General features: G+C 38.8%; 4 protein-coding genes across 13 annotated transcripts; 2 read left to right on the top strand and 2 right to left on the bottom strand.

Moving 5' to 3' along the window:
- Window positions 1-6,984: 6,984 nt before the first annotated feature.
- On the top strand, window positions 6,985-29,989 carry pou2f1b (POU class 2 homeobox 1b). 10 transcript variants are annotated; one of them, XM_044364971.1, is made up of 15 exons: window positions 6,986-7,031; window positions 14,264-14,329; window positions 15,089-15,180; window positions 16,132-16,227; window positions 17,234-17,413; window positions 18,645-18,759; window positions 18,891-18,982; window positions 19,188-19,361; window positions 20,337-20,478; window positions 20,609-20,763; window positions 21,173-21,361; window positions 21,633-21,747; window positions 21,861-22,194; window positions 22,304-22,392; window positions 23,272-29,989. In XM_044364971.1, exons 1-15 carry the CDS (start codon window positions 6,986-6,988, stop codon window positions 23,535-23,537), a joined length of 2,151 nt encoding a protein of 716 aa, XP_044220906.1. In that variant the 3' UTR covers window positions 23,538-29,989. The 10 variants fall into 10 exon arrangements, with proteins under 10 accessions (XP_044220915.1, XP_044220912.1, XP_044220906.1 ...); XM_044364975.1 differs by having other exon boundaries at window positions 18,642-18,759; window positions 20,618-20,763; window positions 21,176-21,361; XM_044364974.1 differs by having other exon boundaries at window positions 18,642-18,759; window positions 20,618-20,763.
- cd247l (CD247 antigen like) lies at window positions 29,431-38,991 on the bottom strand. The gene is made up of 7 exons (XM_044364982.1): window positions 38,712-38,991; window positions 33,623-33,717; window positions 33,025-33,060; window positions 32,850-32,873; window positions 32,684-32,743; window positions 32,563-32,592; window positions 29,431-31,892 (listed from the first exon to the last, which is right to left on the bottom strand). Exons 1-7 carry the CDS (start codon window positions 38,773-38,775, stop codon window positions 31,812-31,814), a joined length of 390 nt encoding a protein of 129 aa, XP_044220917.1. The 5' UTR covers window positions 38,776-38,991; the 3' UTR covers window positions 29,431-31,811.
- A 4,519-nt stretch (window positions 38,992-43,510) lies between these two features.
- Window positions 43,511-50,173, top strand: lamp1b (lysosomal associated membrane protein 1b). Its single transcript, XM_044364981.1, has 6 exons — window positions 43,511-43,901; window positions 46,802-46,983; window positions 47,067-47,195; window positions 47,397-47,463; window positions 48,476-48,643; window positions 48,755-50,173. Exons 1-6 carry the CDS (start codon window positions 43,841-43,843, stop codon window positions 48,892-48,894), a joined length of 747 nt encoding a protein of 248 aa, XP_044220916.1. The 5' UTR covers window positions 43,511-43,840; the 3' UTR covers window positions 48,895-50,173.
- Window positions 50,174-51,267: 1,094 nt separating this feature from the next.
- On the bottom strand, window positions 51,268-55,811 carry LOC122992504 (growth hormone-regulated TBC protein 1-A-like). Its single transcript, XM_044366326.1, has 7 exons — window positions 55,429-55,811; window positions 55,175-55,333; window positions 54,969-55,093; window positions 54,364-54,460; window positions 52,918-53,090; window positions 52,640-52,825; window positions 51,268-52,126 (listed from the first exon to the last, which is right to left on the bottom strand). Exons 1-7 carry the CDS (start codon window positions 55,520-55,522, stop codon window positions 52,025-52,027), a joined length of 936 nt encoding a protein of 311 aa, XP_044222261.1. The 5' UTR covers window positions 55,523-55,811; the 3' UTR covers window positions 51,268-52,024.
- Between the last annotated feature and the right edge of the window lie 1,828 nt (window positions 55,812-57,639).

The following is a 57,639-nucleotide window of genomic DNA, read 5'->3' as shown; positions in this document are numbered from 1 at the left end:
AAATACATCTGGAAGAAAAAAAAACTGAGGCAGGTGTCTCTTCAGGTGAATCGGAAATTGTATGAAAACTTTTGACATTTGACTGACTATTGACTGACAAATCTGAAAGTCACTATTATAACCAACTAAAAAAGCAACCAGTTACAATTATCAGTAAAATTATTTACATCTTCACAAGAGACTTCTATACTTTGTAACAACAATCATTTGTTATTATAACTATTGTTTAGATTCTTCAATTTACAGTGTTTCTGACCATTTTCCAATACATGTTTATCTTGTATTATCTATAATTTTAGATAATTTAAAACTATTTTTCCTTTTGTCCCAGGTGTCCATAGTTTTCCATTATTACTTAGCAGTCTGTTGGATTGAGCATGGGCTCTGGGCGCTACTGACCCCTCAACCCCGCCGACAACATACTCTGTACATTGTGTATGCATCCTCCAAGTTCCCATCAAGTGCAGTGCGCACAGTAGACTACATGTGGCAGCTTCATTATACTGTATGCCCAGACACCCAGAGACCTACCAGTACTCCTGTGATGGAATAATATTAACTGGTACCAGGTCCGCTGTGTATAAATTAGTTTGTAGTTATTTAATTAAACTTCTGTAATTTATGACTTTTATATTTATGAATATGCACCATGTGAGCATAATATTAACTTAAATAAATATTTAGTATTTTAACACAGGGCCAAGAAGACAGAACCACATCATTAGGTAATAATGCAGGACCTGCTTTAGTTGATGTTATACTTTGAAGATCCCCTCCAGATAGGTATTAAGAATATACTCTGCTTGAAACAATAATGTGCGCCTGATATGGGTGTTTCCACAAAAAAGTATAATTACCATGTTAAAATTACATCTACTCCTTCCCCCTCATTAAAAAATAAAGAACCTATGAATATTCTGGACACTGTAAAGTCCATTCTCAATGTCTGTGCACGGGAGGCTTCACGTTTCCACATCACACTTGTGTAAGTTGCATACTGGACCATGATTGGCTTCCACAAGCTGTGATGTCACAAATCATGCTCATTGGTCAACCCCTAAAAACAGGACTGTAGCCAGGGTTTAGAAATTAGTGAAGTCCAGAATTTTTTCTTTTAATGCAGATTATTTACATTTCTGGACAAGCAAATGCCAGATGGGGATACTTGTGCTGCTCTGTTGCCACCCACTTATTTTTTTCTGTATCTGTAAATACCCGACTCTGTGTGACTTTATTCTTTAATTTCACAAGTTCGTAAGGATGCAAAGTTAGTCCTGTTTCTCTGTTCTCCTCCTCTCTGTTCTTTTCATCTGTGTTCTCCTCCTCTCTGAGCTCCTCCTCTCTTCTTCTGTCTGTCCTGCTCTATGTTCTCCTCTCTGTCCTTATGGTCACATTTTTCTCTGTTTTTTTCTAGTTTTTTTTTTTAAAGAATAAATCTACTATTCTGCCACAATCTTTTTGCCATTCTTCTTCTCTTACTGGTTTGTCTCTTACTGTGTTCAGTGGGAAGAAGGATCAGGGGGGTTGATAGCAAGAGTTATACAATAATAAAAAATAAAACAAAAAATAGAAGAACAAAACACATCCACGGTCTGCTATATAGGCTTTAAGTGTACACGATTTTAAATAATCTGAGTACTTAGAAGGTTTTAGTTTTTTTTCCATGGTTTTAATTTCTATAGTTGTAAGATTTTTTTTTTAAATCTCTGCATATGAAAATGTGGAAGGACAGGCACTTCTTGAGCCAAATCATTTTATCAATGTAATAAATATTAATTACAGAATTTCATTTGAGAAAACCAACTCTCAGCCTGCCTTCTCTCTTTACTGTTAACTAGTGTTTACATGTTAACTATTATAGCCTCAAGCCAGCTAGCCTTGAATGAGTCATTCTTCAAATGAATGAAATGCTGCAATACTTTATCAACATTCAAGCTCTGGTTAATGTAGTTAATGAAAGCTTCTTAGCAATAATGTATCTTTTACTGAACCTATACCGCACACAATAGGCTGCCTGGTCTTATTGATAGTTGGTGGGGGGGGGGGGGGGGATCAGCTGCCTGGATACACCAGATGTTTTCAACAACACAGTTATAAAGCGTTTAATTCAAAGTTTAGTTAAATTCAAATTGTTTTGTATAAAAAAATACATGTATATATACATACATACATATAATGTAGTACAGTGGAAACCGCTTATAGTGATCACTGTAACTGGGTGGTTTCCATTGTATATATGTATATATATATTTTTAGGAAATAATTACCGAGGTCCGAACCTCTGTGACATCATAGCTGGCTACGGCCATGCCTAAAAATCTGATTTTTGGTGAGTGCAGAGAAACTTTCCTCCTTCAGCAGATGAATGTGAAAAGAGGTTTCTAGTGTCAAACTCTGCACATACACAACACATCCTTATGATTAAACAACAGTATAAGTCTAAAATTCAGCTGGCAAAATTAAAAAAAAAAAAAAAGTTACATTTACACCATCTAGCAGCCGTAGTAATGCACTCCAGAATGTCCCATAGGACTGTAATATGTGGCTTTACAAAACCGTTACAAATCACTGTTAAAAAATAATTATCTTTTATGGTGTGACAACATTGTGGTTTAGGGCTAGTTAGGTTTAGGCACAAAAACCACTTGGTTAAGGAAAGATCATAGTTTGGGTTTATGTGATCACTTGAAACGTGGTTTATACTTCCTTAAAGGTGCAATATACAACATTCAGCCCCACTAGACATCGTACTAGAGCACCAGCATGTCAGACCAAAACAAATGCGCACTTTGTTTACTTAATAAAGTTGGGGAAAAAAAGCAGCATCTGAACACATGGCTCACGAAACTCAGATCAAACTGTCAAACTAGGCAGTGCTGATCAAATATGCCTCAAATGTTTTCAGAAACATATTTTAGTGTACTGTTTAGCTGTAATATCAGAGACTTTTTGACCTGGCAGTCATGTTGAAGATGGACAATGGGAAGGACAGGGAGGGACTCATGTGCACTAACATGTAAATGTGGCCAGACCAACCTCCAAAACAAAGAATGGAGAGGCTGGGATTACAGCACACACAGAGGGAATGTGACTTCATTCTCTGCTCAGGCTGCATTACTAAACAATATCTTTACATAGCAAATAGCTGTTTTCTGACATCTAGTGGGGCTGAATGTCATACATTGCACCTTTAATGTTACACAACCTTCTGTGTCATGACAAAAATAAACACCACAATGTTATATTTAAAAAAAAAAAAAAGTCCTGACTCACGGTTGGAAATGGAGGCGAACGATGGTCTCCTGCAGCAAAGTCTACTTTTTGCCACCTAACTCTCTAGCCATTCACCCAACCCACCTCCTCCTAATAAGGCAAAATCATCTTATCAAGTCACCTTATATCAATGTCATCTGAACTGTGTCACCTCCCTGGGTCATAATTACTACAGCTGCTGGAAGAAGTAAATGTAATGGTTGTTTTTACCAGCCTGAATTTTAGACCTATACTGTCATTTTTCTGGTGAGGACAGGCTGGCATACATCATTCTTCACAGGTGAAGCTCAAACATCCAACTGTAGGAACAAGAAGGAACATGTTTTTGACTGGAGGGGGACTTTAGGTTGCGCAACTTGACAAATTTCCAAAGAATAAATTACCAAAACCATTTGACAAGCAGTGAACCTGGGATTTTTGATGTCTCTAAGATTCTGGGGCCTTGGTCCAGTGGTTGGCTGTTGTTATCGTGGAGCTCTGTAATCAACAACAATGAACTTCGAGTCTACATTAACTTTTGTCAGTGTTACATCATTGCATGGTAATGCAGTTGAATTTGAGTATGGGTGGGATCTAACTTGTTCAACCACGGGCATTTTATATTCTTTGTATGTCAGATCACAGTGCTTTGTCTGCTGGAAAAAAATCAATAAAAAAGATTTAAGAAAAAATAGTTAGTTTGACCAAAAACACAAGGTCCATTTATTAGACTTTTTTCTGTATCTTTCAGTTTGTAAAATGGTTGGCGAAGGTATTTCAGATTGGCAATAAATGGTCTAAAATATGCAAAACATTACTATGGTCCTTTAAGATTTAAAAATGCACACATTTAATCTGTTAATCTGAACACTGGGTGAGTCAAGGAAGGTTATGTAATCCAGTGGGTTATCTTGGTATCTAAAGTACAGATTAGTGGGCAAAATGCAGGAAGTGGCTGGGATGACAGGAAATGCGTCCCCACTTCACATCCCTATATATTAGAGAAGTGAAATTCCTTCTCTAAGGTCAAGGCAAAGTCACCAATACATCTTACAATTTGTCTGAAATTGGTGTTTGTAGGATGGATGTTAAAATATATAATATAAGAATATATAATAAAATAAAATGTATTATAAAAGAATAGAATAGAATATGACTAAATAAATTGTAAATAAGACTTTACTGATACCCAGAGGGGTAATTCGCATGTTACAGTAGTGCAGAAAACAAGTTACCAGATAAGTACTAGGAGTAATAAACAAAACGAAATAAAAAGTCAAATTCTCTAGAGTTCTTGGATCAATCTCTGCTCTTTTCAGTCCAAATTCACAATTATCTAATTATCCAGATTTTTCTTAGAAAAATCTAGATAATTATTTACGTATGTAAATAGGCCACAGCTAACAACACCCTGCAAACACCTCACTCTGCACAGGTTCTGGTAAGTTTGCGCGTGACTGTACTCATGCCCGCCTGCGTGAGTGTGTGTGTGTGTGAGTGTGTGTGTGTGTGTGTACTTGTCTGTCCATCTTTGTGAGAACTAATTTCAGTTGAAAACCAGCATTGTGAGGACATTTCTGAGTTGTGAGGACATTCCTGAGTTGTGAGGACACTGCTGCATTGTAAGGACATTTCTGCGTTGTGAGGACATTTCTGCGTTGTGAGGACATTTCTGCGTTGTGAGGACATTTCTGCGTTGTGAGGACATTTCTGCGTTGTGAGGACATTTCTGCATTGTGAGGACATTTCTGAGTTGTGAGGACATTTCTGCATTGTGAGGACATTTCTGAGTTGTGAGGACATTCCTGAGTTGTGAGGACACTGCTGCATTGTAAGGACATTTCTGCGTTGTGAGGACATTTCTGCGTTGTGAGGACATTTCTGCGTTGTGAGGACATTTCTGCGTTGTGAGGACATTTCTGCATTGTGAGGACATTTCTGGGTTGTGAGGACATTCCTGAGTTGTGAGGACACTGCTGCATTGTAAGGACACTTCTGTGTTGTGAGGACATTTCTGTGTTGTGAGGACATTTTGGCCAGCCCTCGCTACTTCTAAGGGCAGTTTGAGAGTTCAAGACTTGGTTTCAAGGTTAAGGTTAGAATTGGGTTTAGGTTCAGTTTAGAGGAATTGGCTTTAGACATTTAGTTATGATGGTTAAAGGGGAACTTTTTTCAACCTGGACCCTATTTTCCTATTGAAGTGATTAATGGAGACGACGTTTTTAAAATTGGACCAGTATTGAGCGAGAGTGCTTCAGCTGGCAGCTGCGAAATAGGCTCAAAGTAATCCTTTAGGGCAATTTTGCATGTCAAAGTACGTCCACTAAACGTGCTTGTTTTTGCCACTGACAGGCTCAGATTTCTATTATAATATGTGTCTGACATCAAAAGTAATGTTAAACACAGGCCTGCAGCAGCATTATGGCTAACTGCATAGGGATCTGTATCTGGGGCAGCTTGCAGGCTAACCAACCACATATTCATCTGCGCATGCCGGTTTGTTTACATCTGAGGTTGTGCATAAATCAGCATCTGTTCATGCTAGAGAAGTAGTGTAGTAACTTAATAGATGTTATGTTATAGTTCTTCATGTCTGAAAGTTTCCGAATTGTGAAGATAAAATGACCAGATCCACACTGAGCAGTATTGATGGATTACCGCTGGATGATAGAGACTTACATACTGTAATTCCTCACACAGTTACATGTTGTAATTGCATTTTTTACCATGTGGAGCTGAACATTTGGTCCAACCAGCCTTGCTCTTTTCATGCTCTTTTCATCCAGTTGCTTTTGCGGATCTGAAACAGTCTCCAGGATGACGATGTTGATAAACGCTGTAAATCAATTTGTAGTAGTTTCACAGCTGGGATTACTCCATGGACACTTCTAGATTTTCCGAGTCTGGCAGCAACAGGTCCAACTATGCAGGAAAAGTTTTCCTCTTCACTCATCAGGAGCAGTAACCGCAGCAACACCAGCAATTTCTCTGAGCTAACCGTTACTGTACGTCTTTCAGTCGTTTTACCTCCTTTCTGTGTACTCCAGCTCAAGTAAATATGCTTGGCCATTCAAAGTGAAATGACTCATGATCGTCCTCATAATAGTCCATGGAATAATATGTCATTACACTTAGTTTTATTAGTTTCATTACAGTCTAATGGCTGTGAAAGTCATCCTCATACATGTAAACAAACTGCATGGATTAATATATGGGTGGTTCGGTTAGCCTGTAAGCTGCCCCAGATACAGATCCCTATGCAGTTAGCCATAATGCTGCTACAGGCAGCTAGTTCCTGTGTTAAATGTTACTTTCTATGTCAGACACATATTATAATAACAATTTGAGCCAGTCAGTGGCAAAAACAAACACTTTTAGTGGACATACTTTGACATGTGCAATTGCCCTAAAGGATTACATTGCAGCTCGTCTTGGGGCAGCTGGATGCAACGCTCTCGCTCAATACTGGTCCAATTTTAAAAATTGTTGTCCTCATTAGTCACTTAGAAACAAAATGATGGGAAAATGGGGTCCAGGTTGAAAAATACCGAAGTTTCCCTTTAAGGTTAAGATAAGGGGCCAAGGAAGGCATGTCAACGAGGGTCCTCACAACGATAGAAAGACAAAACCAGTGTGTGTGTGTGTGTGTGTGTGTGTGTGTGTGTGTGTGTGTGTGTGTGTGTAGCAGCAGTGTGGTAGGCTCAGGGCTGGGATTTCGGGTTAAATATTCAAAATGGCGGACGGAGGAGCAGCGAGTCAAGATGAGAGTTCAGGACCAGGTAATGATTACAGCATTTTACATATTCATACTCATATTCAAACGGTGTTACAATTTATGATAAGCGGAGTACAGACAACACGCAGATGGACGGACAGATTAGGATGATATTTAGTCCTGTTTCAGCTCACACAGCGAGCCAACTGTAATTTGACAGAGGAGGAAACGAGCAGTGCGACGGTGAATTACATGGAAACATGCCTCCCCCCTTTGTGTGATTACACGGCCGTACGCCGCTACATATTCATACCTCTGTCGACAAATACGGTTTAGCATATTTTATTAGTAATCGCCGACGTGACTCTGGTTCATATGTGACATATTTAGATATTTCAGTAACGCAGTTTGATTGAAATGAGGATGCTAGCAGCGTTAGCTCGCCTGCTAGCACCGCCTTGGCTTTGTGTTGATGCACACAGCGGCTTTTGAAAGAGGTTTGCATATTCATTTGAGCGAGCCGGGCAGTGGCTTGTTTTCCTTTTCAAGCGCTACTTGCGGGGGACAAATAACCCGAAATGCTGCAAACGTGTGTTTTGTTAAATACAGTGTCAGCTCGGCTCGGCGTGGTATTTTTTATACAAGAGCGTTTTTCCCCCTCTTCAGCCTTTTGTGCTCGGCCACAGCGAAGCCACCACGGCAGCCTGTTGTGTTATTCATGCGGGCCTGCCTCAACCAGAGTGCGGGGTTCAGCATGTTCCTCCAGCCGACCAGGAGCCGGAGCTCCCCTGGCGCCGCACAATCAACGCACGTCAACAGTTTGTGGCGATAATGAGCGAAAAGCTTTTCATAAAATAAGACGTGGTTTACTCAAATTAAAACTGTTGTCCTCAGAGTGGCGAGCTGGCTGCCTCCTCTAACTTGGTCCAGTCGTTTAGAGGCTAACTTTGTTTTCTGCAACTCAAGCTTATGTTTATGCAGTTAAACGCAGTTTGATTGAAGTTGGGCACTTTTATTATTTGAAGTAGGAGTCTTCTGTTCTGTGCTGCTCTGTTCATCCATCTCATTAGAATATTTCATTTATTTGTACAACTTTTCATCATCATGCCCTTCGTTGTTGCGGCAGTTTCTGACCGACCGAGCTTGTGCTGAATACAAAGATTGTACCTGTGTATCCCCCCCCCCCCCCCCGGCACAGGGAGGGGTGGTGAGGCCCACTTCCGGAAGGCCACAATAATAACAGGCAGGGCAGTCATACTATTCACTCTGCCGGTTTCATGACCAGGCAAGACACAGCTTGATGGCACTTTTTTTTTTAACTCCATGTGATTGAGTTTGCCATTTAGGAACCAGTTTGAAGACTGTTGTAGTAAAACTGCAGAGGATGGGCTTTGTTTCATGTCATACAGGAATCTCTTCTTTTTGGCTATAAAGTTAAAGCCGATTGTATTTGTATAGCCCAATATAAATCACAAATTTGCCTCAGGGGGATTTCACAGTCTGTACAGCAATACAGCGTTCTTGGTCCTCAGACCCTCGATTCGTGGAAGGAAAACTGTTAAAAAAAAAACCTTTAACGGGGGAATAAAATAGACCAAGACACACAAATTACTGAAATATGGCATGGAGAACAGGAAACATGCAACCATTTTCATAAATGTATAAATATGATGCAGTCTGGCCATGATGTATTCAGTTTGGGGTTTTATGCAGTTGCAGGGGTAAACGCTGAGGAAGACATGCCTATCTTTGCAAGTCAAAACAGGATATTGAATGCAACTGCAGTTTCTTGTCTTTCTGTGCTTGACTTGTTTTGATAATGAGATTCAGCTTTATGTATTGGGGTGATTTGGATACTATTATTTGTGATGTAAATATACTAAACTTACACCCCTCCTATTTTGTTAGTAGGGGTGAGAATTACAGGGTAACTATTGCCCACAGCAATAATAGTATCACATTACAGGTTATTTTGTGATATGGCAAAATGATACTAAAAGCTGTCCTTTATTTTAAGCCAAACCAAAAAAGAGGTTTAAGTATGTTATTTTATCAATATTTAAAAGATGTTGTCTAAATCAAGTTTATGTTTAAGTTTTCTGTTTGTTAGCATTGTGTGAAATTATACCCACTGTCTGAATATAACCTCACTTACTTAAGAAAAAATATAATTGACTTATTAAGCTGTTCTACATAACGAACAGATGAGAAATAAATCTTGCATCCTCACACTTAGGCTACTTTTCTCATTTAATCAGTTTTACAGTTCCACCCTCATTCCAGCCTTGTAGTTCCATCATGAATATTCATTGATGTAAACACAGCTGTTATGAATAATGCATCATTCGCAGTAATAAATTCAAGACATGCCATCTCAAAAGTACTGAGGAGGCCTCCATGAAGGCTCCAGTCAAACAAGCTTTTTCACAGTGGAGGAAGAAAATCATAACTAATAAGAGCAGTGTGGTGTGCTCAAAACAGATAAGTGCTTGTTTCTGGTGATCTGCAGTAAAGTGAGTCATTCATGACTAAACAATGCAAAGCGAGACTTCCTTATTCTGAATATAGCAAGGTAAAGCAGATGTTAGGCTAAAAGATTGTTTGTATGCAAAGGATTTCTTTCTTTCTAACATACTTACCTGTGACATTATGAGGATTTGTATTTAGGTCAGTATGTCCTCACACTATTGCAACATAGTTTTATACTGTTGTCAGTACAGAAATGCGTCAACATATCTCAATACCCTAATTATTGTGATATGATCAATTTTATCACATTAAGATTCATACTCCTAATGAACCCCTAGTCTTAAGTATTCAGAAGAGGTACAAGTATGTTTTCAGGAAATACCCATGAGTACAAGTCAGGATCTAAGATTGTGTGCCATGTAGGGTCGGGAATTAATCTACAAAATGGAGGCCTTCAGGAAATGGAGACAAAGGCCAAAATCACTCTGTGTTTACCATATTGTGATGCATACATATTTTCTGTGTGCCATTTTATTCAGTGTGTAAACTTATCCAGTATAAAGTGCTTTCAAAAATAACAAAAACAGCAGCATTCATGGTATGTACGCTACTTTCTGCTGACAATCCCGTAATTTAATGCGCTGCATTTTATAGATGTGAAAATGACTGTTTTGTGTCTCCACAGCAGTCAGTGCAGATGCAAAAAGGTGATGATGATAATTAGTGAGTGTCCAAAATCTCAATTTACTCCTCACTATTGACTAAACTATTCAGTGTCTATTATTAAGGGAGTGGTGGATGAGTGAGTGATTTTTGGACACCGCCACAGCTGTGTGGGTGACCTACAGGTTGTTACATTACTAAGCAACAATTGCTATGTTGTCCCTGATGACTCTCATGTGTCTGCCATTATTAATAGCATCATTTTAATGAAAGGTTTTTAAGCTACAAACCAGACAGAACTATTTTAAAAGCCAGTGCATGTTGTGGAAACAGAGGGAATATACAGTCTATTAAAGAATATTGCTCTGCAGTCGCAATCATGTGCCAGCTTTTTAAAAAGATGAGGTAAACAGTCATGATCCTTGGTAAAACCTGAAAAAAAGTTGTTTTTTTTGCTATTACAAGAAAGTGAAGTGCACACTACATGAATAACCAGCAGTTAATGCAAATATCATCTTGCTAGGCATTGAATTTATTTGAGAGTTTGCACCAAGAAACTGTTGGTGAGGTGGCTGACCTCTGCATGTGCTGATTGGAAGAGAGATGCATATTCCTACTCGTCACTCCCTAGAAACTTCACTTTCATTTCTTTAGATTAAATTTTCCACCTACTCTGTAGACAGCCGGCTAATGACTGCCCAGGAGAATCTACGGTAGCGTACAGTTGAATTAGCCCCATCACTGTTTATCAAATTACCCTGTGTGTTCATTTGTGGGCTCAGTATAATGTTGCTGTTTCTTCACTCTGTTGTCGGATTTTGCTGGTGACAAGTATTAAATGCTATTTTTAAATTGGATATTTGTAATGATTCTGCGTTGAACTAGCAAGCTTCATGCTGTTTTGGTTATTAATTCCCTCAAACTGAAAGATGATCTGTTGTGACTATACATCCTGACGGTTCCAACATCTGCTCAGCGCTCAGACCTGCTCAGACTTGTCCAGATTTGGAAAAAGTTGTCTCGATGTATTCTGTGTGTAAGATGTAGAATATAAGTAGTGGAGGAGAATGTGGATTTCCTAATTAAGTTTTGCTCTGTCTCACATCGAATCTCTCCCCTCACATTAACAGCTCCCCAGTATTCAGCCAGACTCCCCATATAACGGTGCTAATTAGATAACTATTTAAAATTCTCCATGCAGGGTAATAATATAACGCATTGTTCCACAGCAGGGTTTTGCCAACCATTCAACCAAGTAACTGTACATGTGTTGAAGTACACTGCTGATAACTGCCTTTGCATTCACTTTGTTTTCTCATTTGGTTGTATGATGTGATTGTGAAAGAGGTCAGAAGGACAGACTCATTTCTTGACCCCCCTCAACCACACTTTGTTGGAATGACCTCTTTCAGATTTCTTACACCAGTGTGGCATCTGTATGTTCCCTGCAGTAGCCACCTTGGTAAACAAAAGGCCTGCAGTTAAAGTAAACACTGTGTTGTTCGGAGGGATCAACAGCGGAGAGTGGTGTGGAGTTTAGTGCGGTGTTCATTTATTGTCACGGAAGGCAAGTTTATTTGTATAGCACATTTCAACAACAAGGCAATTCAAAATGCTTTACATAAAACATGAAAGGCATCAAGTTAGAATGTAAAGGCAACACAGGGCAGTGATTTCCTTAACAGGGGTACTTATGCAGGTGCTTAAAGAAATTATGATTTATTTAAAAGAAAGTATACTCACATATGTGTTTAGGAGGAAATTAAACACACAAATAAGATTGGTGTCAGCCTGATCTTTAGTATATTTATTGCCATTATAATCAATAAACTACCGGGTATGATGGGCCACAAAAGAGGTAAAAATACGATTCTGGTCGAGCTCTTGAGCAGAGGCACTGAAACATATTGCTGAAAGTAAACTGGTCGAGCTCCTGCCACTCCAAGTCACTGTAGCATGACTATCTAACTAAACCAGACAGAGCCTAACTGGCAACTTCAGGATCATTATGTCTTATAATAAAAGTATTATAACAATATCCATTTTTATGTAATTAATAGTGTTAAATGATGTCCGATTTATAATCAGTTCAAATAAATGCAGTTTTAACATGAAGGGTCACTTGAACTCTTTTCATGGTACATCTGACAAAAAAAGGATGGGAACCGCTGTTTTAGTGTCTGGTTGTCCGTCATAAAAACACACTGCTGTTTACAAACAGCTGCCAACTTTGCTCGTGACTGAAGACTTGTCTCTTATTTCCTCATACTGCCGTTTCTGAGAAAGGTCTGTTTGTTTTTCAGTATTCACTGTGTTAACGCCACCAGTGCCCTCTTGGCATTGTTTGATTTGGTCAACAAGTATGTAAATGCCTTTCTTTAGGCGTTGGGGATAAGTGAAGAAGTTGATTACAGCTTTAGCCAGGAGAAGTTGTTGTGGAGTTAGATGGTAAGCCCCTTTCCCCTGTAGACGACAATACCGCTCTACATTCCAGTCCAGTCATTCTGATTCACTGGACACCTGTGCGGCTCCATGGCAAGGCTGTTTCCCCACTGTATTAACTCTCAGAGCCTGGTGAAAATGAATTTAAAAGGGCTCCAAAATGAAATACTAATGGAATGTAAAGCTAATCTAAATATGCTAATCCCCTAACACTTCATAAACATAGACAGCAACAGCCCACCACCCACTCTCTGTAGTTGCTCGCTGTGGAATGCTTTAGCCACAGGGGGTCTAGCAGTAATGACAGGCTTGTGGTGGATTAATGTGGAGTTATTTATTTCCGATTGAGCGAATCCCCCTCCCACTAATAACCCAGACCCCCCCCCCCCTCCTCCCTTTTTAGCAGTTTGGCCCAGTCTCCATGACTCCTGGAGATGCTCCGAACGAGCAGTCTTAGACTTTTTTTTTATTAATGCGATCCGCCTTGCTAACATGCCCAGACCACCGCCGACAGGCCTCACACTGCATTCTGGGATATCTTCAGCCCTTTACCTGCTCTTAGCTAATTACTTTTTAGCCGTGCACTCGCACAATAATTGGTCTTGTGCTGCTGCTTCCCCTCCCTCTGCTGCACCGAGTGCTGATTTGTGCACTTTTTTTCCCCTCTCTGTGTCGTCCTTATTCCCCTGTTTTTTTTTTTATCGTCCTCCAAAAGCCATCCAATTAATATGCTAATGAGCTGATAAATATTTATAGGGGTTTAAATTATGCAGAAAGCTTTCAGAGCCTTGTGTGAAATGCGTCGCTCGCAGGACTTCAAAGCCTTGCATTGCTAACGAGGAAGGGGGCAGATTTGCATACGGCTTTAATCAGCTGAATACTGATTATGCTTCATTATAGAGTTGGAGGGGGGGAGCCGGGTTGGAGGAGGCTGCCAGCTGCACTTGTCGTTTGTTTCATTCCAGCAAGAGAGGGAGAGGGTGAACTTTTTCAGAAGTACTGACAATCTTGGCACAGGAGAAAGAGAGAGAGAGGCAAGGAAAGAGGGAGAGTGAGTGCACTGTAAAAGAGAAAGGGGCTGAGCTATAAGAAAAGAAAAGAGAAAGAGTGCAGACTGAGGGAAGGAGAGCTGTTTGCCTAAACCCTGCTGGCTTTCCCTGTGTGCGTATCCTGGTGTTGTTCAGTGAACCGTGTGGTGGACAGTGCCACTGTGTCTGTGTGTAGCTCTGGTTGTATTGAACTCTGCTCGTTGACCAGTGGAGAGTGAAGAGAGGGGGGAGTGGGAGGAGGAACTGAGTGCCCGACACCCTGTCGGTGGGTTTGCCCAGCACAGGCCGTTTTCCTTGATAGGCTCTGCAACCATGCTGGAAAACACGGGTGGAGCAAAAGCGGGTGAGTTTTTGATGAGGTCGTGATGGAGCTCAGCTGGGTTTTATTGTTGCTTGCCGTCCTTGTGCGAAATAGGAGAAGCCAAGCTGGCACACTTTGCATTTTTGTGTTAACAAACAATTTTTTGTAGTGTTGCCCTTGACTGTAAAAACCATTGTATTGGTAGTTAAGTTCGCTGGATCATGTAGTTTGCTGCTTTGAACCGTGAATGTGATCATGCAGTTATGGGATATATTGGGGTGACGAAAGTGAGAGCACTCCTTAAATAATTGAGAAAGAGCTGTTATGTTTTAACTGGCAGTCTCATTATGTGTCTCTGTCTGGCTCTTCCAGATGCTAAAGTGAATAATCAGTCAGAAACTACTAAATGTGCAATGGAAAGTGGTGACGGGAACACCGGTGAGTGACCTACAGCTTTTTTTTTTTTCTCCTGCTTTTTTTTTTCTTTAGTGGACTGGAATCAGGGTGTCGAGTTTTACCTACTCATTCAACAGGTTTCAAATTCTTAGCCAAAAATTTCAATTTTTGTGTTACTGACTCATTTTTAAAAAAAAAAAAAGAGATGGCAGCTTTCCAAAATCCTTGTGAGCAGTTCTCTTTTTCAAATTAATTGTTTACCTCACAGGGCAGTTTCCCTTATTTGTGCCTAATGAATATCACACTAATTTGCTGCGTCTCAGTGCTTCAGTGATTTTGTGATGAAAATGATCAAACTGAAAGTTAACGTTGTAGATTCACTGCACAGTGTTATATGTGTATTGTGCAATGATGAATTAAGTAAATATTAATGACACTGTATGCTTCCCATTTCCATGTAAGCCTGTAGTGTTAATATTTAATTCTGTGATGATTCGCCAGCCTACATTTGAACAGATTCACGCAGCTGTGTTGGATCACTTATATATATATATATATTATATATGCTGTCATTTTAAAAGTATGTTTTTACTCAAACCCAGTCTTCATTTCACCTGAAAACTGTGCTGTTTGTTTTCCTTCACTATTCTTCTGCAGGGTCACTGTGGGCTTCTAGTATTGTGTTCCTCATTCTTCTGTTAAACCAACAACAGCGTAGATTATGTTGCCTGCTAAACCACGCTCAAAACATCTTTGAACTGCTCTGACAACATGTTTCATGTATTATATTTCTGTCCGTAGGAATCCAAATCAATGGATTGGACTTTCAGAGGCAGACGGTGCCAACCACAAGTGCAATCACTAGCGCACATGCACAAGCCCTCCTCCAACAGGTAACGCGTGAGGCACACCACCACCACCACCACCACACGAGCACACACTTTATCTTCAGCAACTTTGTGCTCCTGTTTTTGTGGGAGGAGCAGATCATTTTGAGATTTAGTGACAGTTATTTTTTAGTTAGTTTTTTTTTTTGCACAATTGAACAAATACACAAAAATGACATTTACAGTGTAATTTAAGTAATTTACAGTGCAGGGAGAGGCTGAAAACCTAGTCGGCTTATTTGAATCCACACCTAAATAATGTTAAAATTTCACAGTGTTATAGAGAACACAAAATCAACATACAGAAAATAACATGACTACATAATATGACACAGATTAGTTTTACAATGAAATATGAAGTTTGAACAGAGGAATGTTCATCTCCACTCATATATGCACAAGCAGAAAGAGTTAATTTAAATGAGCCAGGCTCTCCTGGTGTCGCCTGGCAACAAGGCAGATTAATCAACCCTGTATGCTAATTAGCTGCTCTGCGGTTGCTCGGAAACAGATGGCCGAGAATATGCAAATCTATGCAGAATTTACATGCACTGCATAACAGTTATTTTAATTAGCATCTCAACTCTCCCCTCCCTTCCCTTCACTTTCCATGTCTCTGAAGGCTGCGGCACATTTTAAATACCCACTTTCTCACTCCCTTTTTAATTCAAATCCTCTCCCTGCCCAAAGACTGAAGGCTCATTCTCAGGAAAGCCGCTCAGGTAGCACAGAGATATAATGTTTCATTGTGTTTTCAGTTTTATGCTTTTTAAAAAATTAAACTGGTAGTTTTTGTCTGAATTAAATATTCTTTCAAATTGCTTCCAGGTAAGAGCTTCTCATTTTTTTATGATAACAATAATAATATTTAATTGATTAGCTTACATGGTCAACAATGCTCAGTTATGCCTCTAGGAAGGTTTCCTCTAAGCCCCGTCTTTGCTTCACCTCCACTAGTCTAAGTCGGAAGACTCGAGTGCTCTTCCGACCTCCGTCCAGCAGAGCGTATTGCCTCAAACCCAGCTAATGTTGGCCGGGGGACAGATTGCAGGAGTAAGTGGCCCGTTGCCTCTCTGCTTTGAGTTAAAACCAGGTTGTAGCCACGTATCTGAGGTGACACCTTAAAACATTTAACCCTGGCTGAAAAAGTGGGTGATGAAATGATCGCTTGCCCTGATTCTGTGGCTAAGGCTGGTGTCTCCTCTGCCTGTTTGCCTGTTCATCCTTGTGGTTGTTAGGCTTATGTTCAAATTCCTCCATAACAGAAATGTTTGGACATAACCTCGGTGTGTCTGTACACTCGTGATCAGGCCAATCACGTCACATTGGCTACATTTCATTTCCATGTTTCTCCCATTTACAGCTCAGGCCATGTTGTAGTTGCAGTGATCAGTCGGGTTGAATGCGGCCGCTTTTGTGCTGTGCGGGAGTAGATGTGCATGTGGGTTTGAGTTTGAAACATTACATCAACATGCTCATTTGCACTTGTGCCTGGCTCAGCTGCATGAGTCTTATCCCCATTTGCCTGTCTGGGCTCATATTAGTGTTGTCACGATAGTCAAAGTTTCAGTACTAATTTGATACCTATGTGAAAAGTTTAATTCAATGGCATTGTGACCTAATGTATTCATATGTAACGTAAGATGGTAAATCCACTTCACCATCATCTGTACGGGTGTGTACTGTCAAGTTGGCGTAATAAAAAGCTGTTAAATAGTTGTTGGCAACAGCATCAAACACTGCAGTCCACCTGTTGTTGTTAATAAAACTCAAGTGTTTTTCTTTAAGTACTTAAAGACAGATCTCATGCCAACATGCCAAGACTATTAATATAATATTACACAACTACATTATGTTTTTTTTTTTGTAAAATGTTGCTGTGGTATGATAATGGTTACCAATATGTTGGATTTTAAACTTTGCACGTGTATCAAACCCAAAACTGAGGTATCATGACAACACTAACTCATCCAATGACACTTAAGACTGAATTGTATGAATCCTACTTACTTATGTCTTTCTCTTTCCCCTTTTCCTCTCTGTAACCTCCTATATTCAGTTGACCCTGACCCCAGCACATCAGCAGCTGTTGATCCAGCAGGCACAAGCTCAGATCCTGGCTGCAGCCGTGCAGCATTCAGCTAGCCAGCAGAACAGCACCACTGGGGCCAGTATCTCAGCCTCCGCAGCCGCACCCATTACCCAGCTACCCCTGTCACAGCCAATCCAGATTGCTTCTGTAAGATCACACAATCAGCCATCAACCAGTTTTTTTTTTTTCTGCAACTCATAGAAACAATATTTTAACAAAACTTCCTGTATGTAAACTTGTAGCCCTGAATTCTTTTTTTTTTTTAATGAAGCTGACTGAATAATTTGGATACCTGAATTCTATTTTGGTTGAATTATTTTAGTTTTATTTCACCTTTGAAACAGGACTTAGTTTTTGATTAATGTTTTTTAAAAACTAAACTAATGTGGATGAAGATGTAAATCAAGATAGTTGTTATCTGGCTTTAAATTAGTTGGGTAAGGATTTTAAATCAAAATTTTCATCATTGTGAAAATTATTTGCACTGTAGGAGACATCCAGAGTTTCTGTGTTGAGTAAACAAAAATCAGGTTTAAAAACTACATTCATAAATGTACTGCATCTTATTTTAAAGGTATACTATGCGAGATTTTCCTAAAAAAAAAAAAAAAAAAAAAAAAAAAGGATAGATCCATACAAAAAAAAAACAATTAGAAGTGTGTAGTGGTGTATTTCTCCACAGAGACCCTGACCCTGCCTGTATTTTCTTATTATTTTGGTGTGTGTGGGACGCTTCTGGGTGTCAACTTTTGGACAGTGGGTGTGTAGCCCCCAGCCAATAACAGCACGCAGGGTGTGAAGTCGGGACTAAAAATGTAGCGACCAGGTTACATCGCTGTCTCCATGTCTCTCCTCTGCTCCGCTCTGCTCTATGTCTCTGTGTCGTGGATGTATAAAGAGCTGCGGGTCTGTGTGTCTGCTTTACCGAAGGCAGGGCTGATCTACACACACACAGAGCAGAGAGGCCACAGTGGACAAGATGAAGCTCTGCATTCACACAAAATCCCACAATGCGGCACCTTCCGGCAGGGTTGTGCACAGGTGTGGCCGTGTTTATTTGTGCTTTAGAACGTAACTGCCGTGAAACAATCAGAAAATAACATTTTATTTATCTGTTTCACGGCTTTGTTCTTACCAGCACTGCTCGCTCTCTTCAGTCAATCTATAGCTCGCTCAACCACCCCTGCCGCTGCCAATGCAGCATTTGCATATATTTTCCAATTATGACAAAGTTGGTTGTGATGGTGCCACAATTAAACTTTGGGTGATGAGAGCTCATAGCCACAATGCTGCGGTGATGTAATTTAGTCTGGTATATGGTGTAAACATCTATTTTTACAACATCATTCTAGAGGCCATTTGATTTGTCTTGCAGCAGCTACAGCAGCAGAATCTTGGTCTGCCTCAGTTTGTTCTCGTGCAGCCCGGTCACCCGATCGCCACATCACTGCAGCCTCAGTTCATCATCTCACAGACACCGCCTGCCCAACAAGGTAAGCGCTACAGGGGGTTGCAGTGTTTGATTTACATGCAGAATTAAGAAAAGATTTAGTTACCAAGTATGGGATTTATAATTGAAACTTTCTTTTTATCTTCCCTCCCCTGACTGTCTTTCACTCTGCAGGCATATTGCAAGCCCCGGGTTTTCTAACTCAACTACCTCAAAGCCAAGCTAACCCCCTGCCGACTCAACAAAGCATCACCCTCACAACTCAGGTTGGTAATGATGCAAGCATCTCTTTTAAACTCTGAAAAATGATGGCATTTCTTTCAGCTGTACCAGGTGTTTGAATAAAAAAACAACTTTTATAGACTGACTGTGCATTTTGTTTGACCGCATGTTAATCTCCTACATTACTGCGTTTTTATTTTCCTTCTCAGACTCTTAATCTTAATTGTAATCACATTTTGTGTTTTGCAGCCTGCAACTCCAACCCGCACAACAGCAGCCACACCTATTCAGACCCTGCCCCACAGTCAGACACCACCCAAACGGTTGGACACCCCCACTCTGGAGGAGCCTAGTGATCTGGAGGAACTGGAGCAGTTTGCCAAGACCTTCAAACAGAGGCGTATCAAACTGGGCTTCACGCAGGTGTGTGTGTGTGTGTGTGTGTGTGTGTGTAAGACTAAATACATTTGATTGATCATTAAGGGTCCAGTGATTTGTAATTCCATGTGTTTTGCTTTTGGCAAATGAACATCAGTGGATAATCTCATGTCATGTTCAGATTCTTAGGCCCTGTTCACACTTTGCATTAACATGTGTCTCCACATGTGTCTAAAGTGACCACTTGTGATCAGATCTCACTTCCCCGCTCAATATGCAAATAAACACGTACATCATTTCCGTTTGCAAAGACCAAATGTGGTGCAGAGGAGAGCAAAACTCAGTTAGGAGCAGCTGAGATTGTCACTAAAATGAAAATAGCTGATCCGCCTTAAAGGTCAGTCCACCTTTAGTGAGCCTCACCCATTGTCGCTAACTTCGGGACTAAGCCTTCTTCACTTTAATTAGCAGGTGACAGGCAAGACACGGGAACTTGGCTTAGGTCTTGTTGTAGCATTTATTCACTGACAAACACCCTAAACTGTACACACACTGCACTGCGACGTTCACAGCTGTACTGCTAACTTCATACTCTGCTCAGGTCGCCTGGCGTGAATGAGTATGTACTTCCACTTCCTCAGAGGATGTCAGTTGAGTAGGTGGTCCTTCAATGTGGCCCAGGACACATTCAGTACACTCTGCTAAAAGAATGTGGCCATATACAGCCCAGACCACCTCTGAGTGATTGGATCTCATTGTGTCCTCAATGCGCCTCGGGTGCGTTCACACCTGTACTTGTGCACTTGTGATTGGATCACCCAAGATGCATTTTAATGCTGGGTGTGAACAGGGCCTTAATGCATATAGCAATCATTAACAACATATTGGTGAGTCTTTTCCTGCAATACCTCCCTCTAGAGAACCAGAGTGAAATTGCTCATGATGCTGGTGCTTACATTATTCATATTTCTCTGTCCCTTCATTCTTGGTCCGTCTCTCCGTTTCTCTCCTTCTCACCAGGGGGATGTTGGCCTGGCCATGGGGAAGCTGTACGGAAACGACTTCAGCCAAACTACCATCTCTCGCTTTGAGGCCTTGAATCTGAGCTTTAAGAACATGTGCAAACTCAAGCCATTGCTGGAGAAGTGGCTCAATGATGCAGGTTTGTCCCTGAACCCACCCAATTGACTGCTATCGAGGCAACTGCCACGAGAGTAGTAGTGTGGGCACGGGCTGTCTATCTTTACATTACCTTGTCTTTACCTCCCTCCCCTTTCTTTGTGTCGGTGCTGTTTGTGCAGAGAACCTGACATCTGACCAGGGCCTGTCCAGCCCCAGTGCCCTGGGCTCCCCAGGCATGGGCATAGAGGGGATCAACCGCAGACGGAAGAAGAGGACCAGTATTGAGACCAACATCCGAGTGGCCTTAGAAAAAAGCTTTCTTGAGGTGAGAACAGTTAACAGTATTGACCTGATCAGAGAAAATGAACTTCCCATCAAGCAAACATTAGAGGTTAGATGTTACCTGTTGTTGTGTACCGTGCCAGCTAAAAAATGAAGCAGTTTTTGGCAATATATTGGTATATTTTCGAGAAAGTAGGATTTGAAGTAAAAAAGGAAGTTTGAAACATAATGAGCATATGAATAGAAAGTGGAGCAGTGGATTATTATTGTCAGGAAACCCCAGTTGTAGTTTGTAAGTATGTAATGTTATCATGGTATAAATCTTTGGTCATAATGTCTAACCTTTTAATAGATGTTATCTGAAATAAAAATGACATAAGCTGTGGTCATAGTGACAGAAGTAGTCTCCTTAGTGCTGACAGGGCATCTCTGGCTTCTTTGCCCTCTTCAAGCAGAACCAAAAACCTACCTCTGAGGAGATCACCATGATCGCTGACCAGCTCAACATGGAGAAGGAGGTGATTCGGGTCTGGTTCTGCAATCGCCGGCAGAAAGAGAAGAGGATTAACCCCCCGAGCAGTGGCAACAGCGGAGGAGGCAACACCCCCATCAAAACCATCTTCACACCCAGTAGCCCTTTGGTAAGGATAGACACAACTTGCTCGTAAGTGTTTCTTGAGGGATTATTTTTTAAGAAGTAAAGGAAAGATTGTCACAGGGTCACGCGTACTTGTCACACTTGTATTTGGAGGCTTGTCACGACATGTGGATATTTGTTCATTAAGCTCTTATAATTGGTTCTTTGGGCAAAGCTGCCATGACAAAAGGTTTATTATATTTGCGTGTAGCTGTAGCTAAATGACTCTAACACACATTATCTCATTCAATCCTCCCTCCTATTCTGTCGCCCAGGTGGCCAGCACAGCAAGCCTTGTGAGCAGTCCAACTATTAACACACCCACCACTCTGACTGTAAATCCAGTGATGCCTCTCACCAGCACCAGCGTCTCCAGTTTGTCTTTCACAGGTGTGTGTGCTTAACCGTATTTGCTTTTAGGAAAGTGTTAGAATTTTTAGAATTTAAGGTTAACTTTGTCGTGTTTTGTCAAATAAACCCCAATGACCCACGTTTCTCCAAAGGCACGACAGTTGGAGCCACAAACACTGCATCTGTCATCTCCACTGCACCTATGGTTACCACAGCAACCAGCTCTCCATCATTAAGCCCGTCACCAATGAGTATTCAGTCCACGACTGCAGAGAGTAAAGCTGGTGTTCATGCGCATACCGTCGTCACCCAGGCCCCGTCGTCTATAGCCACCACTTTAGGGACGGGTCAGGTGATGGTGGCGACTTCAGGGCTGTCTGCGGCGCTGCAGGGTGCCCAGTTACCCACCAGTGCCAGCCTTGCTGCTATGGCTGCTGCTGCAGGGCTCAACCCAGGACTGATGGCCCCCTCCCAGTTCACCCCAGGGTTAGTATTGGGCATGTTCAAACAGGTCCTCCAGTTATCACTTCTGTGGATTTCACTCAATTGTTCACGTCCTCTTTATTGATCAATATACTTTTGTCTGTGTGTCCAGGGGGGCCCTGCTCAGTCTGACTCCTGGTGGCCTTGGCAGTGCGCTGAGTCCTGCCCTCATGAGCAACAGCACCCTTGCCACCATCCAAGGTGTGTACCAATGTCGTGACAATACATTAACGACTTACTGTACAAATATCTTGTAGTCTGCTACAGAAATACAGTTTCATAGGTAGTCACATGGGATGGAGCAGAGCTTCCCAACCTGTTTGTACTGCAGACTGTTTTTATATTGACAAATTGGTTGCAGAAGGGCTGAGAAAAGACAGAGCAAGAGAAAGAGAGGGCAAGCTTAAAAACCAAACAAGAAGCTGATATTAACTTAGTTTGCTCTGTGTAAATATTTATTTACTAAATTTGAAGAGTACGGATAGACCTCTCAGCAACACCCAGGATGTGTCCTCACACACACTTTGTGTACTTCTGAATGGCCTGTTAGTTTATGTGCCTGTTATTCTGTTTTGGTGAAAAATCATAGAACTTCCTCAAGTCCCTCTGCAAGCCTGCAACCTGAGGGTTGGGAACCTCTGTTATGAGGACCAAACCTGACTCATTAGGAAAAACACAAATTAATGAATCAATAAATAAAATGGTGAAATAAATTCAAGAGTATATCAATGAACAAAAAGTAGATGAAATATTTCTAACACATACAAAGAAAATTAAAATCCGTCATAGGGTTATCAGGAGAAATAATTACCCTAATTATTAGTATAATGACGACAAAAATTTAATGAGGCCACCATTAATTTGCATATTGTGGACCACACCCATGAGGTTAACGCCACCGAGAAAAAATTTCATCTATGAATATAAAAAATCCTGCTGAGGTGATACGGTTTTAATGATAGAAAAACAAATCCTGCAGAAAGAAAAGTCCTGCAACGACAGTAAAAAGTGAAATAAACTCTGTGTTATTCATTTGATAACTGATATTTGATCATTTGATCATCTGATGATTCTCCACAGCTCTGGCATCGGGTGGGACGATCCCCATCACTTCTCTGGACGGTGGTAACCTGCTGTTTGCCAACACATCTGCTGGTAACACACCCAACCTGGTGACCACGCCGCTCTTCCTGAGCCCCCAGAACCTGTCGCTGCTCGCCAGCAACCCCGTCAGCCTGGTGTCCGGGGCGGGGGGGCTGCAGCTCACTGCTGATGCTCATCATCAAGCCACCACGGCTGTGCCTGTGCAAGCCTCGACCATTACCACTGCCTCCAAGGCTCAGTGAAGCCAGTCAGGCTGCATCCCGAATTAACGCCCTATTCCTCATGTCGTGCACTACTCTCATCACACCATGTAGGGAATAGGGGAGGTCGTTTGATATAGGCTCTGCGCTTCACTAACCACCCCACGTTCTTTCCATTGTATCTATCATTATTTAATCCTTTTTGCTGCCACCAAAAAGAATATGACCTCAGATGAGGTTGGGGTTGACTTTCCGTTTTATAGTTTGTTTCCCGTCTTTCTCTTTATGATTCTTGGATGTTTTTTCCACAAACAGTAGCCAGATGGACACTGTTGTCGGCCTGCCGCTCCTCATGAACCTTGACAAGTGTCCAGGAAGAAAATATCCTCGGTACCATCAAGCTGTTCACGTTTTGTATATATGTCTATTTCCAGCTCAGAATTTTCTCTGAAATACTTCTAACCAAAAACTTTAGGATTTTTCTCTTTTAAACATTCAAACTTTACTGATTTTACTACTAATTTCACAATATTCATCATCACTAATGGGGATTTGTGTGTCACCCCATCTTCAATTATCTTCTTTTGGGTTTTTTTTGACAGGCCTTGACGTAAATCATATCAAAGTTATATTTTAGAGACTTTTTTTTTTCATTTATCTTTACTGTCTGTAATTTTTTTTTACATTTTCAGAACTTTGTAAGTCTAATAAGTTAAGATTTAACTATCAATTTTTAATCGTGGTTATAAGGCTTTAAAAACAAGTAATAAGTGGCCGATACAAAGGTTATCATTGCTTTAAGGGTCGGAGGGACCAGATGTGTCTCTCCGAGTCTCTCTTTCTGGAAACACTGAGTTTTACATTTTGCCTTGGTGGCGAAGTAGCCGCCGAGCTTTTGTAATATGAAGGTGTTGGTGCGGATTATAGACACTGATAGAAAATGACTGAAAACATAACTGAGAGCTTTAATAAGAGCTGCAGACATGCAGTCCCGTGTTGGATTGAGGATTTGTTTTGGATGGTGATCCATTGGAAAAATGTACATTTATGTTTTGGGTTCAAAGGTAGAAAGTAGAAGTCTGCATGTGTTGTCTACAGCTCAGGCAGATGCTGAGAGTTCAGTAACTGCATGACCCACAAGGCTCTGTGGCTGACTGGTCTGTTTTGAGGAGGACTTGTCAGGGGGGCATGGTCATCGTACCAAATATGTGGTGGCTTTGGCTAAATGGGGTTTATTGTATTGTGTTTTTATTTTTAATAGTAGTACCGTCGTATCTACTTGTGCACAGTATCTGTACCAAAAAACTGGATTGATGAGCTGCAGTCTGCCTGTTTTGGGAGGAATGAAATTCTGTCTTTTTTTTTTTTTTTTTTTGGTCTGCAGTCATTTGACTGGCTTACGTACTTTAAGATATACCAAAAATATTTGTTAAAATAATTGCTGTGTGTAGTCAGTGTAGCTTAGTCTAGTCAATATATTTATGAGTACAGAATCTCTTCATTGTCAACAGAATATAGAAATGCAATATTTTGATGATCATTTTCCAAAGATGACCTTTTTTTTTTTAATTTGACCAAGTGTCTCATAGCTGAACGTTTAATTGGCGGCACAACTGACCAAAAACAGAGGGATTGGCTTGGTTGGAGCTTGAGAAATTAGTTTCCTTTCACTCTTAATGAATTGGTTTTTATCACTGGGGCCTCGCCCTAACGCCTGATCCTGGTTTTTTGTGAGCCGTTTGATGGCTTGTTTTCCTTTTTTTTTTTTTTTTTTTAAATCTGTTTTGGACATTTTGGTAGCAGTTTTGGACATTTCTGAAGCATAACGGAAAAGGTCTGTTTTTTGGTTTTGTACTAATATTCAGCCATAAAACAACAGCTTGAACCAAAGTGGTTTTCCTCAGTAGTTGCTGTGCCTGTCTGAGCACATAAGTTGCCGTTTATATGATCTCTACTCTGTACACTGCTGATAAATTATTTTCCTCTCCTCCCACCTCTGTCAATAACTGATATTCCTAATTTGGTGCTGCTGGATAAGGATCACAGAAACTTAGCTTTAACAACTTGCTGCTGAAGCTGCTGGTGGAGTTGAGCTGTTGAGAGGCCTGCATGCTTTCCTATAGCTTTATGACATGTTCTGTGAAAATCAGGTTTTGTGGTGTAGACTCTCCCGTACGGAGGGCTCAACTATGTAAATCCATAGCTCTGATCATCATACTACACCTCCTCTCATCACCAACATTTTGAATTAGCATATTACCAAACAAATATGCTGCTCCCCAAATCTGTCTGTGGACTAGATTTAAAACCTGCCAGATTATGTCTGAGCACTGTTCATGTGCTACACATTCAACTAAACCCCACACAACAGCATCATTGTTCTGCTACTTCCAAATAACAAAATGAATTAGCGCAGTGATTATTCAATCACTGAAACTTTAAGCAGTGAAATCTGTCCATGTTCTCCTCATGTGTACTTCTTTTCTGTTGTTGAATAATTTTGACTGAATATACCTCAGCAGCACTTAAACATAAGGTTCACCCGTAGACATTTCTGTGTATAGAACAGTGTGGAATGTATAAGTACTGTCTGGCTCGCCATTCAAAGTTTATACTGATGAACCATACATAGGATCCATACATAAAAGGACAACCTACTACTGCTATTTTCTAGTACTACTATTTATGGGGTATTTCCAGGTTTAAATATTGTTTAGAGATCCTTCTTGCCAAAGTAAAAGCCTTTCTCTTTGCAGCTCGGCAGGTGTCTGGCTGCTCATGTTGCTGGTTTCCCTGTTATTGAGGCCACGACGGGCCTATAGGACTCAGTCCTGTTCCAGTGCTGTTTGTAGTTACTTAAGAGGTGAACGCGTGCTAGTAAGATGAACCAGTTGCCATCGGCACCGTAGGATGTTACTGAAATATTTATCTGAGGAAAGACTTAAGAATTAGAGAAACGATCTTTTCTTAATTCTATACATATAAATATATATATAAACACTTGTAAGATATTCATATTTTATATTTGAACCAGTATGTTATCAAGACTGAATGTAGTGTTTATCATGCTTACTCAAAAATCTCCCCGAAATCTTCCTTTTTATTATTGCAAAATAGCAAAAAAAATTTTTTTTTTTGAAAACTGTCAAGACCAAAAAGTAAGAAAAGAAACCTGAGACCACGCCTCAGTGGCACGTGAGTCGCTGACACCTGAGTCTGTCGTGTATCGGTGAGGGAGCTCCTGACGGACAGGTCCTGTGGTTGGCAGGAGAACAGAGACTCTGAAGCATCTGATCTTAATCTTTTACTAGAGTTTTTTTTGTTGTTGTTTTTATTTTGGTTGAGTCATTGTGGACTTGATTTGCTGTGCTGTCTTTAACAATCATTTGATTTTTTTTTCTGTAATATTACTTTATGCCTTTAATTGTTTTGTATAGTGTGAGAGGGCACGATCACTGGCTTTCTTAGTTTGACAAAGAAGATTAACATTATCATTTATGCCTTATTGTTACGTAGAAGACATGAGCATTGTAGCATTATTGTTGTGTGTGTGTGTGTGTGTGTGTGTGTGCGTGTGTGTGTGTGTGTGTGTGTGAGCTCACCCGGTGCATTGTTTTCACTGAAACAAATACAGTGTACTCGGGGCATTTTGGAGTGTGGGATGATTACGTTGCTACCTATGTTTTTTAGGTGTGACTCAGACAGGTTGACGATACCTGTGAAAAAAAGCTTTACTAATAATTCCAGCAGGTGGGTGTGTGTATGTATGTATGTGTGTGTGCGTGAGTGTCTTAAAAAGAGAGAATAGAGAGGGCAGTCTGCAAAGCATTATGGTGCATTTTTCCCATCTTCAAGCAGGTGTTTATGAGTGATTTCTTTAAAAAAAAAAAGAAAAAAAAAAAGTTGAGACATGAGTACTTATATTTGTTTAAAGTTCTCTACTGGTTAACAAAAGCCTCTGGCCACTGCTGAGCCAGTTTGTGGTTAATAATGGTAAAACAACAGTTTGTGGTCATAGTCTTGACTGTTTCATCTCTACTTATCTTACTCGCTGTCTAACTGTTGATCTACTTGGCACTGGCTTGGCTGTAACGCTTTAGTTTCATTTTGTGATCCAGAGATTTCAAGATGCTCTTGTGGATCAGTCACACGTCAAGTTGTAGTAATGTTGACCCACCACACTGGTTTGCTAGTTTTTAACGTTGATAAGAGGAAGTGTGGAGCACCAGTAAGGCAAAAGGAGCTGTTGTATACCTCATTTCTAACTCAAGACTGAGTGAAACCTGCTTTAATCTACTTAAGAAATAAGAAAAAAAAAATATTTTAAAAAAAATCACAAAAAAAAGACAAAAATACACAAACTTGTGTCATTGGAGAAGCCCGTTCACACCTGTACTTAGTGAAAGGTTGTGGATAAAAGCCACCACCAGGGGGAGACACAATACATACCAGTACTCATGAATGTCTGCTTGCTTTCTCTCACAATTTGGTGTTCTTATGCTGCACACTGATGTATTTCAGCATTGTATAGAAATTATTAGTTGAAACTTGAGATGAATATTTTTATTTAGTGTGTGTTTTAATGCTTTCTGTACATTCAGTTTAAAAGATTTCCCCTTCTGAAAAGATGCTTTCTGTTTCATAAATGGACCCATGTTTGAACATTGATTTTTTTTTTTTTCTAAGTTTGACAATCCTGCTTTAGTTTTTTTTTTTTTGTTAATTTACACTCCACCAAGTACTGGTGTGTTACGTGTCTTCCCAAACGACGGTGCGCTGGCACAGCCCGCTCTCGCTTTCCTATGGTAACAACATTAACCAAAGACTTCTAACTGATTGTATATGAACGGCACCGTCTCTCACCCATCCCTGCCTCACTGCTCAGCATCTAATCCCGGCTGCACGCTCTCATCCGAGTCCTCTCACCTCCCTTCCACCCCCCAAACCCCCACACTCCTCCCTCTCCTCCCCTCTCGGAAACACTCAGTCCGGTCTGTGCAGCGGTTTCAGTGCCTGTGGGCGGGGATTGGAGGAGGGGAGGGGGGGGTTGAACAGGGCTGAGCGGGCTTCTCCGACAGACATGTAAACGAACCAATCTGGTGGTAGCTGGGTGATGTTTGTTAATACACACTGAGGGTAAATCCTGTGCACACTGTAAATGCTCAGGACTCAATGTCTGTCTGTCTGTCTTGAGCACTGTTGCTAGGATCCACTTTTCTCCCATCCGCTGTCTCTCTCTCTCTCAAGGACTGTGGTGAAAATGCTGTTCCCGCCTCTCACAGTGCGTCTGTCTCCTCCTCATCTGTACACTGTAGTCCCCGGACATAACCCTGTTGTCTCCAGGAATACACATCCTGCGGTTGCTAGATTTCACTGCTGTGTCTCCCTCCCTCCCCTCCTCCTTCCTCTTCCTCTTCTACTCTCTCCTTTGACATCATCTCTTCACTACAGACTCTTTATCAGCTGTGACACTATGCATCATGGTCCTTCACTCTGCATGGACTGTGTCCCTCCGGCTCAGACCTCTGGCCGACGGGCTTCAGTGACACTTTGTTTAATGCTTTACTCCAAGTGAGGTTGTAGGACCTCACAAGCGCTATCCCAAAGCAAAAATCCAAATATTTAACTTTTGACAAATGCAGATACCAAAGATCTCTCTCTGTCCTGTGTCTCTTGTCTTTCTCTCTCTCTGTTTTTCTCTTCCTTCCACCCTGCAGCATGTGTATTAAGAGACAAACCCAGCACTGGCTTTAGTCCTAGCCTCAGTAATTCCAAAGCTTAGATGTATATTTTGGTATATTTCTGAGAAAAACTTACGTGAAAAAAATGTCTGTTTCTCGTTTGTTTGTTGTAATCTCTTTTTCCTGTCACAGCATGGAACTAATTGCAGAACTGTCTTACTCTTGGTAGGTTAAAGATATAGTATTTTTGTATGTTTTTGGGTGTGTCATGTGTGTGATATCAGTTCACAGCCCAAGTGACCATGGCTTTTATCAAGAGATAAAAATGAGGAAAAAAAAAAAAAAAAGGACGCCAACCATGTACATATTACGTCTGTGTATCTCAAGAAATGCATTCTGTAAAACATTTAACTACTCACGTTGGAAGCTTGGGCTCATCTAAAGGAATGTGTCCCTGTTTTTTCTCCCTTTTCTTATTCTGCAGTCTAATAAGAATTAACTTCCCGGAGCTCTAATGTAAAGAGTTCTGCTTTCCATCATGGACTATAATAAAACAGAGGGACACTGCTCTGATCTGACTACAAACTCCCCCCCCTCCTCCTCCCTCCCGCCTCCAGTCATGGCGGCATAGAACTGAAAGATTGTGTAGGAGTTTTAAGTATGTGAATCAGGATACATAGTAGATTTTGATGCATTTGTCTGCTGTATTTTTGTTTTGTTTTGTTTTTATACACATATAAAGATAATCTTTTACTGTAAATGTACAGTTCTCTTTTGTTGTAAACATCATTAAACCATTTTCAAGTGTTTTGACATGTGCTTTGACTTTTATTGGGAGTCAGTTTACACGATGAAGCACACCGGTGTGATTATTTACGGCAGGAACAGTAGCCAGAAAATGTATTAGTTTAAAATATTAGTTTTAAACTTTGGAAAACAAGATTTTTTTTTTGCTTTCTTGCTCTCATATCTGTTCGTTAAGTATGGATCTTAGCTTAGCATTTCTTTTTCTTTCTTTATTGACTTATAATCAATTCCAGGTTCTTTTAACAAAATGATTATATACAAAATACTCATCAGTCTGCAGAAGAACAGTAAAAAAAGCCTGAGTTAGAGGGAGTTATTGTTCATACAAAGATTTTAAACAAAAAAACCCAGGTATTAATAGTTTTCACAGCCTTTGTATTACAGGAAAATTGAATCAATGTAGTTTGACCTCCTTTGTGAAAACCAACAAATTAGATTCTTAATGTTAATTTGCTTTTATAAATAAGAAAATTAGCCAATAAAGCCAAAAGATTTGTAATATATAGCTGTGAATTGAATTTAGAGTTATCTTTTTTTGGCCCAAATTAATTCCTTCATATTGAATACGATAAGGAGCTACAGAGAGAAAGTGCAGGTTTATATGATGGGTGCCATTAGCTATAGTCGCCCAAAGTCACATTTGAGTTCGAGGCGCTGCACAGTGGCAACCCACTGCTCCTAGTACATAGGATGTGTTAAATGAAGAGATCGAATTTCACTGTTCACAACTTTATGTGTGGCAAATAAAGTACCTTAACCTTTACCTTGATTGGACACATTTTTATACATGAAGAAAGAGTAAAAACGGGGATTTTAATGTAAAAATGTAAATTTATTTATTTATTTTAACAAACATTTGGCTTATGGAGATAATTAATCCAGAGACACAGGCTTAGAACTGGGAAAATGTATTATTAATTGTATTATTTTTTAGTTTTAGGGCAGTTGCTATTACAGGACAGGTTCACAATATTTCAAGTCTGCCCTAAAACAACAGTCAGGTGTCCGTATGAACATTGAAACATGTTTTGCTCACAGTAATCATTCCTCCTGCTCATACTGACCATTAAAAGATTATTTCCTAATGCACTTTCAATGTAAGTGATGGGGCACAAAATCCGCAATCCACGTTTCATTCAAATAGAATTTAAATGTTTATCTGACACTAATATGAGGCTTTATCAGTCTGAGTGAGTCAAATCAGATGAGTGTCACAAAAAAGAAGCTGGTTATATTCACCTAGTTATATTCCAGCTACAGAAATCTGATATCTTACTTCTTTTTGTACTTATTTCTGTTTTGAAGATATTTCCAGAGGCTTAAATAAGAAAATATTCATATTTTAAATAAGTTTTAACCTGTTTCCCAAAGGTCACTCAATAGTAGTGCTTTAATATACTGTTTTAAAAACTCTTTTTCTCTCAGAAATTTGGTCTTGTTATTTATTTTTATTTATCTGTCTTGCACTATTATTTACTGTCCACTTTGGCCCCAGAGAAATGTCCTTTCATTCTGCTATATGTATGGTTTGAATGACAATAAACTTGAACTTGATTGATTTAAAAAAAGTTAGTCTTTTTAAAGCCAAGCTTTTCCAAGCGTTTCCTCCTGATTATAGTCTCTATGCTAAGCTAAGCTTTTTTATTGCCTCCCACCAGCTCTAAATCCATACGGATTATCACAGACACAAACAACACATGAGAGGAGTTGACTGTCTCACATAACAGCAAGAAATATTAAACTATTCCTGATTGTAGATGAGAACTCAGGAGTTTACAGCAGAGTTAAGAGCGCTCTCTTGGGATACGAGTGACCATGCAGAAAATCACTAAGGATTTGGCCGTGGAGCAGAGGTACTGGGCACCAAAGTTTCAAAGGGATCCATATCCCTCTCCTCGGCTGGGGTAGACTGTGGAGAAGAGAGACAACATTACAGTTCTGCATTGATAAGTAGTTTTCTACCCTGTGACATCAGCAGGGGGAGACCCATCGTCTATTGCATTTGCTTTGAGGAATCTGTTTTTTTTTCTCTAAAGCTTAATGTTTTATGTCATGAAAGTGTTAAACAATTCAATCAGCTGTTTTTTTGTAATGAAAACCTGTAGACTTTTGTCCCTTGATGTCACGTGTTTGGCTATTGTGTTAGATATAGTTAAAATAAAAAGACACTTGTCTAAGTCCTGCAATACTCAAGAGGTTCTTCACCACAAAGTATGAATACTTAATCATGCAAATAATCCTCTTTTCTAGCTTCCTCCTAACAAGATACGCGTCATTCTGGATTCTAAATGCATCCTTCACAGCACAATGATGCTAATGTTTTCAGTCTTTTTTACAATCTGAGATCAAAAGATTTTTATGGTTCGTCCATCAACACCAAATTAGTGATGGACCCTGGATTCATGTGGTATTTATATCCCCATATCCCCAGGTATTATATCTCATATGTGATTCTTGCTACACTACACATACTGTCTAGTATATCTTGCTGTTTCCTTTTATTTTCACCATATCCCACAGTTTAAAAAGTTTATTTTTGTTTGACAGTAATTCCCATGTGAGTGAGTTAATAACCTTACCTCAGTTCTCTTTTTCTTGGCAGCTTTTTTCTAGAGATAAAATGCAAGATGTTGATTGACAGTTTAGCGCCAGAACAGATGAGAAGGTGAAAAATCTTTATCAACAGAAGTAGTGTCATACCTTTCTTTTTGATGTTTCAAGCACCTGGTAAGCATCGGCATCCTTCGGTCTCTCAAGTTCCTACAGGGGAAAAAAAGACAATAATAAATACAATAAATAAATACCCCACAGTAGAGCCACAGTTAAACATAATTTGGTCATGAAATTGTGTAAGAGTCCTCCTTACCTGGTAAATTCCACCATTAGCATCCTGTTTGATTCAGTGAAAAATACAGAAAGTGAACTGAAATAAACTTGAAATGCACATATCCAAGTATACACACACATTTTATATCAGCCAATAACAGTCAACAAAGTCATAATGAGAAAATTAAGTGAGGTTGAAAAACATAAACACTTACCGGCACTTTAACATCTTCAGATGGGGGGTAGGAAAACTAAACAGAACAAACACTTTATAAATGAACAGGTATGTTATTTCAGGTCTGTTTAATCTATCAATTGTTGACTAATTGTTTAGTCTATTAAGCCAATTAATTGATTAGTCAACATAAAATTAATAACCAATTAGTTTTATAATTGTTCAATTGATAAAAAAGTCATTTATTGAGCAAAAATGTGAAACATTTGCTGCTTATTATTGTAAATTAAATGAATTTGGTCTTTGGACAGTTTGTCTGACAAAAAATATTTTATAGACTAAGCAAATAACCAAAAAAGCAAAGTTTTGTAAAAAAAATTAATCATTTTAATTAGGACCTATACAACAATTTTTTTACTCTGTCTGATCAACAGACAAAAGACGTAAAGCTTGTTCATTTTCAATAATGTAAAAAAGAAGAAGAAATTTTCACATATTCACATCTGAGAAGTTGTAACCAAAAAAATGTCCTTTTAGTTGTTGAATGAAGAGTAAAACTAAATAATTAATCAACTAATCATTCCAGTACAGATATCTTTGCGTTCCCTGAGGCCGGATGTGCTTGTGCTACAACTCACCTTTTCTCTAAAGAAGAAAACAGTGGCAGTGATGCAGTAAACCATCAGGATTGCATCCAGGAAATAGCAGATGACCAGGTCATTAAAAAAAGGCTCTGCAGGACAAACAGGGGAGAGAATTATTCTACTGCAGGCAGACGTGGGGGGTAACTAACCTCTGTACTTCAATACATTTTTGAGGTTCTTCAGTATTTCTGTTTTGTGAGACTTTTCTTCCACTACATACATTTCGGAGAGAAACCACAGATCTGACAGATGTAAATAGTGGTTTGCAGATTCCGATTTGATAAGGTAAGACTTTATGTCCATGTTACAGCCGCACAAGAGACAGTCAAAGACAGCAATGAGTTACGCTACATAAATGAATTGTGCAAATATTTGTGTGAATATGTTTGTGTGAAATTGAGTTTACTATTGCAACGCTGAACTGAAATCATTATTGAGGTACAGGTAGATAAGGTAGAATAGCCTTACTTGTTTTCAGTGTTGAAATATTTTTAATTTTGGAGATAACTTTATTCATTTGATTAAATTCTTATATAAAAAAATCCCTCTGCACGACTATTACAAATAAATTGCTCTCCCCTAGTTTCAGTTTATTGAGGAGTACGAGACAGGATTGTCCCTTACATCCAAACCTGTTCTCATTGGTCATAGAGCCCTTTGCAGAATCTATTGACAGCTTCACTTCAACAGATTCATGTAACAATATATCACTTTACACAGATGACACCTTGTTGTATGTCACCCAGCCTGGCATTAGCATTCCAGTTATCCTTAAATTGTAAATTAATCGATTCAGGCGTTCTCTGGATCAGCTGGACCAAAAGCAAATTGATGACTGCACGATTACAAGATTTGTTTTCGTTAAAACAATTTAACAAAATAACAATTTCCCTTTGAAGATTCTTTTGAATCCTTTACTAATTTCTCTTCTTTTATTGGGCAAAGTCAGTGCTGTGAAAATTATATTATTATATTATTTCTTCAGCTATTGCACCTCTTTTAGAGTCTGCCCCCATATATTTCTACACAAATCATCATTTAATCAGATGGACTCAGTCATCCTCTTGTTTCTCTGGAACCATAAGAGTCATAGAATTAATAATAAAATTGGTGATATCTGAAGAAGAATTTTGTGGACCCAATATGTGCAGCCAATTTTGGAAAGGCCTCACCCTCTGTTATTGATATTTTTTTATGAATCACAAATATAGTATTATATTTATATGATGTTCTACAGTCTGTTAACCCTCCATCTATGATTATACACGTTAAGACGGGCTGGCAGAGTGAACTGAGATCTGTTTAAAATCATCCACAGACTTCAATACTCAGACACTAAACCATACAAGATATTTTCTGAGATCTCATCATGTGACGAATGTAGTCTGCAAGAAGCTAATTTACTTCACAGTTTGGTGCTTTAAAACTGCTGACCTGAGATGTTTATGTTACTCTATGTTTGCTTGATAATCATACAAATTTTTTTTTGGTATGTAAGAATTAACAATCAAATGCAAAAAGACACAACAACAGCTTGTCTCCTAAAGCTTAATTACAACCAAAAACTCATTCTTATGTACTACAAGAAGAAGGAGGTCCCCACAGTCCACTTAGTGGCTTAATGAGTTGATCAATATCCAGGTTTTTGCTCAAGGACAGACTATCACAGTTTAATAAGATCTGACAGCCTCTTACTGTTGATCCAAAATCTCAACATTAATCTTCAATGACCACCTGAAAGAAGTCTTATTGGTTTTTTCCCACCAGTTTTATTTATTTGCTTGTTTTTCCCTTTTCGCCAGAGCTGGTTTGGGGAGGTAAGAGTGTGTGTGTGTGTGGCAGCAGAGGGGCGAGGGTTGTATTTTTTGGCACAAAAAAAGCATAATCAGAAATACTGTTTTTTGAAAAAAATCTGGTTGAACGAAAAATAACTTTTAGGGGTTTTCTTAATTGATGTTTTAACTCTTCACATGTTACAGCAGCAAGAAACAGGCTGAGTGGAAACAGATAAACAACTGTATAAAGTAAACAAATAAAATAAACTTAGGTATATGTATAAATAAGGAATATAATATCCATAAAAAATATTCAACATAAGGAAAATATCACTGATGTTGGGTACAAATCTAGTTTTTGTTTGTGTATCTTTCATCCTGTAGTGAAAAATGATGTACCGCTATCTTAAACTTTGGAGGATTTCATTACTGATGCTTCAACTCTTTTGTTCACTTTGTTAATTTTCTTGTCAATACTTGTTTCTTTTTGCTTCGGTAAAACTGTGAATGTAAACACTTTTACTTGTAAGATAGTTCAATATAAGACTCACATGTTACAGCAGCACAAGAGACACGCTATACAGATAATGTACTATTTGAATTATACAAATACAGTAAAACTAAACTAAATAACAAATTATGATAATTATATTTAATACATTACAATACCTCAGACTGTACCAATGAGTTGTGCAAATACAGTATATATATCCAGAAAGAATGAGTCTGATGATGAAGAAACAAGTAGCTATATTGTATGTACTATATATTATATAAATATGGCTATATGTATAAGTATGAATAATAAATACTATAAAGATTGAAATATATGGAAATATATACAGAGATATTATATATAATATGTAATAGGTGTGCACTATATATAATATAATGCATGTTAAATAATGTCTGATATTTTTATAGTAATAGAAATAGAAAGAATATTGTGATAAGCTGTGTTATATACTATAAAATATAGTACATAAAGAATATAATAATGTTATATGTTATAATGTAATGTTTCATGGTGGAATATTTATGATTTGTTACAATACTGGATGTAAGAGGAGTTAAGTGTTTCACTTCTCTCTGCAGCTGTAAAAAGTAGGGCCTCAGCATATGTGTGTGAATGTGTGTGTGACTCTGTTGCACGACATACAGGATATCCACTCAGCAACATGGGATGGAAAATAACAACATACTGAGGCACATGAGAGAATTGAGCAAGTCCTCCTCAAACAGGAAATAAGAAACTATCTGCAGTTGAGGACTTTAAGCGTCTTCCTGTCAGCACGATAGGTTGCTCTGTGGTTTTGATGAGACTCATTTATCTCAATGTGCGGTTGGAAAAGAAGCCATGTTGTGAGAACGTAGCCGGTGGTGGTGATTCATTGGGGCTATAACTTCCTTCATCTAATCTTGATGATCTAAAGTTGCAACATTTCTCCTAGGTTATTTTTATACTTCAAAATTCTGCAATTAGTATTACTGAACAGGGGAGAAAACTGAAGGTCCACTGTGCTGATGTTTCCCAAAAACTCTTCAGCTCACCTTTCATTTGTGCTTTATCTTGTTTTTCATTTTTTTATACATAAATTGTTAATTTGTAGAAAATTGTTCGGGTTGGTAACTCTTTTATAAAATCTATAATATCTTTTATCTATTCGCTTTCATATTAAGAGTGAGTTGAGCTGAGAGTGGTATCAATCTTCTCATCTAACTTGCAGAAACAAAGTGATTAAGTGTATTTTCCAAAATGTCAAATGTTCCTTTACACATGGTACTAAGTAGCAGTCTGCCAGTGGGTGTGTTGATTTAAATGTATGCATTTTTAAATGTGTGCAGCCAAACTCTGTTCACAAATTTTTATTTTTTCATTCTAAAGTTTTAAATACACCAAAATGTCAGGTTGAATTTTGGGGAAACGTGTGTATAATAATGCACAAGAAATCTAGAATATTTTCACATGCTGCAGCCATAAAAACCTGGGTTTGTATATTTCACTCAGTGTAAACATAATTACTTCACGAAAGAGCTGGAACAAGATAATACACAATCAATATATTGTCAGTCGTCAAACTTTAAAGCCACTTAACAGGGAAACTGTATGCTGAGGGGTTAGGGATGTTGTTTTCTTCAAGCTAACATGTAGCACATTGCCTGATCAATACTGAGTGATTATTGCTTACTTGGCCTGGTGTTTTGACATGTCTCAGTATATCGCAGGATAGAATATCATCTGTAAATAAATGAAGCAATCCTGCCGTTCAAAAGGTCAGGAGGTTATGAGCATGCAGCAGAGTAAGTAAATATTTGAATATGTTCTTCGCAGCAACGATCCTTCGTAGTGTGTTTTTCAGCTGCAGAAGATCTGACGTTTTATCTTCTTACTCTGGAAAACTAACAGTGAAAATTCACCATCAGTGTTTTCATACGCAGTATAATGTCTGGAGGGAGATTATTTATTTATGCACATGCTTCCCTTCATCATGATGAATCTGACTGAAATACATGACAGGACTTGAAAGTGTTTTTGATCATTATGAATATTTTTTTTTCACAAACCCCACTAACTACGACATGAAGCAGAAAACCTGGGAAACATCAAATGCACACAAACTTCTGCCGATGAAAACTCAAACGTCTCAAGTTAAACCCAAAGGAAAGAAAATTATTTTACATTTCATTCTTCATTGATACAGAGTAAGAAGAAAATGTACATTCTTATATTCTACGGTTATTATAATAACCAACGTGCCGCTGCTGTGTGGGAAGTTTCAGAGCTAAAAGGTTTTGTGCATTGAATTGATTAATAATTGACTATAATTTTCCATCACTGGTTCCTATGTTCCAAATATAGACAATCATCTTCATGATATTAGAATGGAAACTTTACAAAGTGGATGACTGTGAGGATGACTATTACAAAATGCTTTCCTCTCTGCTATTTTGTTTTGCATAAATCAGCAAGGTGATTCACTCTTTCCTTTATTTAAATATCCAAAAAGTGAACAAAGAAAAAAGTAAAACTTCATTTTAAGGGTTGACTGCTCTCTCGACTGCCGATTATCTGAGCAGCGAGGGCCTGTGTTACGAAGGACAACAAAGATTTCCGTAAAGATGTTAGAGTTTAGTTTTACTAAATAAATTCAGCATCATTCTTATAACACCTGCAGACTCCCTTCCAATACCAACCAGCTGATATACATTTCTTTTTCCATGTGTGCAAACATTTCAGGCCTTTTATCAAACTCAGTAAAGTGAATAAGATTAGAATCAAATGGCTGCTTTAGATCTGCATCGCTTACCTGAACAGGATACAGGCACCACGAGCCCAAACAGCACAAACACACCTGTCCTCAGTGTGTTCATGGCTCTCCCTCCTTGTTTCTTTCTCTCTCCGTCTGTAGAAACGTTCTTTCTTTCTTTACCTCCTGGTTGCTTTCGGTTGCCTCACTTTTATCTTTTTTTTCCACCCCACTCTGATCAGAGGAAGTGGCTGAACTGAGTAGCTGCCAATGGACTGAGACTTGGTTGTGTGTACTTCAAAGCATCGTACAAGCTTCAACACCCACAGTAACGCTCAGTGACTGTGTCATGTTCAGCTGCTTCGGATATTCTGTTTGATTGTGCAGCGAGAAGAATGCTTTATATGTACAAGCAGGACACCTTTTTAAAACAGACCTTCACCGTTATCCGACAGTGAAATAAAAGACGAGTAAACTTCTTCTAGTAAACTATTAAAATTTTAAAGGTGCAGTGTGTAGAATTTATGGGCATCTAGCTGAATGCATGTGGTGGAAAAGGAATATAATATTCATGAGTAGGTTTTAATTAGTGTATAATCACCTGAAAATAAGAAAAGTTGTGTTTTCGTTACCTTAGAATGAGCCCCTTATATCTACATAGGGAGCAGGTCCTCTTCCACGAGGCCCGCCATGTTGCACCGCCATGTTTCTAGAGTAGCCCAGAACAGACAAACCAAACACTGGCCCTAGAGAGGGCCTTTCACGTTTTTCGTGAGTTTCGTGGCCACCGTGGGTTCTCCGACACACTTGGAAGAGGAGGGGGATTCAGTTGGTTGCAACCTCACCACTAGATGCCACTAAATCCTACACACTGATCCTTTAAGTGAACAATCAAAATTGACCGAATATAATATCATAAGCGGTATTCAATCAATTGTTTATATCACACTATAATGTGGTTGTAAGCATTTTTAAGGACATTTTAAGTGTTTCTACTTGAGTTCTTAACACATTTTAAACCTGCATGTGAAAGATTTTTCATGTGTATCAACTATTAATATATTAAATATATGATTATACATGATTACAGCTACGTTATACTTCATTATAAACTATTCATTAACTGGTTATTCACCAGCTTGGAGGCTTCACAGGAGAAGTTGGAGCTGTTGACAAATGCAATAATAAACATACATAATATGTCCTTGTATTGGCTTACAAATACATTACAGTGTGTTTTAAACTATTAAGTGCTATACTGCGTACAAATACTAAAATGAAGTGTTACTGAAATGGTTTATTGTGCTGGATTTTCTTGAAAATCATAACATTTCGATGAAACTCACGATATGTATTGTAGTGCAAATTATGCTTTTATAAGTGTATTATCTTTTAAGAAAGACAACAATGTCTTGCAAAGGAAAATACAATTAATCCTAATTAAGGTGAATTTTGTTTCTTTAAGCATAAACCAGTCAACATTCTTTTCTGAGGTACTTAAGGGACCAAACAAACTTTAAAATGCGGAAGTCTTTGTCACTTTCATGTATCTAAAAATATGCCAAACAGATTAAAGTTATCAAGCAGAGAGTAAAAATCTGATTGTACAGATTATGGCGTGCAAACTGTGTCTTTCAGTTTAACAATCAAAGGGAGAAATGTGGATAGTCGATCAGAAGGCTGCAGAAAAATTGATTTGACATTTGGAGCCAGTAAAAGCCTGTTTAAGTGACTGCATGTTAAAAAGGTCAAAAGATAAGTTGCCCTTATGATACTTAAATGTTCGTGTTTGTCTGTGTAGAGGAAGGGGTTACACACACGAGACCTCTGCATCTTTCCAAAGTGTTGCATAATCACACTGATCTGTGACACTAAAGGAAACTTGCAGGCAGAGAAGTGGTCGGTTGAAGTAGCACAGAGAGGAGACTCAATTTTAACAACTGTGTGTGAAATGTTCAGGGACTTCTGACTGAGGCGTGACCTTACAGGACCTTTAATTACATGCTCACGTTCTCTGGACCCTGTTAGTTAGTTAATAGATTGTGCTGTGAGCTGCATGTAGTTTTGTTGCTGTTTGGAGAAACTGTTTGGAGAAACACAAAGAAGGAATTTAATACTAAAAAGACTAACTTTGGAGGGCAACTAATAGATAAACAATGATATTGAGATCTAATACATTTGAATTTACACTTGTATTTTATCTAAAATACCCTGAAATAACATACAACTGATCTTAGTGTATTAAAAAGAACAGAACTTCACTCTGAAGTGAAGTGGGGTAGGTGTGTGAAGTGACATAATATTTATTTACTGAAGTTAAAGTATAAATAAGTCTGTATGTATGCACACAAATAAAGAAGCTGAATAGAGAAAAGATAAGAATAAAGTGCAGATTATATGTACTTTCAACATCCCTATAGCCATGAGGGTCTGTCTGACATTCTTCCCCCAGCGAGATGTTTTTGGGCATCCCTTTATGGAGAGTTGAACTGGCATAAATATATATGGTTAACTGGTGATATTGTGTTAATAATAAGGTAATTATAGTTTGTTTTAGGATTTTGGAGAAGTTTAGACTGGAGATTGAATATTCTTGTGAACTCTGTGGATTAGAAAGAGAAAATATTTGCCATTTGTTTTGTCATTTTATTTACACAAAACTATTCTGGATGGACATTGAACATTTTATGAGGAGGACACGAGTGAATGATCACAGGATGACGACATTTATATTACTTTGTTTAGATGGACAAAGATTTTATTTTTTTCATGCAGTTGGTTTTATAAATGGGGAAATTTCACATAAATAAAAAGAAATGGATTAAGGGTTCAAGGACAGAGGATGTTATATTGCTGTGCGGATTGTAAATCCCCTTGAGGCAAATTTATGATTTGTGATATTGGGCTATACAAATAGAAATTGACTTGATTTGACTTGACAGACTCCAAACCAAACTTCAGACACTTTTGTCAAGAACCATCTGAACATGGCACCGCAATTAAATACAGTAAAAACAAGAAGGCAATCAAAGCTTATAGCCATGTTTTTGCACATAGTGTATTTCTTTAACTTTTTTATTTTTACATGGAAAAATGTACAGTACCGTGCAAGTTTTAGGCACTAAAAGTAAAGTGAAAAATAATGCCACAAATAGCTTTTATTTATCAATTAACTTCATACAAAGTTCAGTAAACAGAAGAAACCGAAATGAAATCAATATTTGTTATGACCACACTTTGCCTTTAAAACAGCAGCAGGTCTCCTCGGTGCACATGCACACAGTTTTTTGAGTTACTTGGCAGGTCGGTTGTTCCTGCATCTTAGAGAAGTTGACACAATTCTTCAGTGGATTTAGGCAACTCAGTTGCTTCTGTCTCTTCATGAAATCCCACACAGATTCCATGTTGTTGAGATCAGGACTCTGTGGTGTCCAAACCATCTGTTGCAGGACTCCTTGTTCTTTGTGTCACTAGTTCTTTATTACTCTGGCTGAATGATTTGGGTCATTGTCATGCTGCTGAATTAATATGGGACCGATCAGATGCCTCCCTGATAGTATTGCATAATGGATAAGAATCTAAATGTTTGCACAGTACTATATCAGCTGTCTATATCCCTGGTATAATCACTTTTGTTTGCACGTATGTTGTATGTACATTATGGTTCTGTTAATTAAGTATATGACATAAAAGATACCCACTTAATTTGACTAAGTCCCATATTATCTTTGTTTGAACTTCTGAATGCATTTTTGCACAGATGGTGGACTGGACTTTGTTCCCTCTTTCTCACATTGAAGTTAGGTCAGGTAAAGGCCAGTAAGGACAGGAGGAATAATGACATTGACCAATAACTAAACATACATATGTGCATATCAGTACTGCAGTGATGGAAAGTAACTAAGTACATTTACTCAAGTACTGTGCTCAAGTACAATTTTGAGGTACTTGTACTTTACTTGAGTATTTCCATTTGAAGCTACTTTATACTTCCACTCTACTACATTTCAGAGGGAAATACTGTACTTTCTACTCCACTACAATTTTTGACAGCTTTAGTTATTTTTCAGATGATGATTTGACACAATGACAAGCTTTTAAAATACAACAAATTGTTAAAAATGAGACCAGTGGTTTCCAACCTTTTTGGCTTTTGACGTCTTACTAAAAGCAGTGTGTCGTCGGGGTCACATTTCAGATGTCTATGAGTTGTTGACAGCTCCATCAAATAGTGATTTATCCCTCTGAACTTCTCACATGTTTTCATTTCAATAAATGTGCAAATGATCCAACATTTCACCAAAAATCAAAGATTAGAGAAACAGTCCAAAAACAGAAAACAGATCAAATCTGAAAACAGATTTGTGTATCAGAACTTTGTTTTTTCTTCCTTCCTCTCCCATTAATCATCTCACGACCCCTCAAATTTATCTGGTGACCTTTTGGAGGGGCCCAACCCCTAGATTGGGAACCACTGAACTAAACTAGCTAACTGTATATAAAGTAGTTGAAACTAGCTCCACCTCCAGCAGCTACAACAGTAACATGCTGTTTACACATTGATGCTTCAGTATTAATAATCTAATGATGTCATATACAATAATAAATCAGTCAGAGGGACCAAATCACTACTTTTACTACAATACTTTAGGTACATTTTGTTGCTAATACTTATGTACTTTTGATTAAGTAGGATTTTTCATGCAGGACCTTTACTTGTAATGGAGTATTTTTACATTACTGTATTGGTACTTTTACTTATATAAAGGATGTGAATACTTCTTCCACCACTGCAGCATTGCTCGGTAAAATGTGAACTTTAAGCAGCTCTCCGTCACGTGACTCTCTGGGTGTTTCTTAAAGCGTCTGTCACGTGATCCAGATGTCAGCGTTTGCAGTGGTGGCGATGATAAAGCGTTTCAGCCAAGAAACATTCACCTCACAGTTGGCATACATAGACAGAAGAAGTTAGCCACAGACGTCAGTAGCTAGATTTCGTTACGAAGAACAGCGTTTTGTCGCGTCGCTGCATCAGTGCGCTCGACTCTTATTGTTCTCCAGACTGTTGTTGTTGTGACGCTAACGTTAGCATAGCACAGCCTAGCTTCGCTCCGTCCTGTCTGCGGTTGTGTTGCTGTGATTTTCGACCTGACAAACACTGAAACCACCGGAGAGAAAACCAGAGAAACATGACGCAGATCGGCGGTGTCCAGTCACGATGCCTGACAGTAACGTTACACTTGATTTTAGGTAAGTATTAGTTTGGCTAATCGGACAATAAGTTAACGGCTACCTCGCGACGTAAACAGTTAACGTAACGTTACCAACTCCGAAGGTCACAGATAACCTGACAGTAGAAAAACAACACTGTTACCTAAGCAGTGGTGGGAGATATACAGCAATGTAAAAATACTCCATTACAAGCGGAAGTCCTGCATGAAAAATCCTAACGTTACTTAAGTAAATGTATATAAGTATTGACAGCAAAATGTACTTAAAGTATTGCTGTAAAACTAGTGGTTTGGTCTCTCTGATTGATATATTATTATATATGGCCTCATTAGAGCATTAACACTGAAGCATTAGTGCAGCATGTAACTGGTTACACTGGTTACACTGGTTTCATCTTTAACAATGTGTAAAAACTGATGAGATAGAGAGTGGTCACAATCGATCAGCAGGGGCCGACTATTTCCTGTCTGTTCATCTCCAGTATGGGTTAAGCTCCAAAAATTTTGGATCCTACAATTCCCATAATTCACCTCCTAAATGCCCACTTCTTTCTAAGCTCACACCTCCAGTTTTCAACGCATGCTTACTGTTCGAAATGTGTATGAAGCCCAAACTAAGTTAACTCATGATGACATTATCAGAGTTTAATCACTGGAAAGATAACAGGCTGAGTAGTTCTCCTCAGGACGAGAAAACTGTACCTCCTGTGTAAAATCCTCTTGTGAACTGTACTGCAGTATTTTCAATTTATGCTACTTCTGCCCCACTATATTTAGGCTATCTGACATCTGTACTTACTATGATATCCTGATCCTGTTTTGATAACAGGTCAGCTGGTATTCTTTTTTTCTTTCTTTCTTTTTTTTTTTTTACAGGAACTAGAACATAAACAAACATTTTTGATAAGCATCCCCTAAATGTATCAAATAATTGTGACCAATACATGGAGTGAAAGAGACATTTTATAGTTGAAAAATGAACTTGTGAGTGCTCTCTGGTGGACAAACTTTGTAATGGAGACGCTGTTTCTGATGGACCTCAAACATATTGTGTATTTGACAGTTCTGTACTGCAAAATGTAACTTAAACTCAACCACTGTATTGTATATTCCAATATTATGTGCTTGTAATGAGGTAATATTGACAGATTTTTACATTTTATATCTTAAGTGCATCAATAATGATGATCCAATAACATAAATTACTTTATATAATAATAATATAACGGTGTGAAAAGTGCCATTTTTCTACCTAATGAGTACTTTGAGTTGGAGAATCAAAGGCAGACGATACATCTGTAAATCTGCAAGTAACATTTGTATTGCATGACTTTTAGATGTAAAGTTTCTGAAGCATTGAGGGTTCCTGATGCACTCTGTTGGAAACAGGTTAATTGCTGGAAGCTTCATATCAAACAGTGTATGTATATTGCCATCTGCTGGTAAAATAAATTGCACTGATGTATACTACGTTAGACATGAAGCCACACCTATAATAGTGTGGTACATATCACACACAGGATCATTTGTTCAGTCCTCCCACTGTGACCCAGGTGGCTCTCATTTTCCACTGCTTACGGATAATATTGCTTGTCTTGATAGGAAATATTGGACTTAAAACTAAACAAAAGTCATCCAAAAGACTTGCTATGAAGATAACAGGCTGGATTTTGTCTTTGACCTTAAGTCAGTAGCTTTGTCCAAATCGATTTTTACAGAATATAGTGTAGAGAGAATATAGAGTGTAAGTGTAGGGTACATATAATTGTCCATGTGTGTTTTATATACTGTTGCAGCAACCAAATCTACTCCTATTACAATAACTTTTCTTGTGCAGTCACAAATGACTGAGGCTCCTAAACTACACCACTGTACAACCCACTAAGTGCGTGTGAGATTCAGTGACTTCAGGGTAGAAACGCCCTGAACGAATAGTGGTTTAGACCAGTTCAAGCCACTCGCTGGTACACTGACAGGAAAGCTGTAAGCTGTGTCTATCAACATCAGTGACATCATTTTCACAGATCTGACTCAAGCACCGATACTGTGGTTTAAAAGTCACTTCAGGCCTCTGAGCTCTCGTATCACTTCATCACCTCTTGTAAGAGAGTATTTTGACATTATGCGGTCGTCAATTAGAAGGTGTAATTATTTTTCTTTCACCACTGATGAAGTGGTGCCGTCTTAACACGTGTACATATAAACCAAGCGCACCACGTAGGCAACAACCAAGTGGGAAATATGAAAGTTAAATTCATATGTTGCCTTCTTTATTATCCAGTTAATGATTATTTGACAGTTTTCGTGGATAAGTCATACAATTGGCTCATGTTTGCTTTACATTAGTAGGTCAATTTTCAACAAATTGGAGTCTTGCAACATTGGTTTAATAAAATGTTTACATTGCAATAGGACTATCCCACATATCATAACCCATCATGGTGTAAGACACACTGTGTCAACTCAGAACTTTAATTTTGCCACTTTGAGCTGCTCCGAAACTGACCGCCCTGTGTGTCGAGTCTGGAAGTGGCAATGTTCGTGTTTTCTGGTGATGCCTTTAACAGTCAGGGACCAAATACCTGTTTGAGTGTTTATCTCGCAGCCAAAAAACCAGGAAGTCTGATGCCTTTAACTGGGCCAAGCGTGAGAGGCGCAGGTATGTCTAAGTTTTGGAACCGAAAAAACAACGCTCAGATAAACACAGCAAATTTTACTCACCTGAATTTAGTACAGAGGAAGGCCCAGTTTGTTTTGATTAACAGATACAGACTCTGATTATCAGATAAACACTGCTGGACAGAAATGGGGAAGTATATGCAAAAAAAGCTTGTGAAAAGACATTACTATAATTAGACATTATTTAATAACACTTTAGGTCTTTGTAGTGCTTGACTCCTAACTGAATACCTCTTGCAGCTGCTGCCCTGCACCAGAGTTTTGCGACTGTTGCCCCACCAGCGACTGCTCCACCACACAAGGACCCCGGCAGACCTGATAGGGGAAACTACAAGGTCACCAGCAGCAACGGCACGGTCTGTTTACTGGCATCCATGGGCCTCCAGCTCAACATCACCTACAGCTCTGCTTCCCTGAATAAGGTGCCTATAAATACAAACACTCAGCGGTCGTCTGAATACTTTGACATGTCTGAAATACTAAATGTGACGTCATTCATGTACAGACTGTGCAGGATGTTGTGAACCTTCAGCCCAATGTGACAAAGAGCTCTGGTTCATGTGCCCCAGACGCTGCCTCTCTGCACCTCACCACAGATGCAGAGAAAACCAACCTCACCTTTTTCTTCACTCTGGTAAGAGCTCTGCCGTCACTGTTACGTAATTCCAAACCTTGTGCATAAAAAAAAAAGGATCATAGTTTTCATCCACTTGCCAACTTGCAGGCGGTTTTATTTTCATCTAGTACTTTCTAAAACAACCACTAGATGGCAGCTGGAGTTTTAAAGTAAACTGGTTCATTTGCTTGACTGCAGTGTTACTGACTTTTCCTCCAGAATACTACATCCAACAAGTACCACTTGAATGAAGTGTCTCTGTCAGCAGTTTTGCCAGACGTGAAAGGTAAGAAAATTCTTCCTCCCAGTATCGCATGCTAGTGTTCAATCTATGCTGTGATCTTAATCCACTGCTCAGTTTTTCTGGCTCAAAATGAGGGAAAGGTGGCACCACAACTGTAACATAAACAAAAAACATCTAAACATGCACCAGATCCTAAACCAATATGTTAGACAACATATATCATACTATAATTGACGGTAATTTGGTGTTAAAATATTTTTTATTTATACACCGAAGGTTGTCAAACAGTGAATGTTATTTTTACAGACCCTCATATCTTTATCTTAAACACACATTTTCACACCTTGATGCATTAAATCTACACTGAAATGCCTGAAAAAATATATATAATAAAAATAAATTAATATATAACACCCGTCTAATATGACGTAATCAAACACAGCAGCTGTGGAAAACTGCTGATAATATAGAATATGTATTATATATTTAAATCAAATCCTTAACATCTGATTGGATCTCATAAGTGAATTTAAATTAGACCTCAGTGGTTAAGTGCCGTTTTGTGTGACGAGCGGGGTTAACAAGTTGACCCTAAATCACATTTGATTGAATACATTTATGTATAGCCCCTGAGGGCAGGATGAGATGAAGAGAAAAGATGGATTTTGAGATAAAACACTAAAAAAATGACATTTTGACAAACACCAAGAGATAACTAAACAATTAACTTGAGCACAGAATCAGAACTTGGACAATGTATTTTCACTTCACTGTCTTTATCAATCAATCATTTACTTTATTTGTCCTCAAGGGACAATTGATTTTTCAGCAGTGCAACAGGATAAAAGATTAGATAGAAGCACATGAACACAACATGTAAACATAAACACATCAATAGATACAAAAGAAAGCGGAGTACGGAAATAAAAATAATTTAAAACCAACAGTTTCAGTATAAATAATGTAAAATTATTCTGCTGAGTAGGTTTTATCACATTAAATACCAGAAACCTCTGTCTTGTCTTTTCATTCCTCATTCTGTCCTCTGTCACAGAGCCCTTCTCAGCCCATAATGGCAGTCTGGACTACCTGCGAGGCACCCTGGGCTACTCATACATGTGCCGTGAGGAACAAACTCTTGATGTAGCTCAAGATTTGTCCATCAACACCTTCCAGGTGCAGGTGCAGCCCTTCGGCCTCACTGGAGATCAGTTCGGAGCAGGTAGACACATTCTGTCATTAAAAAGAGATGATTTTCTTATTCTCAAGTAGAATATGATGAAATGAATCCGCTGCTTCTCTGATCTAATTTGTCCTCTCTTTTCTCTCTCAGCTGAGGAGTGTCAGCTGGATGAAGACGACATGTTGATCCCCATCATAGTTGGAGCAGCTTTAGCTGGTCTCGTCCTCATCGTGCTCCTGGCCTACCTCATTGGCAGGAAGAGGAGCCATGCGGGCTACCAGACCATCTGAGGTGGCGTGTCTCTCACACGTCCCCAGAGGCCAGAGTGCGCTATCCCACCCTTGCAATTAACCACTGTTTTACAAGACTTAACACTCTACATTGTCCTCCTCCATCCCTCAACTCCCTGCCTCTCTCTCTGTGTGTGTGCTTCTATTCTGCCCTCATCGGTAACACTAGTCATTATCACTTTGTGGAGTTGGTTGGAGGTTGATATGCGCTTTCTGAACTGACTCGCTCTTTCCATAAAAAAGGGACTTTGTTAGAAGATTGTAATGAAGAAAAACTCTTAACCGGTACCATGTATAGAAGAGGATGGATCAAAGGGTCCATGAGAGTCCTCAAATTGTATTGTACTATTTATGATTTTTGTGAAAAATGAATTTTGAGGGATTGTGGGATTTGAGGGAATTGCTACTGTAGCTTTTCTTATTGTTTATCTGTTTCCGGATAACCATTTTAGTGGTATCAACATTAAGGAGGTTTGTTACTATAAAGGGAAAATTACTGGCTGCTTAACGTCACACAGCAAAGGTCTGACATTTTATCCTGCAACTCTACATTTAGCTCAAGTAAACGTATTCTAGAGAACATACTGTACCACAGTTAACAAACACTAACCTGTTCTTTATGAGGAGGAGGATTTCCCAAAACTATTCCTTCAGGGGATAGTAGCCACTCCTTTTGGATTCTGCTGTTACAATATACACACATACACCAGGGATTGCTTAATCGGTCTATAAAAATAGCACATTTGGCTTAAGCTCAGGACATCACTGTAGAAACATAATAATGTTGATTCGTTATATTCCACTGGGTGGTTATGTTTGTTTGTTTTTGTGTCCCTGAAAATGGGCTTACTTGGGATTTTGGTTGCTGTAGTGAAAGAAGTTGCACTAGAGTCCTTGGAAACAGCCCCTGGTAATGATTAAAAATGGCCAAAACGCTCTGGTCAGTGTTCATCAGTGCCTTCCCAGCTGTAACAGAGATGGGATTAAAGTAAAGCCAATAACCACAGAGGTACTCACTCCCTCACTCACTCACTGACACTGTGTGCTGCCATGTTTGGGACATTTTCTCTGTGTCTCACATAGCCTTCATGTACAGAACTATTATTACCATAAATATGCATTGTTTGATGTAATAGGAGAAAGTACAGATATTTATGTTTTTTATGTTTTTCCTCCCCTCCCTCATCTAAATACCCATGTAGTGATTTAATGTGGTTTTAATGGATCATTTGAAATGTTTTCTAAAGGCGTCACAGGTCAATAAAAGTGAATGAAAGAGGCTGTTTGTCTTTTTGTTTTGCCTTTAGTCAGTTCCATCAGTAAAACCTGTTCCTGGACGGCCCCGTTTGTTTGGACTCATTAGAAGTGGACGTACTGTATTTGAGAGGAACTGTAATACTGAACATTGGAAATGTATTAAATTAATTCAAAGACATTTTGACATGTCCCAGTAGGAAAAACACAGGTGTAAATAATAATAATTTAGCTGCTTCAGTTTCAGGTATAGTGCCTTCTGGCTCACTGTTCCACTGTTATGACTTACTGGGTGAAATGGGCCTATACACATTGTTTCCATATAACAAAGGCTAAATTACAACAGCATTGTGTAAAGAGTCAGAATAAATGATTACTGATTCTTTATTAGTTAACCCACAGTTTTAGTCTGAAGTTTAGATAAAGTTTAATTTCAGTAGTTTTTAGTCTTGCAGGTTTTCTGCCAACAGGACTCAGAACCACAGTGTGTTGGTAATGTATAGTTTTATCATGTTTGGCATACACACAGCTAAAACAACAAAGTACAGTTCTTGGTCCATTCTCATTTTTTTCTTTTCAAGCAGTTCAGCCTGTGTATGCAGGGTGGGGGAAGGTGTTGGACAAACATGGTGGTCGACTGTTACACCAGTCCTGAGGCACATGGGGCCTTTTAGAAGAAGCATGTGGAGCACTGAGTTATCTGAATAAAACCAAGTGTATTTACTTTAGTTTAGGTTTTGAATTTGAGGTGATTCTAGGTTTTACTCAGCAAAGGAAAGCAAACACCTGCCTCTGGAACACACCCCTGATTCTTCATTGCTTTTTTGCAACTGGGATCTGAATGAGCATTTTGTCTGAAAGAGTTTGATTTTCTTGTGACTGAAACATTATTTACACACATTCAGTCCATGTCTCTGAATCCACAGCAACAGGAAGTTTCTGGCCTCAGCATACTGAATTAACTGTTGTTGAAGACTATCATGTAACACTGAAATTACTTCTTCTTACCTTTCTTTGGCTTAATGTTAACAAGAAAGAGTTCAACACCAGGATCTGTAAATTAAGACAGCAGTTGCCACACCAAATTTAAAACATCTTATTTTTAATTCATCAAGAGAAATGGACAGTTAGTGCACGAGAGATTAACTCCCCTTTTCCACTGGACACTTGACAGTTTTCACAGTAAGTAAGATTCTCACAACTACTGTTTTCCACTGTGACAAAGCAAATACTAAGGGTAATAAACATGACAGATTTAAAATACAAGGTGACAGGTGTGATGATCTTGAAGTATCTATAGCAGCAAAAATATTCTGAGGAACGAAAAAGACCCTCAGAAATAGACAAGGTTCAAAAACACTGGCATCAATTCAGAAGCTTCAGCATGTATTTCAGACATTCAGTGTAAAATAGCTTGCTTATCATAGGAGTAGGGCTGGGCAATAAGGACAAAAAAATGAAATACCAATATTTTTGACCGAATACCTCGATATAGATAGTGCAACAGTATTGTAGGGATGACTATTGGTGCTTTAACAAAATATTTACACAATGAGATTTTTGATAATCATCAGTAATGTGGACGTAATGACTAAGTGTGTAAAGACAAATAATAGAACAACTAGAACAGTCTGGAAAATGCACAAAATTACATCATTTTACTAAAATGCAGCCTTTAAAACCAGGAAAAGACAACATTTATGTCATATCACAATAAAATGATATCCAAAATTTAAGACGATATCTAGTCTCATACTACGATATAGATATAATATCAATGTATTGCCCAGCCCTACACAGGAATATACGGTTGCTGATAGTAGTGTTAATGACTGAAAGCCGTTACAGTCCAGTGGAAAATGGTGGATCCAAAACTTCACGGCTGTCTAGATTCCTCCTCCTGGATTCGTTGTCTGAATTTGTCTCTCAGTTTATCAATAGTTGCCATAGACAGACTGCCAGGTTCTGCAAAGATTTTCTGCAAAAACAGAATTAAGGTAAACATCACTGAACTGACAAAAGTTTATGATTATTCTTTTAAAGAGGCATGCACATAAAAGCTGTGTTTACATGGAGCCATTTATTCCATTCATACTCCACAAACCATAATTAATGATCAATTGATCGATTAATGATTAACAATTAACGCACCTTGAAAGACATTCCAGGGAGTGGTTAAATGTGTCATAATCCATGAAAAGGATGAAGATGAGTCATGACACCACCTTTTCTGAGTAGTACATCTATTCTCTGTGTGAGCTTACCCAGATGAGCTAAGTCAAAGATGTTTCTCAGGAAAGATGCACCACTCTGTCCCTTGTTAGTTTGCATTTTCTACCAGTTTTCATAGTAGTGAATCTTTCCTCATCTTGAAAAATGTGATGTTTGGTAGTGTTAGATAAATTAGTACTTAGCACTAGAATGTTCTGATAATAATGTTGCTTTAGTATAAAAACACAGAGTAGTGTAAACCAATAATACAATTATGTACCTGCATGAAGGTGTGGCAGTCCAGAGTGAAAGCTCCACAGGTGATCTGTTTGAAACACTCACACACATCGGGCAAAGAACGAGCTCTCAGGATCTCAGGCTGGTGGTGAAGGATGAGAGTCAGCGCCACACGGAAAAGCACCTTGGAGCCTTCATAGAAAAGACAGTCCCAGACCCGCAGAACCGTCTGCAAGTACAGGAAGCAGGACAGAGGTCTGTAAAATAATGCACTTCGACATCTCCATGAATTCCTGATTTGTCTATAATGCAAATTTTCACCTCAATTGGGAGTATGTCAATGAAGAGGCAGATGAACCAGCGTGACACCAAAAGGGTCCATATGCCGGGATACTGGTCCATGAGCTGGCCTACTGCAGGTGCTTTAGTCTTCACCAAGTCCCCAAGAACCTCCTGGTCGGTCTTCAGCCCCATCATGGCCGGGCTGTAATAGTCTACAATAACGTGCATTTATAGTAGAGGAGTTCATGTTTGTCAGTCTAAACTCTTTTGTCTCAGATCAGATCAAAGTCTCAGATTTTTTATCTTTTTTAATCAGTCTTGAATTTCTTGTGTGAATTATTGGTTCATGTGGAGTGCCACAAGGCTCCAACCTTGGTCCACTACTACTCAGCCTTTTATATTACAACGGCACTAATGGGATGCACTGCTTTGCTGTTGACACACAACTTTATATAGTGATTACTTCAGAAATATTTTAGCTTTGCTCATTACTTTACAAATCAGTTAATGACATCAGGGTTAGGATGCTCCTAGTGAGCCATGATAAAACGGAGGCAGATTAAGGAAGCAAAGAGACAAACAGGATACTCCACAACATGCAAATTAATTTGAATATTATTATGAATCTGACTTTATAGCTACATATATGGGAAATAGTTGCATCATCTTGTCTTTCTTTCACATATAAACAAGAAAATGTGCAGGTCTTTGTTGCAGATAGGCGTAATTTCTGTACTGTATTGCTCTTAGTTCTGCCCAAACATTTATACTAGTCTAAAAGTCTGTACTTGTGTAAAATGCTGCTGCTGCTGCTTTAACTGCAGCTAAGCAAAGAGCTCACTGTTTTAAGGTACCTACACTTCTTCCAACTAATTTAATTCGATGTAATTGATTTTTCAAATTATAAGGCTGCCAAATTATGTCCCTGGTAGAGCCAACACATCCACAGACTTTCTGCTTCTTGTCTATAACATCTCTATGAGGTCTGCTACATATAGGGCCACAACTAACAATTATTTTCATTATTGATTAATCTGCAGATTATTTTCTCTATTCTAAAGCCCAATAAGACATCCTCAAATGTCTTGTTTTGTCCCAACCAACAGTCCACAACCCAAAAATATTAAATTTATTATCATAGAGGACTAAAAGTAACCAGAAAATATCCATATCTGAGAAACTGGAACCAGGTAATTTTGTAAAATTTTCTTTAAAAAGTGATGAATCGATTATCAAAATAGTTTGAGGCTAATGTTCTGTGGATCGACAAAACTGTTAATCGTTTCAGCTCTAGCCACATCAACTGAGTATATTACTTATTTTAGTATGTTTATGCTTTTTAATATCATGTGTTTGATTCATTCTTTATATTCCCTCTCTTGTATTTTTACTGGTAAACATTCACTTAATGTAAAGCACATTGCATGAACTGTGCTACAATAATTGTGTGTACGTGCACTGTGTCTTAATATTAAAAAGGTCTACCTGGGAGTATCCTGTCCAACAGTGCATCCATGAGCCAGAAGGATTTCTCTTCATCTTTAGTGATGATGATGAGGTAGCCTGCGATAAAGTTCATGCCCTGAAATAAACAGAGACAGCGATGATCTAACTGTGTGTGAGTCCACTGGCATGGGTCACTGACTTTACAGACGAAAGCACATGCAGCCAAATATATGACTATGAATTTCTGCTCGACACAAGAACATATTTCCAGGTGGTAAATATTGATTTTGTCATTAATATATTGTGATAAATATATACTTGAATGTCTGGTGAATACAGCTACTTATGTATCTGTCAATTATACCTGTATATACCCGTCTCCTCGGCTGTTATTTGGTATAAATTGTGATTTCTCAGGTTGTATCTCCAGCCAAAGACTGTGTGACTATACAATATAACTAAATTAATTAAATTCACTGTTACCTGGTAGCTTTCATTTATTAGTAAATGCAGTACAGAAAAAATGTTGTATTTGTGGAAAATCCCACACATGTATTTGAATAAGAAGGAAGTAGCTGATCCTGTTCTTTAGGTAAACAGATGTTCTGTTGAGTGTGAGGAGAGTCTGACGTCTTTTTCTTCACCTGACAATACCCCACTGCCTTATTATGGTGTCCGTAGGCCAGCAGCACATTGAACAGAGCTCTCTGCAGGCCCGGCTCTGCCTTGCTCTGGAAGAGGATGTTGTCAGGAAAGGTCCTATGCATGTCTGTCAAAAGAATTAGAAGAATTGTAGTATGGTATGGACCTATGTGTTGATACAAGTTGTGTGCTTTAATGAAAAGGAAACCTGTGTGGATGGTTTCCTTCAGCTTGGTGTCATGCTCCATGGCCAGCAGGGACTCGTAGTATCCCGGGTTGCTCTCCAGGTGTTCCTGGGCACCACTTGCTGCCATCCAGACTCTGGCGCGGTGCTCATTGGGCACACCTTTACGCACATACCTCTTCACTTCCAAAACAGATTTTTATAAAATTACGTCAATTCAACTGCAGAGCACTTGAAGACATGAAAGCAAAACAGTGTGTGTTTGTTGTTTCTTATACCTGTCAAGTTCTTCTCAACATGGGGTTTCCCTTGAAGAAGTTTGGACCATCTCATGGATCTTCTGTTGAGGACAGCTACGTACTCATTCATCATTTCCTTGTAGGATTCAAAATCGTCATGTCTCGTGAAGCCATAGGGGTCAATCCTGCTGGGGGTGAATCCAATGCCATGTACAACTCAATGACACTGAACACTGTGATGAAAGGACTGACAGCAGGGTGAAAGGGTGGAAACCCTTCTTTCTCTTTCCTATTCCCTGATGACAGACACTACAACAGCCTCCACTGGGTAGGGTTTCTGTAGCTGGGAGATCAAATGCCCTGGCTGGGTGACTAGTAAATTTTAAATTACTTTCAAGAGGGACTAGAGGCAAGGAGCAAAATTCAAACTCCTTCGACAAACAACACTTTGCTATGATATTTCACTGAGCCCGGTAAATAAGAGATTAAGGACTTGATGAGGAAAGAAGCTGATGTAAATAACAACTAGCAGGTAGGAAAATGACAATACATCTAACCATGTAACAGCTCTCGTTTTGTAAGCATTATAGTCTTAAAAAAAACAACTTGATGCTGTGAAATCTAATACAAACTTGATGAAAATGCAGTTTGAGAGAACACATATCAACACGAGGCTTACCTGTCACTGCTGTTATTACATGAAGCATTTCCTTTTATTTCCCCCTCCATTGCGCACAAAGTACTGCAGGTACAGTAGTCCACCACAGCTATAAAAACCCTGTACTGCTGAAGTTATTTCATTTTTATTCCTTGTAAAAGAGCTGGCTGCTGTCAAGGTAAATAACAAAGCGGTCAGAGTTTCAAACGTCTCACCTTACATGAGAGCATTTACTGAGGGGAGGGGCTAGGTTAAGAAGCACCCAGGTGCATCCACGGGTATGAGCTTTATTTGCTTAAAAAACAGTTGGAGGAAGAGGGACAGTAATGTTTACTTGTATACACAGTATGTGATGATGACGTTGTGGTGGGGCTGACTGTGGCAGCAGTAGTTGTAGTAATGGTGATAATAGTATTAGCAACAGTAATTTCATACATTTTTAAATCCATCTTAGAAATACTGAGGTCATGAATCCGAATTCTCCCACTGCAAAAATCTAAATTTCCAGAGACAATACAGAAAATACGACCGCAGTGTCCTCAATTGTGGTTACGGCCCTGTTCTTGGCTTGTCTTCTTGGTGGTTGAAGATTAAAAATCTTCTGTTTGGAGTAATACATTTTGTCTGACATGTCCTTTAAGTTCCCCCTCAAAAATGGGTTTTTCCTCTTGTTCCTATAGTTGGATGTTTGAGCTTCACTGTGGAGAATGATGTATATGCAGAGTTTGACACTAGAAGACTGTTTTCACATTCATCTGCTGGAAGTGGAAAGTCTCTCAGTGCTCATTGAAAATCTGATTTTTTAGGGGCGGGGCCATGAGCATGATTTGTGACATCACAACTAGTTTGAAGGCCAATCGTGGTCTAATATTAAACATATGTTAACATAACATATGTTATGTGGAAACTTGGAGCCTCCAGTGCACAAACACTGAAAATGGACTTTACAGTGAAGTAGGAGACATCTTGTGTCCAAAAGTTAAACTTCTGAGATGAAATATATTTGCATATTCACAGATTCTGGAGTTGATGTCATTTTAGGGATATTTACGAGGTAATTTTACTTTTTTGTGGAAAAAACATATTAGGGACACATTATTGTTCCAAGCAGAGTATTTTATGTCTGTAATTCATATCTGGATGAGATCTGTAAAATGGCATCTTCTCTTTCTACCTCATTAAAAATCCAGAGCCTATGAATATGCAAATATGTGTCATTTCCAGTATTTGTGCACTGGCGGTTTCAAGTTTCCACATCACACTTGTCCAAGTTGTATGCTGGCCCTCGACTGACTCCAGACCAGCTGTGATGCAAATACTCTGCACGTCGCCTTCATCATTCTGCACAGTGAAACTCAAACATCCAACTGACAGAATAATTAACAAAACACATTTTTGAGTGGAGGAGGGCTTAAATAACCCACTTCCTTCTGCCACTTTTCTTGTCATTCTCTATGGTATACTAGAGACTAAAATTAACTGTTATAAATTTGTTTATAAAAAAGAAAACTTTTTTGATGTTGGAGACAAATTAGGGGTCTTTCACAAAAGATGGCACAACAACAACGGACAGTTAAGTTGCACCGATATAA

This window comes from Thunnus albacares, chromosome 11, assembly GCF_914725855.1.
Source record: "Thunnus albacares chromosome 11, fThuAlb1.1, whole genome shotgun sequence".
In the NCBI taxonomy this organism is placed as follows: Eukaryota; Metazoa; Chordata; class Actinopteri; order Scombriformes; family Scombridae; genus Thunnus; species Thunnus albacares.
The sequence above is the reverse complement of the archived record's forward strand: the minus strand, read 5'-3'. Positions and strand labels throughout refer to the sequence as shown.

Bases quoted from the DNA above. Each gene is read 5' to 3' on its own strand.
- pou2f1b (XM_044364970.1), top strand. From the start codon at position 6,986: ATGGCGGACGGAGGAGCAGCGAGTCAAGATGAGAGTTCAGGACCAG. The intron at 15,181-16,131 runs GTAACGCGTGAG...CACCTCCACTAG, and splicing joins CACAAGCCCTCCTCCAACAG to TCTAAGTCGGAAGACTCGAG. The intron at 16,228-17,233 runs GTAAGTGGCCCG...TCCTATATTCAG, and splicing joins CCGGGGGACAGATTGCAGGA to TTGACCCTGACCCCAGCACA.
- cd247l (XM_044364982.1), bottom strand. From the start codon at position 38,775: ATGAACACACTGAGGACAGGTGTGTTTGTGCTGTTTGGGCTCGTGGTG. The intron at 33,061-33,622 runs GTGAGTTGTAGC...TGTTCTGTTTAG, and splicing joins TTTTCTTCTTTAGAGAAAAG to TTTTCCTACCCCCCATCTGA. The intron at 32,744-32,849 runs GTAAGGAGGACT...TTTCCCCTGTAG, and splicing joins CTAATGGTGGAATTTACCAG to GAACTTGAGAGACCGAAGGA.
- lamp1b (XM_044364981.1), top strand. From the start codon at position 43,841: ATGACGCAGATCGGCGGTGTCCAGTCACGATGCCTGACAGTAACGTTA. The intron at 47,464-48,475 runs GTAAGAAAATTC...CCTCTGTCACAG, and splicing joins AGTTTTGCCAGACGTGAAAG to AGCCCTTCTCAGCCCATAAT. The intron at 48,644-48,754 runs GTAGACACATTC...TTTCTCTCTCAG, and splicing joins TGGAGATCAGTTCGGAGCAG to CTGAGGAGTGTCAGCTGGAT.
- LOC122992504 (XM_044366326.1), bottom strand. From the start codon at position 55,522: ATGATGAATGAGTACGTAGCTGTCCTCAACAGAAGATCCATGAGATGG. The intron at 55,334-55,428 runs GTATAAGAAACA...CTGTTTTGGAAG, and splicing joins TGTTGAGAAGAACTTGACAG to TGAAGAGGTATGTGCGTAAA. The intron at 55,094-55,174 runs GTTTCCTTTTCA...TTCTTTTGACAG, and splicing joins GAAGGAAACCATCCACACAG to ACATGCATAGGACCTTTCCT.